Source organism: Aulonocara stuartgranti (genome assembly GCF_965226115.1).
Source record: "Aulonocara stuartgranti genome assembly, chromosome: 4".
Classification (NCBI taxonomy): domain Eukaryota; kingdom Metazoa; phylum Chordata; class Actinopteri; order Cichliformes; family Cichlidae; genus Aulonocara; species Aulonocara stuartgranti.
Genome location: NC_138942.1, coordinates 21,714,694 through 21,786,782, shown reverse-complemented (window position 1 = coordinate 21,786,782; position 72,089 = coordinate 21,714,694). Strand labels below are relative to the sequence as shown.

Below are 72,089 nucleotides of genomic sequence, written 5' to 3'. Positions count from 1 at the left end.
TTTTAGGGTATGTGGTTGCAAATATATATATATATATATATGAACCTTCAGGAAGCAAAGGTGCACCTTTGTTCCAGTTTCAGTGTCTTAACTCCTGATCATCTACTCGGAGGTAGCAAAAAATAAAGCGTTTGTGTATTGTGGTGTTTATATACAGTCACAAATCAACTTGGCTTTTTAACATGGCACGCAAATTTTCAATAAAATTGAGGTCAGGGTTTTGTGAAGGTCAGCCCAGAAGCTTTATGGGCCATTCCTAAGCAACTGCAGACTCCAATATCATCACTTGAAACTACTGTTTGAAGTTACTGGTTATTCAGATGTGTCAATACTTTGCCATGTCCTGGAAGAAGACCCAAACTGTCACCCTCAGATGTGAGGGAGTTGGTTAAAAATTCACCAAGGCTCAAGCCTGCCATGAACTGGAAAATGCTGATACACCAGTGTCTCTGTCCACTGTGAAGTTGTGAAGTTTTAAATCTCCATGAAATGAGAAGGTTCCAACCAAGGAAGAAGCTCCTGTTCCAAAATTCACACATTCAAGCTTGACTGAGATTTGCAGCAGTCCACATGGACGAACCTAATGCCTCCTGGAGAAAAGTGTTATGATCAGTTTAAATTAAATCTACCAGTTATGCCAAGAACAGCGGTCAAATATACTGCCAGAATTACTCTAGTAGTTGGCTGATGAATGCCAAAAGTATCTTGCGAAAGGAATTTTAACTTATTTTTAGGGTTGGCATATGTAAACTTTTGACCCTGTATGTATATTTTTGGAGGTAATCCAAAATAAATTGAAACTTGTGCATCCAATTGCTGAATTTCAAAGTTGTTAAAGATTCATGCTGTAGAATAATTCCACTCTGGAAAAAGAAAAGTTTAAAGAAATCATTAAGAGCCCAAAATTGCCATGACATTCATGTCTATGATGAGTTTATGTAAACCTTGGACCACAACTGTATTTTGTCTTTTACTAGCACGTGCTTACCATTTTAAAATTGGTCTGCTGCTATATAGCAAAGTCCATTGTCTACCACAATAAAGCATACCTCATTTTAACTGGAGGCCTTAGAGATATGAGAACTAGAAAGTGCAAACAGAGAAAGTATTGAAGCAAACAGACTCATGTTGATTTTTCAGCTTCACACCCTCCAGTACAGCCAAACCAGAACACACACTATAATTAAAACAGGATACGCTTCAAATTTGATCTGCAGTGTTGCCCACAGATGGTGTTAAAACTCTTTCATGGTTCGCTAGAAAGTTCACCAAAGGTTACACACTGTTGAGGCAGTTTGAGTCAGAAGAGGCAGAATTATTATTGATTGTTTAGCACTAGAAATCTATCATTTGTAAAGATTTTATATGTATTTTTCTAACACCATATGTTGGGTCTGTGTTTCCACAAACCCCGCTAATTCTAGAGACTTATTCATCATGAAGAAAACAAGACAGTCGATCGATCCATTACTTGCACAAGGGAGGCCTCGTCTGTGTCCAGCACGACAAAGAACCCCAAAATGGTGGCCTCCTCTCGCTGCCTTTTATTGACAAACTTCAAACAATAGTTTACAAAGCACCTCCCCTTGCAACCCCCCTTTGGTTACAAAGACAAGGCACTGTATGTAAATGTATACACTGAGTGTGTGTGTGTGTGTGTGTGTGTGTGTGTGTGTGTTATGTGAGAATGTGTGTGTGAGACCTCCTGCTGACCAAAGGGTCATAAACCCAGGAAGCTTACATCAAAAGAAACAGATCTTTCAGATAGGATGTATCTACAATAAAACCTCCCCCAGCACAGAGTGGCTGGAGAGGTGGTCAGAATCAAAGGAATGGCTTTGATCCTACTGCTTAAACTAAGACTGTACAAATTTAAGAAACACAATGGCAACATTCAACAATTAGACTTAACACCATACATCTGCAAACATAAGGTACTTTTAAAGGGTGGATGTATGCTCAAAATAATGGATGACACAACAGTCATTGGTTTGATTAACCAACAATGATGGGACTGCATACAGTGAGGAGGTGCTAAACCTGGCAGCATAATGTTCTACCAGCAATCTCATCCTAAATATAAGACAAAGGCGATTGTGGTAGATTTCAAGAAGAAAAGAGGTGCACAGAGAGTCCCTAGCTTCTAACATCTGGGGTTGAATATCACTAAGGTCATCTTCTGGTCTGCACACACCTCCACTGCCATCTATGTTTAAAAAGGCTGGGCAGACTTTCACAAGATCTCCTTTTTCCTGAAACTGTTTATCACTGCATGGTACTGCTGTACTGCGCTGCACTAAACAGGACCAGAGGTCTTTGCAGCGTGTTGTCTGGATCGTTGGCGCAGAGCTGTACGCAAATGCTCAGGACATCCTGGCCAATCTGAGAGATTGTGGTAGAAGAGCCTTATTCAAGAAGGTGACCAAGAACTTGATAGCCACTCCTGACAGAGCCCCAGTGTTGATCTGTGGAGAGAGGAGAGCCTTCCAGAAAGAAAACCATTTCTGTAGGATTCCATCAATCAGGCCTGAATAGTAGAGTAACCAGATTGAAGCCACTCCTCAGTAAAAAGCAAACGACAACCCACGTGGAGTTTGCTCATGTGGGTTGAAGGATTCTCAGACCGTGCGAGTTCCCTGCTCTGATGAAACAAAGATAAAACTTTTTGGCCTGAATCATGTCTGGAGGAAATCAAGTACCACTCATCACCAGGGCAGTACCATCCCTACAGTGAAGCATGGTGGTGGCAGTATCATGCTATGTGGATGTTTTTCAGGGGCAAAAACTGATAAATTAGTTATGTTCAAGGAAAAGATGAAAGCAGCAATGTACAGACACATCCTTGATGATAACCTGCTCCAGAGTGCTCTGGACCATGAACTGGGACAAAGGTTCATCTTTCCACAGGACAACAACCTTAAGCACATAGCCGAGATAGCAAACGAGGGGCTTTGGGACCAGTCTGTGAATGTCCTTGACCGGCTCTGCCAGGCTTGAACCTCACTGAACATCTCTGGAGAGATCTGAAAATCGCTGACCACATCCAACTCGATGGAGCTGTAGAGGTTCTGCAAAGATAAGAACAGGCCAGAAATAGGTGTGCTTAGTCTTTTCTCAAAAAGACTTGAGGGTGTAATTGCTGCCAAAAGTGCATCAGCAAGGTCTGTGAATATTTATGTATATTTTATATTTTTGTTTATTATTTGTATTTGTATTATTTTGTCATTATGGGTTTGTGCATGTAGAATTTTGAGGTGAAAAATTCATTTAATCCTTTTTGGAATAAGGCTTTATGGATCCACCTTATGTCTGTTTTCATTTTTTGTCCATAGAAGCAAGGGATGCATAGCCAGTATAATTGTATTTGCCCTGCAGCACAACAACAATATAGTCTTCTTTAGTCTTGAAACGGAGAAATTAGATATGACATGTTATTTTGAGGGCTCGTAGGTGTTAGATACTTTTGTTACAGCCAAGTTTGCCAAGCTTTTTTTCCCCCTAAATGTTTGACTTTCCCATCGTACGTATTAAGCTGTGCCATCATTTGTTTTAAAGTCAGTTTGTCGACTTTACAGAAATGTAAAGTCAAGCTGAATATGCAGATGTGTCTTTTTTCCTAGACAAGGGGAGACGTGTGTGGTAAATCCTTTTTCACATTTGCGTGTTGATATTTTCTACATTTCCAGCCTCCTGCTGACAGAGTTATGGCCTGCAGGCTGTGCCTCGTTCTGCAGGAAATTCCACCCTCTTAGAGTAAATCACATTTCACATTTGACATATCTCTATGTATTTTTTCAGTAATGCATGTCCTGAGTAGCAGCGTAGTGCACAATGACAAGTCAAGAGGATACTCCACAGTCATTCTCAGTTACCGAGTCATCCTGGCTTGAACTGCCAGCTGGCAATTGCAGGCACAGACTTCCAGGCCGCATCCTCCGTACAATACCGAAAGCCACTCTGTCGCTGGATTTATTAGATCTGCGTCTAAAGCTAGAGATAAAGGAACCAATTCTTCATCGATCCTCAGCTAGGGTGTGGAAAAGTGGCAACTTTTGCCTGAAGAGCAGAGCTGGCTGTCTGTGGAAAATCTTTTGGCTTGATTTGAGAGCCTCTGTGACTGCATACATTCAGTCCTGACAAAAAAAAAAGGTAGGTGGAAAGAGCATACTATACTATATTCCTTATAGACAGCCCATCCGCCCTCATGACCCTGCTGTCTGATTGGACTGTCAAACTGTAATAGAAGTGATTGAGAAGATGTGAGAGGAATTAGGCATAGGGGGGAAAAAGTGGAAAAAGACTGACCACCACCTGCAGAGAAAATGAATCAAATGGAAAGAAGATATAGACGAGAGACAGATGATTGAAAAGTAGGCTGCAAGATTAAAAGCCAGGGTGGCAATAGATAAGAGTAATGACAGAAAGGCAAAGCGAATATATTCAAGTTTTTATTGTGGACAACCTCGAAGTACTCTACAAAGACCATACAGAGATACACAGGAAAAGGCGAGAGCTCTCAAACGGGAAATCATCAAAAAACATGTTTTCTTGGATCAGTGTTGGTAGGACCTTGATGTAAAAGTTTTCAGGAGGATCAAAGGTGTCTCGCAGTTTTACAGCCGGCACGCTTCGTGTCCTCATGAATTATTAAATAAACTTCGGATTGATGCGGGAAGTGAGAGGGCTGGGGAAGAGATGAAGATAGAGAGCGCCGCAGCAATCAGTAGCACAAATAGTTAAAGTGCCATGCCGGTGTTTAAACGCTGTTTGTCCCTGAAGCAGGAAAATTAAGTTAGAAGTCAATGAATACTTGCACTGAAACAGGTCATACTGGCCAAAAATGCCCGAGTGCACCAAAACAGAAATGGAAAGTAATAAGCTGGGTCTGATGCCCAAACCAGCCTAAGCATTCATTTTCATCATCTCATTTCTCACTCATGACCTGATCTTTGCCATCTTTCAAACTTCACGCCTAGCACTCATCAGTCACTGGTACAACCCACTTTGATCTTACGTGAGCCGAACGAGTGAAACTGCACATTCTGTCAATGTAAAGAAGCTTAACTGCACATTTAATCCCTGGGATATCTTAATATAAGATTTTTTTTAAAAACTGTGATTAAACAAGCACATCTCCCTTTTCTACATGACAAATGTGTAAAATTGCAGGAAAAACCTCTGGTAGCTCACTGTCCACATGGTCCTGTAGTTTTAAAAGTATCAATTTTGTTAATTATCCACTTTGGTGTTGTATGAATGGCTGCGGAGGACGTTACCAGAATCAAAAGCTGTAAAACTTACAAAAAATAGAGTTAAAAGCCACAAAATGTATGCCGTCCTTCATATTTTCCAAAGCCATCCAGCGGGCCTGATTGGAGTCTTTGGCAGGACGATTTTGGCCCCCAGGCTTTATGTTTGACACCACTAATCTAGAATGTGCATGATTCTGGGCTCGGACTTCTGCAGTTTTAAGCTACTGAAGAGGAATTATGACTTTTATGTTCAGTGACACACTGAAAAAGTCAGTGACTACAACAGTACTTTTTCATTTTTGGTACACTGCTATATTTTACTACTTCTGACCACAGTGACACTCATAACACATTATTATATATATAATATATAAATGTCACCCAGTCAGCTACAATTTATACAGCTCTTATTGTTTAGTGTTGGTTTATTAGGGAAAAAACACTCTCTTAGAGATCCACATAATCATTAAGCATGAAGAGACCCCTCATAGGTCTTTGTACCAAGACACAGATGTCAGGCTGTGATTGGACAATCTCTGTGCTCTCACAAAGCTTATTAAAAAGGTTGTAAATAGCAGTTTTAAGTCTAAATAACAGTAAAGACTTTTAGTTTGCTTTCTACAGCAGATTTTCCTGCACAGTGTTTCTGTCAGCCTTCCACAAGCCTTGTCATGGATGATGTCTCTAAGCGGCAAGTGGCGTTGTGCCAACATGCACATCCTGTGTGGTAAATCATTAAGATGTTTACTCATGATTAAAGACGTTCTTTCTGCCTGAAAAGCTTCAGATGTGTACCACGGTACACTAAGAGCAGGCGTAAGATGGTGTTTGATAAATGATTCAACACTCGGCTAATCAATTCCCACAAGATCCCGGTTGGTGCTTTGGATTAATCCATTACTCAGTTATGGGTTGTATCACAGAAAGTGCTGCGTTTGTTTGTGCAGGTCCTCGTGGGACACGAGCTGACCTCTGTGTGTGATCTGTTTTTCTGATCTTTACAAATGAGATGAAAGCAGCAAGAGTGAATCCCATGAAACGTCTCTGGGTCTTCTTTCGCAGATTCTTTGGACAGACGCTTCATTTTCTGTCACTACCAATTCGTTTTTAAGAGAGAAACTAAGAAACCCATGATAATTATAAAAAAAATGGTACTATAAAAAGATGCTTATTCAATTGATTTAAGCTACATAAAAGTCTTCTTTTATTCCTAAAACTAGGTAGACCCAGAAAGAGGAAGGGAGTGTGTATGAGTGTGTTTCTTTGTGCGATATCAAGCTTGCTACCAAGTCTTGGTGCATGGATCAGACTGGCATGGACAGGTTTTCAGTCTGGAACATAACTGTCACGCTACCTGCTATAATGTCTTGCTTTGATTGGCCTTAATTGATCTAATTTAAGTTGTTAGAGCTTTCTGAATTGACGCAGCCATTATAGCCACTTTGAGAAATTACTAAGTACATGTCACAACGATCATGTGACACCAAGTTAATTCTGGCAACACAGAATGGTCTCATAGCTTAATAAAGCTGAGACAATCAGAACACATGACTGAATATTGTCTCCTACACACTGTGCTCTATAGAAGAACGAATGTTGACAAAGGTTACATTATGTGCTTTAAGCAATATTGAGCACTGGAACATCTTTATGAAAGTGAGTTTAATGCACTGCAATCCAAGGAACCACATGCCACAAGCTTATTATGCCACAACGCAGATACTTTAGTAATTTACGAAATCCCGCAAACACCAAACAGCGACTGTCCCTTGTATGCGTGTCTCAGCCATGACTTGACCTTTCCCAAGTGGGCCTTTTTCACAGCAGACACTCTGACTTGTCACAGTGGGAAAAGCCTGGGGGCGTTAGTAATGACTACAATCTACTTAAGGGAGGGCCTGCTTTTGTGAAACATCAATACACCTGTGCTTTCCCTGGAGCCCCGAGTCAAAATGTCTGCTGTGAAAAATCACCTTCCAGCAGCCTGCCTGTGCTTAAAACACTGCCCCATGTGAACGCAAGATTAAAAGAAAAAATCACAGCAGGAAGTTAATTTAAACCAGTTCAGTCCCAGTCGATTTTCAAATGAACAAACTCAGATTTTGAGCTTTGCAGATGCTTAATCTACAGTCTGTTTCTCTTTAGAGTTTGACAAGCAGCTATTTAAAGTATTAGTTTGGCATTTGGGAACTGTACTTGTTATTTATTGATTTTAATGTGTGGTGATTTGCTATCTTTGGACAGAGGCAGACTAGCTGTTGCCTTTCCTGCTTTTAGTCATTACTGTTAAGCATCTGATAGCCATGGCTTCAATCATCACCACCAACAAAAAGTAAAAAATAAGAAAAAAAAAATCCCCAACAATTTGTAGTTTTTATCTCTGCCTTTAATTGTGCCTTATAACAGCATAAGGGATATAATATTTTCCATGAGCTAGTCAATACACAAACACCTCATGAACGCAAGATCGTAAGATGGTGTTCCTTAATGGGTGAAAAATGTCCGATAAACTATTGACATTCCAGAACTGGAATGCAGTAGGAAGAGCAAACACGGCTAATCTGAGGTGATGATCATTGCTCCTTTAAACCTCCTGAATGGGTTCACATTCCCGCAGCTGCCCAGATACTATACGCTCCAGCGTCCTCCTCATTTGAATATGAAAGGGCAGTGGAAGCTTACATCAAGATGACTGATTCTGACACGAATGTCTGGAGACTCATTTGTCATTTTGTGTCTCAAAGTTCAGAACCCTGAATCTGTCTTTATATCAGAAGACCAGCACATTAAAGATTTACTAATTAGACCTCTGTGTACTATCATAAGACTTGAGTCAGAACTGGCTGCCAAGTCTGTAGAAAATGCACGTTTTCTGGCAATTGCAGCTTTCTAGATACTTCCATGTGCACCTATACTAGCATGTGGCAAACAGGCTGTCAAAAAACAGTTGCATACTTTAAAGTTGCTCACTGTTTGTGCACCAAATGCCCCACTAATTGTAGTCATGTATTTTTTCCAGGGCTAATATACCTGTTTTCCCTCAAAGAATATGAGATCTGATGTATTTTTCAGGATAGTTTTGCATGTGTGGGCTCGCTGATTGGTCTCTCATCTTGTTTCACTGTCTGCTGGGTCTGTTTCCTATTCTCCACAGCCTCTTTAATCTGATGTTGAAATGTATTCCTCTCACATGAAATTATTTTTGCCTGCTGCCAAGACATAGTAACATGATTTTCTGTCTTAGAGGCATTTTAGTCTGCAAATTTTAAGTTCCCCTACTCTGCTTGATGTTTCTCTGAACGAGTATGGACTACAAGAATCTTTCTTCTTAGATGAGAGGCATGGGATTTAATAAATCATACCTCATTTCTTTTCTGTTTCATTTTTTTTCACCTTAGGGGGTGTAATAGAAGCTGCCACATTCTGATGTAGAGTTTTTACAGGGGATGGATGGCATGTATTTCATTACTGTGTGATTGTATAGAGCTATGGCTCTATACTATGGCATAAAAAAGCTATGGCATAAAAAAGACATTTTCTCTCTTTTTTTGGCCATTCTCTTGTTGTGTGGAAAAATGCCAGCAGAGCAGGCGGTTCAGCAGGTCATGATGACCATGTCTCAATGCCTAAACGCATTGAGTAGCTGCCATGTAATTGGCTGACTAGACATATGTATTAACAAGTGGTTGAACAGATGCAACTAATAAAGTGGCCATTCAGTAAACATATGAATATCTCTCATACTGTTTATATCCGTGAATCAGTTTCTGAATACATCTTTAAAATTGGTACATTTATTTGGACAAACATTAATCGAAATAATTCTGATCTGTTTTCCCCGAGAAAGTCAAAAAAATGCCTCATGCTTGTTGTTCTTTTTTTCCTCGCTAACCTGGTTTAAGATTAGCTTCACGAATGTCTTCGGCAAAAGCATGCTGCTAATACACAGGCTAGTGTGTGTGGGTGGAGGAGGCCAGTGGAGCAAATTGTTGTGCTGTTCAAAAAAAAAAAAAAAGAAAGAGGAAAAAACATGCAGAATATCTCAGACATTGCATTTGTATTACACCAGTTAAATTAAATAGTTACACATTTTCCTCCCACTTCAATAAAATACCCAATAATAAAAAAAACAAATCCCCCAGGCACAGGGCGCATGTAAAAATGTGGTTCTTCTGAAACTAACAGAGCAGATTGTGAACATTTGTACTGTGCAGGTCAATGAGTTTCCTTTCATTGCTACGTTCACCCTTTACAATGTGCTATTGCTACACTGAAGCACCACTAACTAAAGTGGTAGGAATATTAAAATAAAATACTGTTACACTTTTTCTGTCTTCTTGCAAATCTTAAAATTTACTTCATCTTAATCTCACAGCTAATAGAACCCAGAGTTGGAAACACAGGCGCTCTGCACCACAGATATGTTAAGGAGAAGCTTCAAAAACTGATATTAGTCTAAAATTGGACATTGTGGTGAAGCATCATGCTTAGACAGTTTAACCTTGGGTTACAGCTTATACAGAACTTACCTCCACCTGTTAGGAGAGGGGTGATCTCTGTGTTCCAGGAGCAGTGGGATTAATACAACAGTAAAAAAACAAAAAAAAACAATTAACCTCACATAAAATGTCCCTTTGTTTTGTTATTTTTTTCTAGTTTTTGCCAATGGACTGAGGACCTCAAGTGGATGGCAAATGAACAACAACCATCTATGTGAGTGCCAAATGCCAGGAATGAAAAGGTCATAACACGCTGTGCTAATGGGGTTTATCAAGCCTGACATAATTGGCCTTGCGTTCCATCTAACGCACAATTTCCCCCATTCAAAGAAAAGCAGCTCTGGGGAGCTGCCATAGATTGAATGGCTAATAAATGCAGTCCTTTTATTTTAACCTTTATGTTGTCTGACTAAGTGTGTGAGGTCTCATCTGACTATCTGCCAAATCCTCAGGCCAGCATTCATTTGGGGGATGCATGTTGTTAAAGACTGCGTTTCTGTAAAGCTTTTTATGATAATGATAGCAAAACGCTCCTTAATTGGATCTCACTGAAAGCTAACAGTGAAACAGCCACTACAAACAGAATCTGTGTGGTTCCCAGTGTGGTTACTCAAAGACTGTTTTAACACTACATGTGGAATCCTTTCACTGTAAATAGAAATGAAACCTGAAGAAATAATACGTCGAACGCCGAAACAGTGCTGACCTTTCACCTTTTTAATGAAAGCTTAAAAAACTGCAGTAGTTTGTTCATATTTTGTAATAAGTCGACACACATTTTAACCAAGTATTTTTGTAAGTTAAGTAAGTTTTCTTAACTGCTTACCCAGCTACAGTTGAGTTCAAACAGAGACTGCAACAACCATTTACCCACATCCACACCTTCTTCCACAGCTACATCCTCAGTTAACCTTACACGGGTGCGCTGGACTGTGAGAAAAAACCGACCCACCTGTTGAAAACAAATAATGACTCATGGAGAACATGCACATGAAAGCTCCAGCTAGGCAGCAACCCTCCTGCTGTGAGGCAACATTGCTAACAAGTGTAGCTCCACCCTCCCAGGTCCTTCTGTTAATAAATAATTATAATAAGAATACAATATTGCCACAGTTTATCTATTATTTCTACTTTCAACCATGCAATTATTACTCATGTTGTCTGACTTTTCCATCACTGTGTTTGGTTAAATACTCCAGTTACTTAATAACTGCTCAGCTAATTTATCACTCTTTCTTGTCCATTTCTAGTTAACAGGTGGGTTACAGCTGTGAGCTGAAAGTCAACTTGCTAATTTTTTAAACGTTTTGTGATCAGTGTGTCAGTGTTTAAAAGAATTCAGGAAAATGGAAAATGGATGCAGGTTTATGGAAACGTATACAAACAAACATACATACAGCCACATATTGGTGACATTTTGAAGCAGAATGATCAGATTTGGATTCATCGATACATAAGATCTGTTGCTGCTATTTTTCATTTCAGCTGTTGTGGAATTTTTCATATTTCAACCGTTTCTCCCTGTTTTCCTTCCTTAAAAATGGCTACTGTTCATCTGGATAGTTTTTTAGGTTTGCCATTTCTCCATTTGCCCTCAACTTATCCAGTTTCCTCAGATTCTTCAAGGACACACTGCACACCAAGCTGAGATATGCGTTTAGTTATCAGCTGTTTGGTGATCATCATATAATTTTATGCCTGTCACACTGTGTTATCGTTGGCATTTTCAATAGATTCAACTTAAAAAAAATGGGAACAAATTATATTTTTGTAACAGATAAAATTTATAGCTGGTTCTTTACTAAACGTTCTGTTATGTGTGTGTGTGTTTGAGTTGGTTTTGATGCTTGAATGATTCATAGGTCCGTGTTTGGTGACTTAACAAACAAACAAACAAACAAGAAAGGATTCCTCTGGTCAGGTACAAGGACTCGACTGAAAACAAAGAAACAAGCAGTCAATATCCAAAGAAACACTTCGAAAGTCCTTCATGGAGAACTGGAACTCCTTGGAAGCAAAATATAAAGAGATGAGTGGTGGTTCAAGATTTTTGCACAGTATTGTAATTAGGTGGTCCACACACTCGCTGGCAGTTGCAGGGCGTCGACCCCTTGCTGGGCGTCCTGAAAACATCCAATACTCGTCTTAAAATAAATTAACAGGTATGCATATAGACATCCAATTCACAGTAGAGTCTTTTTCATCCGCTGCACGTTGGGTATGAACAGGTAGGGGGTATTTAAATTGAATTTCAAATGATCTATTTCATGCTGCTAAACATGGAGCCTTCCAGAATAATTCTCTGTTTGTCTGAAAAGTATTTGAAATTCCTCACAGCTCGGCCTATTATTTTTCTCTTAAATAGCCTCCATTTTAATGAACACTGACTTGTTGCTTCAGGCGCTTTCCCAGGAGAAACAGAAGAGAAAAACTGTGAGGAACCTGTAATCACTTAAACTAATTAACTGCAAAGAGCCTCATCTGCATTACTGCACATGCATTTTGCTTATTCAATTAATGTTGAACAAAAATAGATAAATAAAAAATGTAATATATATTCCAAGCAGAAACAACTAAAATCCAGCTTCTCCTGATTTTTGTTTGATATTTATGGCTTTATGTGCTTTAAATACAGACTCACCAAGGCCGTAAGGTGCTTTAATTTTGGAAACTGCGTGACAATTTCATTTGTGAGAATCATATTTGGGCATCCTTATTCATATCAAGCTGAAAGGCAGATCAAAAGAGATGTATTTATGCTCTGAATTACCAATGCATGAATGCAATGCTCTACTGTATGGTTGAAATGCGTGGAGTCATTGTGAAGTCTGGGCAGCATTGAAGACAGAAATAAATCTAAAGTGCTTTAGTCATTATTACAGTTAATTAGACATGGGAGCTGAGAAGGGACTGAAAAGAAAGATGAGCTCAGAGAGGTGATGAGCCGAGCTCAAAGGAAACAATCAGTAAACTTCCGTGTGCATTTTCCCCCGTCAGACTATTACCACAAACATCTGAGGGTGTAGGTGATCATTTTAGTCAAAGGGAGTAGATGAGTCATTGTGTTTGTGATATTCTTCGCCTAGGCTGTGAAATATGGCAGGATATGAATTTCAAAGTAATCATCTTTGTCATAATAGAGTCAAGGATGCTTTTTATGGCCCTTGATCATAATTAGAGTATCAAATGGTAGAGACACACCAACTTTTACACCCACGGTGAAAACAACAAAAACACCCACGCAGGAAAACAGAAAAACTTGTCTTGGAGTAATGGCTGACTTTGGTTTCATCGGAAGTACACAGTCAGTTTTATGTAAAGCACATTTTATTAAGTCTTTCAGTCTCTAAGTACACTCGCCGTGATTTCATTTTCAGTTTTTTAGCACCATCAACAGCTGAAATCATAGTTTTGTTAATGCCAAACCTTTAAAACGGTTGACAACCTGACAGAGGAAAAGGGAAAAAACCTAAACCTAAACTAAACAAATGTCACATCTTTTGTGGTACTTTGCAAGAAATAAAAAACAGAGTGACAGTGCAGTTGCACAACCGAGGTGCAGTTTGATCCATATTTTTTGCAGAGACAGTTGGTAAGAACAGCTTGCTCTGTGGTAACGTTATTCTTTGTGCCTGAGGCTGATTAGGAGAAACAGCTTATCTGAACTCCACTTCCCCCTCTCAGGATGTCCCCCGCTGGACCGCACTACCTTTTGTAGGCTGCCAGATCCAGAACCTTTGAATTCCCCCACAGATGCTGCTTCTGGAGTCTCAATGTGGGACCAGCTGTATCTCCATGGGACGGCAAATGTTAGGCAGCGAGGACACAGTAAACACCTTTGCAAAATAATGCCATGAAAAATATGTCCCAGTAACCAAAGCCATGCCTGTCATCACTCTAACAAGGCAGAACAGCAGTGATGGATTTAATAAGCCTATTGTATATTCAGTGCAGTCCAAAGGTCTGTGGCCAGTAGCAAATAATCTTTGTCGTTTTAGTTCTTAACTTAATTGACAAATTGGCAAATGACAAAATGAGCTTAATAATTTGAGCAATGGCTTAAGTGTCTAATGAAATATACATGTGTTTGAGAAAGTTTTGGTCTGCAGAGTACACTCGTTGCCCCAGCACAATGTGACAGTGTTCCAGAGAGCTTCTTGTAATGTCTGGAGTGTTTGGCTTTATGCCCCACAAATCTTTAATAATGGTAGAGGTTAGTGGCTGATGATGGCATGGTCACTTATCACCTTCCTGAGTCTGATTTAGATACAACTTATCTGTTATCTACAAAGCCTTTTAGAGAAAGCTTCAGTCTAGTCATGATCTGACACTTGAGGAGTCCCTCTTCACTTAGAATGACAATTTGACTTATGATAGTTTCACTTTGCTTTCATGCCATGTTTTATGTTATAACAGCACTACTTAGTGAGAAATGTTCTGCTGGAAACCAGAGGCACAGTTTAGAGATGATGAGCAATCTATTCAATCTGATTCATTTGAACAAGGCTTTGAAGAGCTACTCAGAGCTACGCTGTGCTCCAATGGAAGGGCTCAGCTCTAGGAAATCCAACCCTTTCTTCAAAGGGGTAAAGATTTTGGGTTTTTTTTCACAGATTTTTAAAGCTGCTAGATGTGGACATCCTACCACACAGTCAGAATTCCCCTCTGCTCAGCTTTTTATTATTGGCCATGAGTTTATAATCATAATTCTCTTTTTGTTTCTATTACCTTAACTCTCATTAACACACACACACACACACACACACACACACACACACACACACACACACACACACACATTTATATATATATATATAGTTTCACCTGTAGATTAGAGAACTAATCATGACCCCTCTTGTCTTTCTGACCCAATGAAAGGATCGTGACCTAAATCAACAATACTGGGAAATGAGCCACTTTTTTTTTGCAAATAAACATACCAATATGTGCAACCTGTTTGATCAAAATAACACATTTAATTCTATAAATATAATTACTGCTATTACTGTGCTGTATGTTACTATATGTTAATAATTATTGCTATCCATGAATTTTTCAATTTAGTTTTAAAAAAGAAGAAAAACAAGTAAAGCCCATTGTTTTTATTATTGTCTTTATTATTTTTCTATTAAGATGACAAATGCCAGCAACTTACATGCATTTCTGAACAGAATTCGTTTTAGTCGTTTAAATATTTTGTTTCATTAATTTCTGACTTCAAATTTAGATTAAAAATGTGAAGTTTGTCATTTTTCTAATAAACAACAATATAAACAAACTAATAAACAACAATACACATTATTTTTGTTTAACAAACTTTTGACATATTTTTTAAAACATTTTCCGTGTTTATCATGTCGTCTGGTAAGGTACAACAACAACAGCTTTAAAAAGCTTTGTATATATGCCCTCCTACGTTTGTGTCCGAGTCCAGAAAGGCGGTAGAAAATATTCAATAATGTTAGACAGATAAAAAAAAAAATCACGAATTTATAGTCTTTTGTTCATTTCTTGTTTGTCAGTGTCGGATGAAATTTTGCTTGAAAATGTGCGACCAAAACGACTTTTTTTTTTCAAACATCACGTTGATTTCCTGTTTGGCCGAAAGGGGGCGGAGTCAAAAGTCTGCCGTAAGGTCAAAGTGACGGGTAGGAAATGTTTTTCTTTTGCGGTTTTCATTGTAGGAAAGTAGGCGAGAGGCTCGCTTTCTTCTCTCAGCTGACGACATGGACCCTCATATAGTTGGACAGCTACAGTAAGCCAACCTGCCGGCACGGAAAGAAAACATTTCTGTAAGTCAAAGTGTCTTTCTTTTCGCTATAGAAACCGCTTGACACTGTGTTTGCTTATGTGTCATTACATTGTAACAAACTTTGAACTTTGACATTTTCTCTATGGATCAAAACATCCCAACTGGTTCCAAAAAAACTTTCTGAAATTCTCCTTCTGCAGCACACAGCTTATATTTCAACCCTAATTATGGTCATGTGAATGTCACTGTCCTCTCTTTCTCCCCTCATTGACCTTTACTCAGCTCATGTTATGTAGACTTTTTTTAAGAAGAAGAAGACGTGCCCTTTCCACTAATCTATACTGACAGCTGCCGTGTCATATCTCTGTGGCAGTTTAACAGAGTTTGCTGCTGACTGAGCTTCAGCCATGGTGCAGGAGTACCAGTCCCCTGTTCGGGTCTACAAGCACCCGTTTGAGTTGATAATGGCGGTAAGTGACGTGCTTATATTGAGGAATCTTTTAAATTCACAGATTGTGTGCGTATGTATATATGCAGCCTTCCAGCTCACAGCATTGAATATGAGCTTCATATTTGCAAAATATCCTTTATACACAAACTAGGGATCAAAGTTTGGCAATCTGCTTTTCACTCTAGGGCACTGACCTTTTGCAATCCAAATGCTGTTCAGCTTTTCCTCTCATGAAAATAAATAAATTTTAGATTTCAAAAGTTTTCCAGCTCATTCCATGGTTAGGTGGCAATGTAAAAGAGACCAGACACTTTCAGAAAATAGTCCGTAGCCTTGTCTGCCTCAGATAGTCATTTGTCTCATTTTTGATATTTGCTTACTTGCAGTCTGTACTGCATGTTTATTGACTTTACTGGAATGCTGCATATTTTTTCTTTCCTGCTCGTGCTGCTTTAAATACAATAACTTGAAGGGTGCTTTTCTTTCTTTTTGCATGAAAACACACAGCACAATAAAGACTCCTTTTTTCAAAACCAGACTTGCCATTTAGTGTTTGGCAACTGGCCTTGATGTTGAATGGTTATGCAAAAACCAGGGGTAGGCAACCTTTTTGATGACAAGTGCCATCTAAAAAAGTGCCATATCAACCGTTGCATTAACAATACGATAACTTGCTTCAGTTCCAGTACCAGATGTTTTGCAGCTGTAAAAACTTTTAGAGTACTTGCTTGCTTCTCATATCTTGACACAGCACGTGTAATTGATTCAACTTTCTCTGCCTCATCCTTGAAGGTTTTTTGATGTTTCGTCTCAAATTGTCGTTTAACACTGGAAGTCCGGCAAACAACACTCTCGAGGCAAAGGGCACATACAGCACGATCTTTCTGTTGCACAAAGTCTTCCGTCCAAATTGTCATAAAAGACCATTAGCTGTATTGTCATTAGCTCTGTGTGAGCTAATTTGTGATGTGCATTGGTGGCCCAGCCTTAGATATTTATTTTTAAATACACCTTCTCAGATTATTTCACTGCATGCCGTGCCACCACTTAACCCTTCACCACGTGCCAAGGGTTGCCGACCCCTGATATAGACACTCAATCAATCAAAATTTATTTATATAGCACATATTAAAACAACAGTATTGACCAAAGTGCTTCACTGTCAGCCACTTCACTTGGTACGTCAGTTTAACTGCTCATTTGGCGCAAATATCAAAAACGGACAAATTTCGGTCAATCTCGTTATTTCTTATCTATACAGAGTCTGGCAAATGCAAAGGTTGTGGGGTTTAATCAAGAATATATCAGAATGAGAAAGTCATTTAAGTAACCTTGAACGTGGCATCGTTCTTGTTCGGGGTATTTTGTAAACTGCTGATCTATTGTGATTTTTGTTTTTGCATTAGAATTACATTTCTTAGACTTTTTGTCTTATTTATGTCAGAAATCAGAGGAGAATAACCAGACTGCTTTGAGCTGAAAGGATCCACTCCTTACAGCCAAAGTCAACCCAGTATCACAGCAAAACGTGTAATAAACACGCCGGTACACCCTGTCCACTTCTAACTTTGGAGAGGGAAAAAAGATAATGGTTGCATTACCGACAGGGGGAGATAGTATATTTAAAGCCAAGAAGTCAGTAGTAAGCAAAAACACATGAAGTACATTCAAGGGTCCTTAATAACCAGAAACGATTAAGCTAGGTGGCTAGTATATATTTACATGTAAATGTCTTAATGATGTCAGTTTAAATGCTTCCTCCCATGATTATTTTCATGTTGGCTTGAAATAAAGTATCTCCCTCTGCGGTTACTGCAAGTGCTACGTGTGTATATTTCATTTGTAAAGGCAAAGTGTGAAATGGTCTTTTACATAACGCTGTGATACTGGGCTGCCAACGTAAGCAGAGTGCACAGCACAGATGGAGAAGAAGCGCACCGAGCGCTGCTCCAAATAGCCAAAAACAGGAAACTGAAGCTCACCAATATTTGACAACAGAAGATTGGAAAACATTGCCTGGTCTGATAAGTCTTGAGTTCTTCTGCAACATTCAGATGGTGAGGTCAGAATTTGCTGTAAACAGCTTGAAATCATGGATCCATTCTGCCTTGTATCAGCGGTTCAGGCTGCTGGTGGTGTAATGATTGTGGGATATTTCCATGACACGCTTTGACCCCTTTAGTACCAGCTGAATATTGTCTAAACACCACAGCCGACCTGAGTATTGTTGCTGACCATGTCCAAAGCTGTATGACCACAGTTCACTGTACTCAACTGGCCGCCTCAGGTACCAGATCTCAGTCCAATAGATTGCACCTTTGGGAAATTCACCACAAAGATGTGAAATCAGCAAATCTTCAGCAACTGTGTAATGGTGTCATGTCCATATGGACCAAAATCTCAGAGGAATGTTTCCAGCGTCTCAGAAATAATGTTAGTTCTGAATGCAAAAGAGCGTGCAACCCAGTGCTAGTGAGGTGTAACTAATGAAGTGGCTGGTGAGTGTGTATTTGAGGTGTCTGTAAGTCATTCAGCGTGGTTGTTGTTTTCTTATCATGTGCTGCCTGGGCAGAGGTCGGGAGTTCTCGAGTTGTTTTGTAGGATGGTTTTTTAGAACAGCTGTAAGTTATGTAAGTGCCTCGCTGACCAGTTCTCTTATCCTTTAGAAAGCAAACAAAATGCAACGCTAAGAAAAAGAGAGTTTGTCAGCAGAAAACTTTGCAGCTATATTTATATAACTCACTTTCCATTATTCCAACAGTATTCAATAGTTACACAGGGGAAAAATCCATTAAAATTCCATGCTATAAGCTGGCTTTTCTTTAAATGGAATATTTTTTGTTATGATACCGATGCATTGCTTTCCCATCACTGCAAATTGCAGTTTTGGGCTAAAACCATAAGCACAAGAACACCAGGCAAAGCAAAAGTAGGACAAAAGAAAAATAAATACGGATTCCCGTGAGGGGCACCGTCACCTGTGCGGTCTGCTCTTGGTGTTTTCTCTTAAGTTACACATTAAGCCAAAGTGTTGCACAACATCCTTGATGAAGGGTTGTAGAGACTGCGATGCTGCAGCGGTTACAGTTTGCCGTGCAGCTGCTATACAGAGTTAACACAATAGACAGTGTGGATAACACCTACACCAAAGCCATTTGATGCTTCCCCATGGAACATTTGCAGGTCTGAAATTCTTCCTGCGTCACTGCAGGTTATTGAAAAGACTCTCAAAATAAGCCCTTTGTGAAAGCTAAATAACAGCTCCTTTAAGAAGAGAAAGAAGCCTGCGACAGCTTAAAGAGGAGAATCCAAATGAACAGCTAACATCCTCTTCTGCTCCCATTTACCTCAGAGCTTCTCATTAGCTCCCTCAATGCTACTGACAGCTGTTGTTCAGGCTAACAGTGCTAATCAGTGTCCTGGATATTACTGAATGTTTAACCTTGACACCATTGTTGTTCCTGTCATGACATTTCTTAATGACTCTCCGGGGCCTTTATGTAACAGAGCTAGGTGCCTGTAAACGCACGACACTTGTAGAAATGCATTTGATCAATATCGGCAGAAGAGTAAAACATGATTTGAATGAGCTGAAAAGTGCTGTCTGTCTGACGTTTGGCTTACACAAAGTCCTCAAGGCTTGCTTTGCCTAAAACACTAGAAACCCATGTTCTCCCCCCCCCCCCCCCCTTTTATATATATTATTAAATATTTTGTGCCTCCATTATGTGGTTATGCTCATAATGCTGAAGGGGGAATAGGCAGAACAGAGCTTTCAATTTGTCTGCAATCAGTGAAACATACTGTTTTTGTTAGTTTGCCTGTTGCACAGCGCCAGTCATTGCTGCTTAATTAGCACAGAAACATTTCCCAATAATTTTCTTAGTGAATAATTTCATCCTGTTGATTGGATTGTTCATACGCTGTGCTGTATTGATGCGTGCAGGATGTGCGAGGTTGTCTGTGTGTGTGTGATTTTGAGAGTTTAGCTTTTTAAACTTTTAAAATCTTAAGTCTTGGCTGACTTAGTGATTTTACTGCTTAACGCAGTTCCTCAAGACATTGACGGCACTTTTCTATCCCATGGTAAAATGCTTATCCCTCTATCCGCGCCATTACACAGGCAGCTGTCCGTATCATAAAGGTCTAGTTCATCCCCTGCTTTTGCTTAGTTGTCAATAGTTTGCTATCAGAAGCTGCACTGCCCCTTGTTAAGTAACATCTTTTACTGCAGATCTTGAAACGCCTGCCTGGCAGCTCAGTAAATGCATACAGGTAGCCCTGGTGATAGTGGCGAGGGCAGATGGTCACATGCTTTGGTCTTTAAAACACGTGGCAATTACTGCTTGTAAATGCTGCAGGCTGTTGGTGTCTGCAAAACACAACATTTTAATAGGCATTTACATAAACTAAAGTTGCTAACTACAGAAAAAAGCACCCTAACCTGACACAGTAGTTCAGTGCTATAAATCTATTCAGTCAGCCTTTGTGATTATAGTTTTCTATAAGCAGCTTTCCCTTCCTAACAGTGAGCTACCTCACTGAGGCAGAGCTCCCAGTGGAACAAACTGAATGGACCCAGGCAAGCCATTAATACAGACAACATAATAATAAACCCAATCAATCAATTTTTCTATATAAATGTCTTTCAGGCCTACGTGAGACGGTTCCCAAAGTGTCCATTGATTCCAATGTTTGTGGACAGCGAGATCATAAGTGAGAGCCAAAGTGATGATGGATGCGTGCTGGTGACTGAGAGGCGCTGTACGATCGACATCGAAGCCCCACGACTTCTCAAACGGGTACTTCCACTCTGACCTTATAGGGGATGAGGGCGGTAAAGCAAAGGAATTGGTTACTATGATGTGATCTTTCTTTTGTGAAGTACAAAAACCAGATGCTCTTTATTTAGTGAAATACTTGTAAATGATGCATTTCAGCCTTGCACATGTTATTGGAGGATAAAAGATGTGACTTTTTGCAGTAACTGTAAATGTAGCATGTTTTGTTTCTTCTGCATGTAGATCGCCGGCGTGGATTATCTGTACTTCATCCAAAAAAACTCTCTGAACCGCAGAGACAGGACGCTCCGTATTGAGGTTCACAATGAGACTTTTTCTAACAGAGTCATTGTCCGTGAGAGGTGCAGCTACACGGTGAGTCTGAGAGTCAAACGTGGTAATCAGGTGCTTAGAATGTGGCAGCGTGTAGGAGGTTTATTTCTTTGTTTTTATATAAACTTTTACAACGCCTAGTGCTTGCCGGATGGTACAGAGTCCCTGCTAAAGGCAATGCAATATGTGGTGCATGAATTATTCATCTTAGGTGATCCTCCCATAGTGTGCTCAAGGCACTAAAGAGCTAGTGTCACCAGGTGTCTTTAAAGCTGCTGTTGTCTCAGTCAGAGTTACTATAATACTGCTCTCCCTGTTAAAAGATGCTTCGCACAATTTTTTGATGTCTGCTCTGTATCATGTGGCAGTCTGCACAGAAGAAAGTAAGAATTTTGTATGACAGTAATTTTGCAATTACTGAACCAGCCACTTCATTAGGTATACCTTGCTACAGCTGCCTTTTCATCTTCTTTAACTCTTCGTGGCACAAATTCAATCAATTTTGGTTCATGTTAACATAATAGCATCACATAGTTGCATAGGTGCTCAATTGGATTGAGATCTGCCGATTGTGGAAACCGTTTGAGTTCGGTGAACTCATTGTGATGTTCAAGAAACCAGTTTGGCATGATCTGAGCTTTCTGAAATGATGTGTTACGCTGTAGTCATAAAGAGATGGACAACAGCAATAATCCAACCCATCTGGCACCAATTTTCTTCCTCATTCAGACGCTCAGTTTTCAGCTTTAGTAGATTGTGTTGACCATGTCTGCATGCCTGTATGCACTGAGTTGCTACTAAGTGATTAGCTGATTAGATATTTACAATAACAAGCAGTTGAAAAGGCGTACCTAATGAAGTGGCTTGTGAGTGTATGTGCAGTACCTGGCACCAGAACCTACCATTTACTTAAAAGGCAGTTAAAATTGTGATGACGAGATATGTAACCATGTATGCACTGATGTAATATTTTGTATTAAACCTCAGCTTGTGCTTTGTTTACATAACAAAGAGTTTGGTCGAACAGTTTGGTTCAAGTTCAAATTCATATGCGTGTCCTCTTCCACAGGTTCATCCAGAGAATGAGAGCTGGACTTGCTTCGAACAGTCGGCTAGTCTGGATATTAAGTCCTTTTTTGGTTTTGAAAGCACCGCAGAGAAGATAGCGATGAAGCAATATGCTAGTAGCATTAAAAAGGTTTGCATATTTTACTTCATTTGCCTTCACGTCTTGGTCCAGATGCTTCCCTAACTGTCAAAATTAATTCAGTCTTTCATTTCTTTCAACTGATGAAGGGTAAAGAAATTATTGAGTACTACCTCAGAGAGCTGGAGAAAGAAGGAGTCACTTATATACCTCGTTGGACCTCCACTGTTGACTCTGGGACAGTCACTTGGAGGCACCAGCTGCTGCCCCCCTCTGCTGCCAGAGCCATCCCAGTGAACAGTGCCAAGGACGGGCTGCACTGTAAAGACTCATCATGTTCTGCAGAGCTAGTGACCGGTTCGCCTGATGGTCAGTGTGTGCTCGCTAATCCCAGCAAAGGTTTAATATAAATGTCAAAAGATAACAATACATAGAGTGAATTTACCAACTGAGATATTAAAAGTGTGGGAAATAGATCAGTGGGTGATTTATACAGCAGTGCAGGAATCCTCCTATAACTGCACTGCCAAAAAACCTCAAACAAACAGAAGCAACATTTTAAGTGTTTGATAAAAACCTGCAAAACTCACCGTGTCTAATTATTTTCAAAAACGCTGAAATTGCACCATAGTCTTCAGTCTGTTGGATGCAATATTGTGTAACATTATGCTGTTATTGTGTTTTGGCCTGTAGACAAGTTGGATGCTGACTACATCAGACATTACCTAGGTGATTTAACGCCTCTGCAGGAGAGCTGTCTTATTCGGCTGCGTCAATGGCTGCAGGAAACCCACAAGGGCAAGGTCACAAATAAACAAACACAGTTTCTTTCATTAGTGAACAGTTGATGCTGCGATATACAGTATGCCTTTATTTCTAAGACACTCACGCAACCTGTTATTTCCCTCTTGCTTCCACTCTTACTCTAGCTCAGTTTTGATGCTCAGAGACATACAGTGCTGTGAAAAAGTATTTGCACCCTTCTTGTTTTCTTAGTTTTTTGCATATTTATCATGTTTATCAGATCATCCAGCAAATTTTAATATAGGTTTAATACAGGTAACCCCAGTAAATACAAAAGGCATTTTTTAAATTATTGTTTTATTTATTTAAGGAAAAAAGGTCATTCAAACCTCCCTGGCCCCGTGCAAAAAAGTCATTGCCATCGTCTGCAAAGGGTTACAAAGCCAATTCTAAGGATTTAGGACTCCAGTCAACCACAATGAAAGCCATTATCCACAAATGGAGAAAATTTGGAACAGTAGTGAACCTTCCCAGGAGCAGATGGCCTGCCAAAATTTCACCAAGAGTGCATCAACAACTCTTCCATGAGATCGCAAAAGAACCCAGAACAACATCTTAAGACCTCCGGGCCTCACTTATCTCAAATAAGCTCAAAGTTCATGGTTCAACAATAAGAAAGAGACAAACGATGAACATTATGGAAGGTTTGAGTCCCTTTGCATCGGCATAAAACTAACACAGCATTTAATAATTAGAACATGAAACCAAGAGTCAGACATGGTGGTGGTAGTGTAATGGTCTGGGGCTCCTTTGCTGTTTCAGGACCTTTTTGCAAACGAAGCAAACCAGTTATTCAGTTTAGGGCGCAATTTCTTTTTCACTGCACTACATGCAATTTGCAAAGATTTTCACCAGCAGAGTATTAAAAAATGCTTTGGATTCATCAGCATCTTTAACGATGCACCTCTCATGTACAGATTCCAAAGGATCAGCATGTGCTACGCTTCCTCAGGGCCAGAGATTTCAACCTCGACAAGGCCAGGGAGTTCCTCTGCCAGTCACTGACCTGGAGGAGACAGCATCAGGTGGATTTCCTGTTAGACACATGGAAGCGCCCTCAACTGCTCCAGGATTATTACTCTGGAGGCTGGCACCACCACGACAAAGGTACTGAGTGAGCGATGCTGGTTGATATTGCCATTATTGTGAGGCTTTTTTACTCCAGGCAGAGGGAAATTTTATCAGCTAATCTTAAAAGCCACAGGGATTTAAGCTTTTGTTTATATAGTTCTCAAACAGCCTGTTAATTATTGACTGCAAAGTCTGAACACCATATGTCTTCACTCCCATGTTTGGAAAAGGTTTCATTGCTTTTAACAGCTCAGCTGATCCAACTGATCACAGTTAAGACTTGAACACAGGATGTTCCCCTTGAGTGTTTACATGCTAAACCGATACCCTTTCTAGAGCGGTAAACACCAGCTTTGTTTACAGGTGGAAGTGTGCAGTGCAGTTTGTGATTGTTCACTGTGTTTCCTTCTCATTCAGATGGCCGTCCTCTGTACATTTTGCGTCTGGGTCAAATGGACACTAAAGGTTTAGTACGAGCCTTGGGTGAGGAGGCGCTGCTGAGACAGGTGACATAATTTATGACTTAATTTACATGGAAACAAAGCAAAAAGTGAAGATATTCTAAATGAAGTTGGCTCTTAACTGTGACAATGTTGCAGGTGCTTTCCATTAATGAGGAGGGACTGAGGCGCTGTGAGGAAAACACCAGAGTTTTTGGACAACCTATTAGGTGCCTAAATCGTATTTAGTTTAATCCTGCTCGTGTCCCATTGGTTAATGAGAAATCAGCAGTGCACTTTAACCAAAACAATGCGATGTCTGTTTTTATGTGTCGCTAGTTCTTGGACTTGCCTGGTGGATCTGGACGGTCTAAACATGCGTCATCTGTGGCGACCTGGCATTAAGGCGCTGTTGAGAATCATCGAAATTGTTGAGGCCAATTACCCTGAAACTTTGGGTCGCCTGCTCATACTGCGGGCACCGAGAGTTTTCCCTGTGCTGTGGACCCTGGTGAGAATAAACTGACTGCATCACCTGAATATGGAAGAATTCATAAAGCTGTAGAATACAGATGCAGAGATTATAAATAGCTAAGTGCAGTCCAGCCATGCTGGAAAAATGAGCAACTAATAAACAAAGAAAAATCTATTTATGGACCAGGAAAGATGACTGTAAAACTAAAACCCATAGGGGCACATTTAATCTTTGCTGTATGCAGTAGCATGGGTGGCAGGATTGCAAGAAATTACAGAAAGAGAATGAGCTACTGGGATGATGATGTCAATATAAAATACTATGGATGCTTAGTAACACCATCAACCAAATATTAAAGTATGTGTCACAGTGAGTTTTATATATTTACTAGGTATGTGTGTTTTTAAAGGGATGTCAAATGCTGTCATTTTTCTGTAAAGCAAATTTACCTTGCCTTTAGGTATAAATAAAGTTACCTTACCTTACCTTACCTAACACCATCAACCAGCTAACATGTGCATTTTTCATGCTTGAATTATTCATTGATTATGGATTGGCTTTCACAGTCCATAATAAGTGACTTTGCCCTTTCCTGCATGCTCTCTCGGTCTCACCGCCAGGTCAGCCCCCTTATTGATGAAAACACTCGTAAGAAGTTCCTTGTTTATGCTGGAAACGACTACCAGGGTCCAGGAGGTTTGGTAGACTACATTGACAGAGAAATTATCCCTGACTTCCTGCAAGGAGACTGCATGGTGAGGTTAAGTCTTCAGCTTATTGACCATACCTGTGAAAGTCAGTCTCAGCCCAGCCAGAAATATGCATATCATACCTGCAGTATGTGGTTTCACCAGCATGTACCAGTTTAGCATAGCTACATCTGGGTAGACATTTCTCTACAAATCCAGTGAACATCACCTTGCACTTCAGGCCCTTGACCCTGTGTTGTTTTGTTATGAAGAAATGATATATTGGAGGCCTGTATAGATTTTTGAGCTGCAGGTTGTCAGATAGGACCAGAACATACTGTGCTCACTGGCTAGTGGGTACAGTATCTGCCTCAGCTCAGCTGGCTCAGTTTTCTTTCCTTTTTTTGTTGACATAAAGGAAAAAAATTGCATCTGGGGCACATCACGATGTCCTTACAGGAGGACTCGCGTGTTTGAATTCTGTGACAGTTCAGTCAGTTCTGTGAGCACTCAACAAGTTGTTGCTCAGCTGCAAACGTGAAAGTGAAAGAGCTGTATCTAGTTGGAACTATAAAATGGCATTTCATACTGAGAAAGGTTATCCTTTAACTGAACCTGCATATCTAAGTTCATGGCATATGAATTGCAGTAAAACTTATTACATAAGATATTACTTTATTACACTATGCTTTTTGTAAAACAAGCTAGTATGTCTACATATATTTTGATATATATTAGTAAGCGTTCTGCTTTAATCACATTTATTTCTTCTTCTTCAGTGTGACATTCCTGAAGGAGGAATGGTTCCCAAATTTCTGTACAGAACAGCAGAAGAATTAGAGAGTGAAGAAAACCGCCTGTTGACTGATTCCATCTATAAAAGTGCCAGTATCTACAAGGGGGCTCCATACGAGGTGCAGTCTCAACTTTTATGCTTTGCCTCCAGTTTTATGACAATAAGAGTTAACAACAGGGCAAGAAAGGCGACATTTCTTTGCGTTTAATAGAGTTTATGCATTGTGTAATAGTGCCACTTACTGGAACAACTATGCATTGCATGCTTAAAATATATAGCGTGATTAATGAATTGCAGTCTTCAGACCTGTGTTTCTAATCTTCTTACATCTTTCTACAGCTGCTGATAGAGATCACAGAGGCCTCCTCTGTCATCACATGGGACTTTGATGTGTCTAAAGGAGATGTGGTATTTAACATCTACCACTCCAGGAGAGCCCCTCAGCCTCCCAGAAAGGAAACTCATGGTATCGCTTCCCTAGGGGCTGTTAATCCACAGCTTATAGACAAGAGCTGGGTACTAGGCCAGGACTACAGCACGGTGGAGAAAGCCCTCATGTGTAGGGAGGGAGAGAGTGTGCAGGTGAGAGAGGACATAAAAAGCTCTTTTGATCTGTCTTTGTTTAACAGTCTCAGACAACCTTCCTTTGTCCCCGTTCGCCGTCTTAAGTGCTTAATCCTCCGTCACAGCGAACACAAATTGATCCTGCAGATTTCTCTGGTTTGAAACAGGGCTCCCACATAACACGCTGGCCCGGCTTCTACATCCTCCAGTGGCGTTTCCTAAGCTCCGCAGCCTGCGCAGCCTCCAGCATGCCTCGAGTGGATGATGTGCTGGCCTCTCTGCAGGTTTCCTCCCACAAGTGTAAAATCATGTACTACACCGAGGTCCTTGCCTCCTGTGACTTCAGGTCAGTTTGGTATTTTTATTTTTTTGATGCTATACTGAGGCTCTTTTTCACTGCATGGGTCTTATGTAAGACTTTAAATATATATACAGGGACATTTATGCAAACTGTTTGTTCCTTATGCTTGTGCGCAAGCTGCCTTTTATTTGCCGCAGTGATTAGAATAATTGATTAGTATTTGATTGGGTGTAACTACGTTTTCAAGTTAAGATAATGTTGTTTGTCGATTTGTTTTTGTTTGTTTGTTTTTTTAGGGGTTCCATGACCAGTCTCGAGTCTTGTCACAGTGGCTTCTCACAGCTCAGTGGAACCACAACATCCTCTACCATTTCAAGGTAGCGTCTGTTAAGCGGACGTCCAGATGCAGCGATGACCAAAGCTCACTTGTATCCACTGGTGCCTTCAAAGAGAATTTTGTTTTTCAAATATGAGCTGTGTCACTGAAGACTGATTTTTGTTTCTACCGGAGTACATTAATAATGCAAATACCTGATGAAAATGCACTTTCGTCTTATATCCTTGCAATACGACAATGCATAAAATGAAAAAAAGGAGATGACTCACACACAGTAGCGTTTATATATTCTTAGATTAAATTTTAAAAAAGCACACATGAGCTTCTGTCCTTGCTTCTGTTGTCCACAAGGTGTCAGTGCAGTCTGCTGGAGCTGCTCTCAAATCTGCAGCGGCCTTTCCGCTTGGAGTTTAACTCACAGTCTTCATTTGGTTGTCTATGAAATTGAAGGGAGAATTGTTCAGAATTGTAAAACAATAATAATCGATGTCTCTGGAGTGTCTTGCACCAAGTGTTTCGAACAGCACCTGCGCTGGCAAAGCTGTGCTGAAGCAATATCTTTGATTTATCATCGAGATTGTTATTGCTCTTCGAGCAAACGGTGAGGTTTTAGGAATGAGAAGCTGGTATGAAACCTCTTTTTTGAAAATCTGCAGCACACTCCCTAGATTTCATGTAATGTTTTTTGGGCTTGTTAGGCGGAGCTGCTTAGTTTTCTCAGGCAGCTAATTTAAATGCAATAAAGTGCAGCCTCTTGTGATCTGGCACTGGGCCAGGCAGACTACTGATTTACATAAAACTTTAATTTCCATAAACTTATCAGATGCTTCCAGCTAAAGCTTAATTGAATTTTCCTGCGTTATTATTATTATTTCTTTTTTTTGTCTTCTTGGTTGCAAACTCGTGTCATGTTGGTGTTTATCCCGGCACAGTCAGGTACGTGGAGTTTTTTCTTTTTGAGGCTGATTTACCAGCATCCTGACTTCCTGCTGCCATGCCGGTGCTGTTAGACAGAGAAAGTTCACCGACTTAGCCTGAAGCTTGTTTAGTGAATTATTCAGCCTTCTCTAACAACCTCCCAAAACCCACATTTTCCACACACAGAATAACACTTCTGTATCTTGATGTGCCTAATTTTCTCGTAAAAAATGTTTTTGTTAATATAACTGTTATATATTTTAAGGCCAAATTATTTTACTGGCTCACATTGGCTTGAAAATGTCTACATATGTAAAATTTCATAAGCAAATGAAATACTCGATAATGCATAACCTCATAATGTGGCCACCTGTTTGGTTGACCTGACGCCACCTTCTGAGGGTGTCCTGGCTGACCTGAAGCCACAAATCACTCGGCTGATTAATCATTACAGCTCGTCCTGTGTGCTCACATGCTGATGTTTACTAGGTACAGTGTAATGTTAAAAGTGGGCAGGGGGAGGAGATGGGAACATTTCTTCTGCATATATTTGTTGTAAACTGAATGAATTTTGACTTTATAACATCTGATAAAATGAAGAAAGATTAGAGATGTCCTGAATATCTATTCTAAGTTGTAATTGTAAGAAACCTGAAATGTTTTGAAAGATTTCAAGCTACTCACAAAAAATGGGAATCTCTCTCTGTGCTAGAAGAGATGTCTTAGGATCAAATGTATTGTCCAATATATTATATATTATCTCTCTTCCTCACCAGTTTTGACGAAAGAACTGATAAATGCACCTGCACTTTGACTTCTTATTACTTATTCGCTTGTTGCGCTGCTGAACATCCCAGATAAGTCTCCAGCAAAGTTATCTGGAATTTGCCTCCCCATAGGCACAAATGAAGACTCAATCCCCCTTTTATTTCCCTAAGACATTTCACATTCTCTCTCTAACCTGCCTCATAAGCGGCTGATTGAATGTGCTTTCCCACCACGGCGGAGATTGGACTTGTCTGAAGTAAGAGTCAAATTAAAATCAGTCTGGAATAAGACCGCAACCTAGAAGACTAGAACACTTTATTCTTTGGCGAGCACAGCAGGCAGGCAGGAGGAGGGCTGCATTCATAATATGCTGCTGAAATAGTCCTCAGACTTGTTACCGATATTAGCATCCCAGCCTTCACTGGGAATATGTACATGATAATGAACGATCTTTTCTCAGCTTTTCCAGACTCAGACATGGAAATAGGCAACACGGGGATGACTTTGAGGCTGTCTTTTTTTTCTGTATTTACATCTCATGAATAGAAAAAAATAAATAAATTACAAAAGGTAGGGAGGTTGTGCTTTGCAAAATAGTGATTCATGCACCGCTTACCCATGTCAACACACTCCTCTGAGTCTATTTGCAAGAGCTAACAAAGTTGATGCATTAAGAGAAGCCAAGGTCAGCTGATAATAGTGCCTAAAATACAAAGCGAAAAATAAAATAATAAAAAATAAGGTGAAAACCACTTATCGCTCAACCAGTTCTCTTTATCCACCACAGGCTTCAGCTAAAATGGATTTCTTTCTTGTTGAACTCGATAATAAAAGAGAAAACCTTATCAGGCATAAGGTTGTAGGCTCTCACTGTAGTGTGGAGCCTCATTAAAACCTAAGCCGTGTTTCATTTGCTTCCTTCTGACAATCTTGACCTTCCCACTAATTGAAAAGGAGAGCTCCAGATTAGTGCGCCACATTATTTTCCGGAGGCTTGATACACTGGCAGGAAAACTTTGCCCGGGATTGTTGGTCTCAAAACAACTGTGCGTCTAAATCGCGGCCCTGGTTTGAGTGTGATGTACGGAAGCTGAAAAACAAACAGTAAAACTCCTTCGTTTGAGTTGTGGACCTGTCTGATTAGCTAATCTTATATTGGCCTGTTTGAAATTCATTTTCTGACTTGATATACTGCTGGGCTTGATTAATATGTCCACAAACAAATAGATACAGTCACATCTATTTATCTCTGATGTTTCATACCATCTCTCATATCGTGTTACATTGATTTTTCCCTGCTACAAGAGAGACCATCAATCTAGCTACAATTTAGGGCAATTTCTGAGCTCTGCCCTCATTTGCAACAGACTGTCAAGGTTCTGCTTTAAGTTGTGTTGTTTTCATCTGCATTCGAATCACACCTGCATTTATTTCTCTGGGCTTCCTCGGCTCACTGACTGCTGTAGTTGACATTTTCATTCTTTGCCCTCTAATTGGTCACTGAACTGTGGAGGTCAATATGAGTTTTTGCCCCCCCCACACACACACACTCTTTTAAATGCTTTAGTGGAAACACTATAGCAGTTACTTATCTTTTTGCTTGTTTGGATCGATTACTAAGCTGTGCCGAGTAACTAATCTGTCTAATGTAAGAATGAACGACAGGAGACATCGAGCACCACATCGCCGTCCCGTTTATGACACAACCACAAACATGTTTTGTGCTGCATCCCTTTCCTGTAATAAAGAAGAGTGCCAACTCACGCTTTATCGTCATGCCATTGATTGAATCCTGACAATAGCTGCCCCAGGGTTCACATAAAATATTGAATTACTTTCCTCTATAAAAAGACAACAGACCTCGAAGGCTGTGTGCAAATCAAATTAAGCCTTCCTCTTTTTTTAAAAAAAAAAAAAGAAATTTAGAAAATTTAGAACAAGAAATGCTAAATTAGCTAAAATTCATGCTGGGAAAACAGCAGTGGGAGCAATATGCTTGGAGACTTGTTAAATTTGAAATGGTGGCTTCGACTTGGAGCAGGCCTGCAACTACAAAGCATCTACAAACCAAAGTGATAAAATAACATGGCAATAAGACCGAATGAGTCTGTGTGATGATAAAATGATTAACGATGATAAATTGGACACATTTTCTGAAATTCCTCCTTGCAAACTACATCTATCTATCTATCTATCTATCTATCTATCTGATATGCAAGCCACTTGGCTTTAATATTTTCATTGGTTGAAGTCTGAAGTCAGACATACCACACTGATGCAGTTTAATAAAAATACCAGTGCTTTTCCTTCTATAACAAGTCAAAAACTCTGCTGTGGAAAGGACACACTACTGTATATTTTAACCTTCTGCATGAGGTGTGTCCTATTAAATGCTACCATGTGACAGGAGGGAGCTAGTTCTTCCTGCCTGATGGTGCATGTCCCTTCTATAGACAGTAAAGGTTCCTCTATACTACTTCATGTTAGATCATGGGTAATCAATAGTGTTTCTGCTGGCAAAGAGTAAATGTTGACATTCAGAGCACCTGTCTTTGCTCTCCTCTCGAAGCAAGCCTCACCACCAGCTCTAAATGAACACAGGGCTGCCTTGCTGAAAGCCAGACTGTTGGGGGTTGATGTGGGCACCTGCTGAGAGGCAGAGAGAATAAAGCGAGACAGACAGGTAGAGAGACTGACATAAAGGTGTGAAGGTAAGATTAAGGACGAGGGGAGCAGGATGATCAAGGCAAATGTAGATATTGAAGAGTTCTGTATATCTCATGGGAGCGTCTGCCAGCTCACCTGCCAGTCCTTTTTATCCTGTCAGACTTTATAGAGGGATGGCTCAGTACGTGGTGCCATCACCCCTGTATCCACTGCACATGCATACCTAAATTTTACTGTATTACCTCTTCCCTCTCTTTCCTATAGATGTCTCTGGCTTCTGTTTTTCTGTTCCTATGCTTTTCTGTTTCATTGTGTTAACGTCTCAGGACAGCCTGTTTTATCACCATTATCTTCATAAGCTATTGTACAGTAATCTTAAGTTATGATCAGTAAGCAGTGTTTTTGCCAACTAATTAATGGTGAGGTGCTTAGTTAATTAATCAGTTTTGCCTAGTCTTTAACCAGAAAATTAAATAAGATGCAATCATCTTCTGCAAACACTTTTATTCAAGGACATAAAAGGACATTATTGCTGACAAAACTACAGGTAATTTCATAAAATCATTTTATATTTCTCTTAACAGCTTAGGCTAAAATGTAAATAATTTAAAAAAATGAATATAAACAGCAATTCAGGTCAGTTCAAGACTCAAGGTGATACTATCAAATTATCTGAGCAGCACTTTAAGATGAAGACAGCAAATCTATGAGAACAAAAAGTGTCACCCAGTTTAAAAAACGGCAGATCGGCTTCTGCAGACCGTCCAGAACAAGTCTGGTCCCCGTGTTGTTTTAAACAATGCTTCACAGATGCATTGAATCAGAGAACAAGAGGAGATAAAAACACAGCCAAACTGTTGTCTGAAAATGTTTCCTGGCACTAGTGTTCACTGCTCTGTCTCCGTGTCTCTCTCCAACATTATGAGGTAGTTACTGTAAGCCAGGGCCGTAAGTGATCCCCAGATGCATGCTGGCGCTACACCACTCAGTGTGTTTGTAGCATCTAAGCCCTCCGTCCTTGTCTAAACTGCGTGTGTCAATGTGCTGTGTAATTAAAAGAAACTTTCCTCACAGTAAAGGGACACCTCTATTCTCAGGTGACAGTAAACACATTTTCATTTGGAAAGAGATTAGTGGAAAACACAGAATGACTGTTTGATGCAAACTGGCACACACTGCGGCTCAAATTCCCTATAGCCCATGTTATGAAGAAATGAAGAGGCTTCTGCAACTTGGGTCCTGTGTGGTTCTAGATGTAGGTAAGCATCATCTTTTGTTTTCTAAAATGCTGCGCTTGTTTCAAACCCGATGACCTTCAAATCTGAATTTTACAGAATGTTTAATCCATCACTGGTCAATGCAATTCATAATTCACTCCATGCTGCTTGAATTAGAATCACAAATTTAAATACCTTTAGAGAAAAATTCCCTCCCTGGCAGAAAATTGCACAACATGATTAATACCGCTGTCACATCTATCCATAAAATGTAAGGCTGTAGCCAGCAGCCAGTTAGCTTAGCATAAACAAAATCTGCCTACTAGCCCCTTAATGTTCAATAATTAACCCTCGTTTGTGTTTAATCCATAAAACATAAAGCCTGTAAGACTGAAAGGGAAGGCTGTACTAAGACTTGCTATGATGTATGGTTTAGAGACGGTGGCAATGACAAGAAGGCAGGAGGCCGAGCTGGAAGATGCTAAGATTTTCACTGGGACAGGGGGACAGCTCAGGTTGACCAGTTTGGAGACAAAGAAATAGGACAAAGGATGCTGGATATAGAGCTTAGAGGCAGAAGGAAAAGAGTAGGATCACAAAGAAGCTGCTTGGATGTAGTGATGGATGCAGAAGGTTTGTGTGACAAAGGAAGAAACCCCCAGCAGCCTAAGTCTATTGCAGTACAGCAAAAGCAAGATCAGGGTCACCTAATTCAGTCTCAATGATAAGTTTTATCAAAAGTTAAAGCCTAATCTTGAAGGCAAAGAGAATGTCTGTCTCCCAAATCCAAACTGGGAGCTGAGAGGAGCCTGAGAGCTGAAAGCTCTGCGTCCTATTTTACTTTTGAAACTTTAGAGATAGGAGTGCTCTGAAATGTGGCTACTTTATTGAATTGATATACCTTTATTAGTCCCACAAGGGGAAATTTCACAAGGCTGCCGACCTATTGCACGCAATGGCGGCGCCATCTTACCCTCCGACCATACATACATTACACAAAACATCACATGGGGAAGACAGTTCAGAGAGGTATAACAATGGAAAATGCACCACATGAGGAAAGATAAGGAGAAAAAAATAACTCCCCCCAGACTGAGCTCCAACAGGGAGATCAGTTTGAGAACTTTTAGAGTGAGTATTTTCCACCATGCAAATTTCCTTGAATGAAGACCAAAACATTATCATAAATGTATGCCAGCACTATCCCTAGCATCAACTAGGGATCCATCTACCTCTTGTCTCTCCCCTGTAGCCTGCATCATCTAAGACTGGAGTGATTTCCAGCCACCCCCTTGGTGCCTTTGTCTTTACACTTAACACTGAACATGTAAATAAAGAATGTAAAAGTAAAATCATTCTCTGTGGTCCTCGTTTGGGTTCTGCACTTGAGCCCATTTTCCCACCGGTTTATCCAGTTTATGACATCAGGTAGGGAAAGACAAGCAGTTTAGCCATCACTGAATTTCATTTAAACAACTCATGTTTAAACAGTGCTGCCAGAAATTGGTTTTCATTTTTTTTATTATGCAGATATAAAAAAAAATCTTTTTTAGTTAGTTTGACTTCTCTATGAATTTTAAAATGCCTTCTTATAAAATTGGGTTACTGTTCATGAGGAGGCTGTTTCAAGACTCTGATTCAGCTGGTTTTTGTCAGTCCAGTTGGGCAAACTGCATTTCAAATTATTTATTACTACAGGAGAATATAGTTGTGTTTGTCTGTGTAGTCTCCAAGCGCTTCGAGCTCCTCGGTTATGATGCATACAGTAATTGGGGAGTGATGAGTAAATATCCCCATGGAGCTCAGAGGTGCAGGGACAGGCAGATGCTGAAGGTGGAGGGTTTTGAAACAGCAGGCAGAAATGCACTAACAGAGTATGTCAGACAGAGAGATGGAGAGATGGGAAATTTTGCTGCTTAAATAGACCACCTAATTGACAGGGTATGCTTGGTATATCGTGTCAGGAGAGTGAGGCATGTCTAAAGCAATGCAGCTTGAGCTGAATGCCTTGACTAGGTTGGAGGATTTGCTCCATTTGGAAAGAAAAACGTGAATACAGTAATTTACTTCCTTTTAATGCTCTAACCTGTATTTGCCCTATCCTAGTATACTGCTCAAGGTTTCACCATGTCAGTGTTACATTTATAAACCTTTAAGGCAGGTGTTTTCAAAATGCAGATGTGGAAAATGTTTTTGACTGTCCCACCTGTAGTTGGGGAAAATTGCTTTGACAAGCAACAGAGATGAGATATAGAGCTTGACAGGTCTGCCTATTGTATGTGCCTGAGGGAAACTCATCACCTGTCAGGGCTAAAATAACTTTGGGCTGGTGTGTTACCCGTGTTTCTTGCCTTTCAGATCCTGATTTGGATATTGAAATGATCAATCTCCCCTCTCTGCTTCCACACGAGACCGATGCAGAGAGTCTCAACAATGACAGCTTTAACTACCACCACCCCCGCCTCCCCTGGCTAATCCTCTTTCTGTCCGTCTTGCTTACATGTTGTGTGAAGGCATTGTGCTTGTAATTGCCTTCAAGACTGGCTTAGGCTCTTGACCAAGGATCTTTCAGCTGTGATCTGTTAAGCCTATTACATACTTGTTGCATGCAGACACACACTACCGTGTGGATGAAAGCCTGAATGTGAGAGCCAATTTGTGGCACTTGCTTTGGCAACACTGCTACATCCTGTGTGCTGAAATTTAGTGCAAGTCTTTTGTTCTGTGGATCATTAGCACTTCAAAACAAAAGAGACAATGCAATGTATCGAGGGCCTTTGACTGTTAAAATCTGTTGGTTGTTGAATGAGCTTAAGGAAAGGATAAGACAAAAAAACGTCAATTCATTAGATAGAAAAGAAATGAAATTTAATTCCGTTTTATTTATATAGGGCTAATTCACAACAACAAGTGCCTCGTGGCACTTTATATTTTAAAGTCACTACAGTATTAGAAGGAAACCCCAATAATCAGACAAATGGCCTGTATTTATATAGCGCTTTACTAGTCCCTAAGGATCCCAAAGCACTTTACATATCCAGTCATCCACCCATTCACACACTGGTGATGGCAAGCTACATTGTAGCCACAGCCACCCCGGGGCGCACTGACAGAGGCGAGGCTGCCGGACACTGGCGCCACCGGGCCCTCTGACCACCACCAGTAGGCAATGGGTGAAGTGTCGTGCCCAAGGACACAATGACCGAGACTGTCCAAGCCGGGGCTCGAACCAGCAACCTTCCGATTACAAGGCGAACGCCCAACTCTTGAGCCACGATCGCCAACATCGACAACATCAATAAGCAAGCACTTAGCAACAGTGGGAAGGAAAAACGCAATTTTAACAGGATGGAACCACCTGCAGAGCCAGGCTGAGGGAGGGGAAAAGAGAACAATGAGACGAACTACAGGAGAGAGCGCGCCAGAGTTTAATAATTGGTAATAATTAAAAACAGTAATGTTGTATGAACACACAGAGAAAAGATGCAAAGAGGTGAAAACAGCTGAGTGAAGAGGAAATGCTCAGTGCATCATGGGATGCATTGAACATTTCCCTCTCAGCAGTCTAAGCTTATTACAGCATGACAAGTGGTGGATTCAAGGTCACCTGATCCAGCCCTAACTAGAAGCTTTATCAAAAAGGCTAATCTTAAAAGCAGAGAGTGTGCCTGTCCCCAAATCCAAACTGGGAGCTGATTCAACAGAAGAGGAATCAGGAGTCCCTCCCATTTCACTTTTGAAAACTCTACAAACCACAACAAAGCCAGCAAGCTGAGAGCAAAGTGCTCTGAAATGTGGCTACTTTAGGAGAAGCAATTTCATTTTTCACCATTCGTTTTGATCTTTTATCAATACAAAAATGAGAATCTCCTTAATTGAAGATCATAATATCATTATACATGTACACCAGCAACCAGCTGAAGGATAGTGTAGCAACAGAAGAAGACCCGGAGAAAGAACCACTCTTGGTTTCTACTTAGTCTGAAAACCTGTCAGAAAACTGGCACGCTTGTATGTGTAGACTCACTGATGAATGTATTTCTCAAGGTAAAGAGAACTTGAGACTACATTAAAGAAACTCATTATTACCTTGGACAACTGCAAGATTAATGTCCTCCTGGTGTAATTCAATTTACAACTGAATGTAAAGGCAAAATCCAGAACCCAGTAAAAAGACTGAGGGCTTTTTCCCCTTCTCCTTCTTAATTTAGCTCTTTTTACTGCAAAGTAATGTGAAAGTGCTAACGGGGTTACAACTACATTAAACACAGCAAACTGGCTTGTGAAAATGTTACATTTCAAGAGTTATGAGCACTGATCTTGTTAAGAAGAAGCAAGTAAGGTTTGACATGTTGCAGTATAGTACAGTACAGTGGCAGATCATACATTTTCTGCCAGCTTGTAAAGTGCTCCGAGATCCTGTGTGCACTATAAATCCTGATCAACTGACTCCAAAGTTAGCATCAACCACTCTTCCCTGTATCTGTTTAGCTGCTCCTTTAATTGTTGCTATGTGAAAACGACACAATGTATGAACATATTAATACATTTACTGTATGTATTTTAGGTCCTATTGTAAATACAGCTAGCTAGACAGTGCAGCAAGAGGGTAGCACAACAAATATTTGCTTGCCAGCAGTCTTTATATGATCTACCTTGACTCTAATCCGAATTCCCATCAGACACTGTTTTGCGTGTGGGTGTGCGTGGCAGTCACCGTATGTGGAGACCCCGTTGTTTGTGTAGTTGGAGCCATATTGTATGATTAAACAAGGAATCCTGCAGAGTTTTGCATCTGTTGTTGTTTATGGCTCTTTCAGCATGTCAAGTCTGAACTGCGGATGGAAGTTGATATGAAATGGGAATGGCTCTTGGCTAAATTCACGGGCCGCATCTCATTCATAATTTATAAGGAAAAGAAGTATTTTATGACTTTGGGGTAGCAAATGTGTTTGTGTAAATATTACTGATGATCAGGAAGCTGTGAAGAGAGGTCAAGCATCACAAATTCTGCCTCCAGACATGTTCTAAATGCCTTTCAAACAGTTTCTGAAATATAATATATAATTTACTAGATAAAGGAAAACAGTGTTTTTGGATTTCTTAGTGTGCCGCTAAACTGTATGTTTCTACATGGTGCCCCTGAAAGGGTTTTGCATTACAGGAAAATAGTGCATATTGGCAATTATTTTAAAGCAATTCAAACTCATAGAGGGTGTAATGATGTAGGTAGTTGTTTAACAGATCACTAAACATATAAAGTATTGTGCTTAAGTCTTGAGGGACCAATCAATACTTTGTATTTTGCTTCCAAGGAGTCAGGATGCTTTTTCACTGAGTTTCAGTACACTCATTTTACTGATGTGGTCAAAGGCTTAGGTGTGCCAAATTACACAAGAACTGAACTGAAAGTCAGTGTGAACATGTCTTATGAAGTGATATTTCCAATTTTGTCATTTTTGGTTCAAATCATCAACAATATGTGCAGAAGAGAGGAGAGAGGTACAACAGTCAGTGCAGTCATCTGTAAAACCGGGTGGAGGTTATGTCATAGTTTGATTGAATTCTGAACACATAAAAGTATCACACTTTGAACAAACACACAGTACTGTGAGCATCATTTGTCAGCATGACTATGATCCCAAGCACACTGTCAGTGGAGTAAAAGCATACCTGGATAGAAAAACACAATATGGAAGCCTATCAGTCATGGATTGGCCTCCCCAGAGCCACAACCTCAACATTGTTGAAGCAGTGTGGGATCAACTTGACAGAGAACAGAACAAAAAGGCAGCCAACATGCAAAGAAGAGCTTTGAATGTCCTTCAAGAAGCCTGGAGAACTAGTCCTAAAGACTACTTAAAGAAATGACAAGTCTTGCCTGAGGCTGTGTCGAAGTCTGTGTCAGTTCTTATTCATCCAGGTCATGGGAGTCTTAAATGCTCGAAAGGAAGGCAACTGGACTTCAGTGTTCAATTGCCTTCATTTCAAGTGCTCATGACAGGCTGTACTGAAGAATACCGGTGGACATGTCAAATATTGACTTGACTAGGTTTTTGCCTTATAACCTGTATTTCTAATTATTTTTAGAAAAGTGTGTAAAATATACAAAATATAAAGAAATAATTAGTGGCTCAAAGCTTTTGCACATTACTGCATTTATTGAGTGTGAGCCAGCAGATGACCATAACATGAATTTTATGTGATCCTGAGCTAGTAGTTATAGTCAAGAGTTAGAGGGTAAAGCGGGATGTAATAGAACAATACGAGAATGACCTTACGACAGGTTGTTCACTTTGTAAAGCTCATTGACGAGTTCACAACCCCTCTAAACTTTGATGTCCCGTCATAAAAATAGTTATTTTCGAGGAAGATCTTTCAAGGCCAAAACTTGTATGATATCTTGTGAAGTGACTGTGGGTGTATAGTTCTTATTTCAACCCTTTGATTGTATGTGATCAGATAGATCATTGTGTCAGATGCAATCAAGAAGTCCTGATCAAAACTCTTCGTACATCTGAATTCAGATTACCTGTCTGCCTGTGGATCAAAGGTTTTGAGCAGAGACAGGATTATCCGCCAGTGGAAGGTAAAAGAATCCAAAGCTTTTGCCCTGAGCTAATATGGGGATTTCCATTTCAGAATGATTAGAGTCAGAGAGGAAGACTCCGCAGTGTTAAAACGCAATTTCGTGTCATGCCATTTAATGGCCGTCTGCTGATTATTTAATTGCTTGCAAGGTTCACTTGACATTGCTGCTCAGTGGCACCTATGATTGGATGAGTGCGATCCTATCTTGACCCTTACATCCTGTGATTATTTAAGCTGGACTGCCCCTATTCCACCTTTCCCTCTTCACTGACACGTTTGGAAATTATTCATCAGGTTTTTAACTGCTCGTATCTTCGCTCAATTCAGTACCCATTGCCTGTCCAGCAATAAAAATTCATTACAGTGATTTGCCTTAGGTGAGTGCTTGATATGTGCAGAATTTCATTCTTACGCTCTCCGGGACTTCACCACTAAAACATAATTTCAGTTTGAATGGTTTTACAGGGACCCGTGAGGCTTTGGCTTATGCGGAGAGATTTGACTCTATGGTAACATGTGCGTCAGACCGTGTTTCTCAATTATTTCTTGGTTTTGTTCTCTTGGGTTGTGCTGCCGTGCTTTGTTTATCTGCCATGTTTGACAACCATGGGCCACATATTGCTGTGACACTGAACCTGCAGTCGGACATAAAAATATCACTTTAATGACTCTTGTTTATTGTTATCTGGAACAGAGGATTTCTACAGCACACGTGTTTGGGCATTACATAATTTCAGTGTTTTGTTGTGCAGAAGGGTAATTTAGTTCAAATGAATCCTTGGGACATTGCAAAAACACCAATACGCCCATTTTGTACAAAAGAAATTGCCTCTTCAGGCAATTATGCCAGCTGTTAACTACAACCCAGTCCACAAGATGTTGCCTTTGATTTGACTTTCAGAAATAATTTAGCTTCCAGCTCTCCTCATTTCTAAATTAAAGTAATAGCTAGTTTTATATTCTCTATTATGCGTTGTCCAAATTTATTTTTGTAACATTTATTTAAGAAGAAAGTGAAGCTAATATGACTAATAAATCTCTTTTTCCAGAGTATTCATAGCACAATAGTCAACATTACCCCTGCATATTCTCCAATAGTGGGACAAGCCGGCACACCTGTGGAAAATCACAGAAGGACAAACATATTGCTGTGGGTGTTAAACACTCAAACACCATGCTGCTAAAATCCTAAAATGCATGAGATAAGAAACTAAAGTTTCTTATCTCATGCAATAGGGATGTCCAGCAATGAACTGTGTGGTGTGGGTTTTGGGTGCCACTTGCTCTCGAAATCGTAATAATATCCCCTGTTACTGATATTAGCCACAACAAATTCTTATTGATGATAGTTGTCTCTCTCTGCTCTCTTCTCTTCCAGTTGCACATATGGCTGCCCCTCCCTGAACTTGCCAGAGGTTTTTTCCTGTTAAAAGGGAGTTTTTCCTTCCCTCTGTCACCAAATGCTTGCTCATAGGGGGTTGTATGATTGTTGGGGGTTCTTTCTATTGTAGGGTTTTTACCTTACAATATAAAGCACTGTGGGGTGAACGCTGTCATGAATTGAGGATATGTAAGAAAAACTGAATTGAATGAATTCATTAATGCAAGTCCTTAAATGTATTTAGTGTGTTTCAAAAAGACATGGTCTATTTCAGTACTGTCAAATGAAAAATGAAGTTTGAGTAAGCCACACTATGTATGTTACAGGTACAATAAACTGCCAAATGGATCAAAGATAGAAACATAGTTCAAGGATGTTTAAGAAAAATCTTTTAAACCTTATTTGAACTTTTGTTTCTGAATACTCCACCCTGTTGCTATGGTAAGTGGAAAAAAAAATCCTCTAAAATGCCCTCATGTTACTCGCTTTTTCAATAGCCTTGCTTTCGTCCACTGTAGCTGCATTTAGGTGCCACTAGGAAGCATGAGTACTTTATTGGTACCTAATTCATTGAACAAAATTACATTGTAACTTGCTCCTTCCTCTGTGGTCTGAAGTAGAGACCAATCAATACTGGCTGGGCTCTATAGGCTGATGATTGAGCTGTGCCTCTGAGCCAGTGGGCTGAACTTTTCAAGACAAAGAACAGAGCAAAGGTGATTCATGGTGATTCACTCCTGTGGCACAAATTAGAAGGCCTGGGGTTCCATTACGTGCAGTGGTGGTGGTGGTGGGCGCTGATATAATGAGGGTTAGTCGGCCAATGCTAGGACAGAAGGCATGGGGGAAGCGCAATTTTCTGAGTGGCTCCCACTGCAGTGCTGCCGAACATGAGAAATGCTATAGAGGAAAGAAAGGTTACTACGATTGACATTGATTGGCCATCCAGACTTGAATCTCCACCAGCTAACTGTAATCTAAAATTGGATTTGGTATAATAAAACTGTCAGTCAGACCTGTCACATATCCTTCTCGCTGGTATTGCTTTATATTCCCATGTCACCATCTTATTCCTGCGTGTTTTCGTTTTTGTTTCCGTTAGCTAATTGCTCTGATTGTAGCTCCCCATTTTCATTTAGTCGTGTTTACCTATCAAGCTGTTCATCTGAGCTCCTGCTAGTCTACAAGTACTTACGGTAAAAGTCTACCAGTGCTTAAAACAGGCACTGGTGTGCAAGTGACAAATGAGCGAGAACCAGATTTTTCTTGTTAAATCAACCCCTGTATGTTTTCTTGCACCGCTTCTGTACAAGTGTACTATTCCACTAATCAATAGCATCGCTAAGTGGCTACCTCTCATCCACCTAATGACTCTGGTAATTGCTCCAGATACAATAGCCCACTATATTTCTATAGATTGCAGGTTTCATCAGAGGTGAGTTGTGTGCAGCAGGGAGACAGAAGGGGGAAATGTGAGACAGAGATAAAGAGGACGGTTATTAAAAGAAGCTGAGGTGGGGGAATGCAGTAGAGGATGACAGATTTTGAGCAATGGATAAAGATTTAAAGCCAGGGAAAGGAAGAGGAGAGAGTTTCCACTGAATCCCAGATTCCAACAGAGCCACTGATCCTACTCTCTTGTGACGTCTGATTTGTCTGCTTGATCTTAGATGGAGCCTGTTAATGGCTCCAGGCAGGGTTTCTATCTTGCCAATGTAATTAGGAATCTTTATATGTCTGTAGACATACAGACGATGGGGACAGCCGGGAATTTTAATATGAAAAAGTGTTGCGTTTGTCAAATTTGTGTTTCTGAATTGCAGTTGTTATTTTTTTCAATAATACCTAATAGAAGACAATGATGTGTCATATGTAGCTGTTTGGGATGTATTCAGTGGATGGTCTATGTGTTTGTGAGTGTGTTTAATCCCCCCCCACACACACACACACACACACATGTTCTGCAAGAGAATGAAGTGAAGCCAATGTCTGCTCCTGATCAAAGTGTAAATGATACACGATGCTGTCAGTTATGGGTTTTTTTTCTTTTTCCCATTTGTGCATATTTGATGTTTCCCAGCACATAACAGACAGTGAAGCACTGATGTCGTCTGCTCTTGTATGAAAAAAGAACTGAGACTCCAAATGATTTACAGATGAAAACTGTCAACACCACCCTTGCCATTCAGGGAACTTTGAGAAGAATATTGCCTCAGAGCCTTTTGTGACAAGAGAACTATGGTTCTGAGTCTCAGTGGACTTTAGATGAAGTGAAATTGGAAATGAAGAAAGGGGATGAATTCCACCTTTCAGTTCTACCTACACCACAGTAAAAAAAAATATGAAGAAGTTTATGTAAAAAAAATGACTCACTGTGTTTCAATGAGATGATCAGCATAGCTGTGTTGCTGAATCAAGGTCATAAACTATATCCTATTTATTTAGGTGAGGTAACAGTTGAATGTATGGCATCTTTGCTTCTGTAATTTTTACTTTAATGACTGCAAAGCTGTTTACCTGTAAACATTTATTCAACATCTCTATTCTAAATATTAATACTGTAAATTCTTTTGTGTCATGCCACAAAACACCTAAAATAAATTTGTTACATGTTCTCAGATGTAAGGATTTGATACTTCTCTCTCTGTGTTGTACTGATTAGGTGCTGCTAGGCTCCATCTGGCTTCCTTAAACAGACTTAATGTATCTAGCCAAATATAAGTGCATTATTGGAATCCTGGTAATGCATTATTGAACTTTGTTGGACTGAAGTAACATTGGTGGTGAATAATGGTCCCAGTGTATTTGTGGGAGAATCAGCTGGTTAGAGTGGTAGCAAACAGGTTAAAATCAATATGCATTAGGTTTGTTTTGTATAAAATATAACGTCTCAGCAGAGTGTACAGCGCTGTGAAACAATATTTTCATCCTTCATAACTCATAATTTCTTATTTTTTGTGTAATTGTAGCCCTTATGTTTTTCAGATCATTAAATAAATTTTAGAATAATATTATTTTAATATTAGACCAAGATAACCCAAGTAAATACAAAATGCAGATTTTAAAGGATGGTTTCATTTATTAAGTAAAAAGGTACCCAAAACGACCTGGCCCTGTGTGAAAAAGTCATTTCCCCCCTTGGCAGCAAGAACTTCAAGTATTTGTGATAACTGGCAAGTCTTTCACGTCGCTGTGCAGGGATTTGGACCCACTCTTCTTTGCAGAATTATTTTAATTCAGCCACAGTGGAGGGTTTTCAAGCATGAACGGTCTGTTTAAGATCATACCAAAACATCCCAATCTGTGATGTACAAATCACTCCAAAACCTTAAGAGCAGAATTCCATCAATCATAGCAAGTTGTCCTTAAGCAGCAAAACATGCCTTAGACCATCCTAGTACCACCACCATGTCTGGTGATTTGAATTTCTTTTTATGAAATGCTGTGTTAGTTTTAGTCAGATGTAACAGGACTCAAACCCAAATCTTTTGTCCTGCCTGTTTACAGATTATTTCCCCCAAATTCTTGGAGATCATCAAGATATACTTTGCTAGATGTAAGACAAACCTGTGTGGTCTTCTTTATCAGCGGTGTCGTTTTGTTTGTTTGTGTTTTACCATGACACTTTCCATTTTTGGAGAGTGACCTTTCTTGTTGTTGAACCATGAACCCTGACTGAGGCAAGTGAGGCCTGCAGTTCTTTAGATGTTGCGTTGGGTTCTTCTGTGACCTCGTGGATGAGTTTGATAACATGTAAACATTTCGGAGTAATTTTGGGAGCTCGGTCACACCTGGGAAGGTTCACCACTGTTCCAAGTTTCCTCCACTTGTAGATATTGGCTGTCACTGTTGTTCATTGCATTTTGCATTTATCTGGGGTAGTTTTGTCTAATATTAAAATTCATTTGATTGCCTTAAACCTTTAAGTGACCATGTGTAAAATAATAAGATATAAAGTGAACAAATCCTTTTTCATAGCCCAATATGTAAAGGGTGCACACAGCCTCTATGACATCATCCATTGATTTGAAGACTACTATTTTGCATCATTAAGTTTAACAGGGTTTGTTTTTTTTTTGTCTTTCGAAGCCAGAAGTGAGATAGAATACTAGATAATCTGCTAATGTCAGAACCTCACTCATTTAAAAGAAACACAGAGAACAGGTCTTTTGGATTGTCTGTTTTTATTATAAACTTAACAGGAACCCATAAGCATGAATAAAAACAACAGGTTCAGTTCAGTGACTTAGTGTCAGAAATGAAGCCTATCACATAGTATAGTATCTAGTGTCTAATCATGCATGTGTCTCCTGAACCAGCCATGCCTCTGAGTTTTAAAGCATTAATACAATTTCAACATGGGAATTAAACATGAAAATATAACACAAAAATGTTTCTAACCATATATATTCATTAAAGTTGTTCTAAAGTTGTGTTTTAACATTGGTATCCATGGTGACTCTCTCTATGGCCATTGCTAAATGGCAGTTTTGGGAATTTCATTATTGTAGCCTTCAATTTCCAGCCCTGGAGGTTGCTATATTTGAATAACTTGGAACTAAATAAAAACGAATGTGCTGTGGTTGATTAATGCATCCCTTTTGAAATGGCACCATCTATAAACACTATTTGGTTATTTAATTAGTATTTTTCTTAATTAATCTAAATCCTTTCAATCCTCAGCTTTGCGAAACTGCTGTTTAAAGTTCTGATAATTAATAACATTTAAAAATTTAAAAAACTCAAAACACAGAAACTTTTTTTAGTATTGACCATAATAGATTGTACAATCTGTAGCTAGAACCTGAAGACAAGAAAGCAACCTGTATATCAATAATAAATTCAATTATTGTAGCAAACTTTGGAGGGCAACATGGTGGCACAGTTAGCACTGTTGTTTCACTGAGTTGGACTCAGGTACCTTTCTGTAGAGTCTGCATGTTCTTCTGTCCCCATGTTTGCTCTGTGTTAGCCCTCCGATAGACTGCTGACCTGTCCAGGGTGTACCCTGCCTCTCATCCTATGATAGCTGGAATAGGCTCCAGCCCTACACCTGAAGTGGGTAAGTGGAAGAGAGAGGATGCATGGACTCTGGAGGGCAGTACACAAATGCTTAAGGTATGAATCTGAAAATACATTATTCATATATTTAGAAGCATTGTAGGCACAAAACAGTATTAGAGTCATGCTTCTTCCCCCTCATAAATAATTTCAGGCTCGAAGTTATTGTGACAAAGCCTGATTCCCCACCAGCTTGCAAATCAAACAATGCCTAAGTTTAATTTTGGCCTTTCATCAAGTTAAATCATAGAATTAATACAAGTTAGCAATAGCCAGTACGGCATGCTGTTTGTCATTTTAACCAGCAACAGCAGCTCAAGAGACAGACTGTGTTCATCTAATAAAATTTTATTCATTTGCATCTGCAATAGAAGCCATGAGAGACCACAGTAACAATGCTCCCTGCATCAGCTACGCCCCAGGCATTTGTACTGTGATGAACCCAGCTATTCACAGGTAATAACACAGCTAATTTAGTTGTTGGGAAACAAAAAATAAAAATACACGTGTCTGTGTTTTCACATGGGCTGAGTCATCTATTGAACACGCGCCACAACAGCCATGTTGGCCCTCTCCCCAAGGGCACCCCGTTGCTCTTTTCATCTTCCGTGCGCGTGTGTTAGTTTGTGTGTGTGTGCTTTTTCAAAATGTTCAGTGCACATGTTTGTGTGAGTCTGCTTTGTGGGTGGCAGTGTGATTCATTATGTACAAACTCCCTCTCATCTACAGACCAGATTAATTTGTTAAAGCTCAGCTCCCATTTGTTATTTGGTGAGAGAGTGCAGCATAAAGTAACACAACTTTGGATGGGCGGAATTGATATAGGGCCCAATAAAGTGTTTATTAACACAGATGCTTTATACTATGCTATCTAGAACTGTGCTACCATTTATCACGGTGTGAAGTGTTTGGCTCTCTTGCGTGTCGAACTGTGGGACTGTAGAGGAAGATGGGTTTTATTTTGAATGGTTTTGACTGGAGTTGGGGTGTTACCTGAGCCCCTTCTTCATGAAGTCTACATTTCTAAAGATGCTTTGTGTGACAGGGATTCAGATGTGCTGAAACCCTTTGGTGAAGAATCATTGTATTTAAAGACTGTACTGACTGTACGTTAGTTATCAATACACAAACAGTTTCTTTCATGAGTTGTCCTTCATGGCTGGAAGCCACAACTCACACAACAAAAGAAAAGTGCTGGAAGCGGTGCGCATCGGCATAAATAGGAGTGCCAACGTGCTGATCAGGGCTGTCTGAGGCTACACAGGAATATAAGAGCATTACAGAGTGAGTCACAGCAACAGAAATCCATGTAGGCAGTATCGGCTGTACAGTCCGTAGGCCCTTCTTACTTTAGCTTGCACACATTCTTATTGATTTCTTTGGACTCCCACAAAAGGATTTTCAAAAAAAAAAAAAAAGTTTTTAAAAATTTAGATGACTTTTCTGAACTAAATTTCACAGCATATCCATTAGAGTCCAAAGATTACGTTAAACTTTACAGGAAATACACATGCATATATTTTTTACAGAGGAGCAAAAGGTTCAGCCTGAGAAATTTCAGAGCTTGTAGCACAACTCACACAGTTCTACTTGCTGTACAGTATTTTTGACTACTGGGTAAACATTTGCAATATGAGCTGTACAGTACTAATGATTAGAAGGTAAAAACAATTTTATCCCATTAGTAGCGGAGAACGAATCCAATATGATATGCTGCTTTGCCTACTGTCTTAAGGGGTAGATCTAATTGCACTTCTAGGCGCTGTCTATTTGCATTGTATGGTTGTTGCTGCTGTTCTAAAAAAAACGGAACAAAAAACTGAATCAGCCTGAGAGTAATTTAACATCAAATAAGCTGAGAGGAAGCACAGGTCAATGTGTATCATGTTCTTCAAAGCTGAGCTAAAAGCAATTATATGTTCTCATTAACAACCAGCTATTGGTTTAAATGAGTGGTGAGGATATAGAAAAGATGCCTTCATGCCTTCTTAGAATATCTTGCTGTTTGGACACTTGGGAGAAAGTATAATTTAGTATTATTTGGAACACAGCCATCTTTACAATTGCTTCATCCCGTCTTCTAACATAAAAGGCTTTGTGAGTGGATGAAACAAATTGTTATGAATACAAAACATTTTTCTGTTGTATGATGGCTGCTTAAGACTTCAATTTTGTGAATTGTGGAAAATGCATAGACTAGTTTGGCACCATGATTCTTTCAGTATATTGTTGTCATGCTGTAAATCACCAATTTACAGGGTTCTGGTTGAGGGAAGGCTGTCATCCAAGAGTTTACTGTATAAGGCCATGTCCATTGGCCCATTAATGCAGGGAAGTTGTTCGCTACCCTTAGTAGAAAACCCCCCCAAAGGATAATGTTTCCCCCGCCATGCTTGACTGTGGGGCTGTTACCAATGGTGTTCTTGGTGACTGTGGTCCCAACTGCCTTCAGATCATTAACAAGCTCCTCCCCTGTAGTTTTGGGATGATGAGACAAAGTCTTGTGTCGAGCTCCAGACCAACACTGGCTGTAGTTTAGGTGGTAGGGCAGGTGTTCTGCTGATCAGAAGGTTGGTGGTCCGTATGTCTGCATACCAAATATCTCTGGCCAAGATACTAACCCCAAGTTGCTCTCCAATGGATCCATCGGACCATGAATGTTGGTTAGAAAGCAATTTAAAAAAGCATAGAAGAAAGTGTTTGTCTGAATGGGTGAATGTGGCATGTTGTATAAAGCGCTTTGATGAGAATCAGTCCATTTAGTATTTATGGTCATTTTATATTTCTTCCATTTCCGAATAACCACACCAGCAGTTGTCACCTTCTCACCCAGCTTTTTGCTGATCTTGTAGTCCCTCCAGCCTTGTGCAGGTCTACAGTCTTGTCCCTGAGATCCTTTGCCAGCTCTATGGTCTTCCTCATGGTGGTAGAGAGGCTGGAATGAAAAAAGAGTGATTCTGTGGACAGCTGTTTTATACATATGAGCAGTGCTGGTCAAGTTACTTGAAAAAAGTAATTAGTTACTGATTACCTCTCCGAGAAAGTAATCCTGTTACTTTACTGATTATTTATTTTCAAAAGTAATTAGCTACTTTATTATTTAGTTACTGTTTAAAAACATGACACACAACTTGAAAATCAAAGATACAGCAGCACTAAGTCCTGTCGCTCTTTAATTGTGTTTTCACCTGTTTAGCAGGAGTGGGTCATGTCAGTGGGGAGGTCTGGGGGTTTTTTCTGTGAATTTCACATTCCCGTGGCGGCGTGCTGGGTGCTTGCTGAGATTTGAAGTTTTTGCTGGTTTTTTTGCCATAGAAAGAAGTTTTCTTCCCACGCAGAGTGTACAGCGGACGTTAATGTTTTTGTCACTGCATGGTCGTACTCTCTCCTGCACTCCATATTATCCAATATTGATCTACACACGTCTGTTGCTAGCACAGAGGTTGCACGCTCGTACGTCATTCTAATGAGACACTCACAGACACATACAAAATCCCAGTTTAGTAATGCAGTAAAGCAGCGTGCTTACGGGAAAGTAACAGTAATCTAATTACTTTTTTGCAATAGTAATCCCTTAATTTACTCTTACTTGAAAAAAGTAATCGGATTACAGTAACGCATTACTTGTAATGCTTTACTGCCCATCTCTGCATATGAGTGGAGATCAGAAGTATTTGTGGTTGATTAATTGATACACAAGGACACACAACTGATCTATAGGAGGCAGAAGGCTTTTTGGACGCTATTCTGTCTCTTTCCATTAAAATGAAATTGCCAGTTACAAAGCATGTGCACTCATTTGTCCAAAATGCTATCTGTGTACTTATAAAAATCCAAATTGTCCCACTACTCTTTTCTGTAAGGATGTGGCAATGAGACTTTCATATTTGCTTCTTCAGGCCATCCCACAGTTTCCCACATCAATGGCATAGAACTTGGTAGAAGTTCAATTTTAAATGTGGAAAAGGCAATGAACTATGTTTACTGACAAGTGTATTGAGAAGAGTTCCTGAGCCCAAGCAACATAATAAAGTGTGTTTTTAATACTTTGCTGTCGGAAAGCTTGAAGATCACGGCCATTCAGTATTGATTTTCAACAATGTCTCCTATTCACAATGATTTCTTCAGATTCACTAAATCCTGAATTATTTTCTTTGTGAAGAGATTCAGTGGGTCACACTGAGTCATTACCTGATGATTTCTTACTGCTGGAAGGTATGTGTAAGGCTGTAATAGCTCAGTGTCTGCCCGGAAAAACCAAGGACGTACATTGCTCTGGTTGCGTAAGTAACACAAAGTAAGGGAAATAATTCACAAGTGGAAAACATTCAACGTTCACCCCAAGTCTGCGAAATGGTCAGAAAGCATTTTAAATATTCAAGTTAACTTAGAAAGAGACTGAACAAGTAGGTTTCTTTGAAAGGATTGCCAGGAGAAAATAAGAACATTAATAATAAACATTATGTAATAATATAGGAAGTTAACATATATCATTTAATTAACATTTATCAAAGCCTTTGTATGTTTATCTTGCAGGCAGGATCATTTTGCTTCTTACTTTTAATGACTTTGTCCACTGTGGCCTTTCCTCACTGTGGAAACACTGCATTTGTATCCACATGCAGTTTACTTTTTATCCTTGCATTACCTATTTGTTTGTTTATCTGTTTTTTTTACAACACAGTCTTTTGATCTTTATCAGGCTCCCCTCAGACAGAAAATCTCCAGGAAGATTACACTCTGGTTTCTTTTTTCCCTCCTTTTTCATTATTTATTTTTTATTCATCAGCTTTGCAATAAATGGATTTTAGCTCCCTTGCAGACCATTTCATTTGGGGATATATTGCTTAACAACACTTCCAAATAAAGATACATGCAACTCTTAAAAGCTCTGCGGTGCCACTGTCTAAAAAAGTGAACATTATGTAACGTAATGATGAGCTTGGACAGACATGGTTGAAAAAGTGACCTTGGATTAGAGCCGTACCCCTCCACGGTGACCTGGTGTAGAGCCAATGTCTTGGGATTATGGTAAACCACTGCTGTGCCAATGTGACACACAGGATTATTTGATACTGCATTTTTCTGGACAGAGAAGACTGTGTAGTGTTTAACACATGTTTGGGTTTCAGCAGATTAGAAAGTCAAGGACAAGTTTATATGAGAATTTTTGTCCTAAAACAGCTCATGTGTTATCAGTTTGGCTGAATTTGGTGGGCTGTATCTTAAAACACATCTCTGCCGAATCCTCACAAGATTTACCTGCTCCAAGCTTCTGTGCTATTTAATTAACTCCATCGTTTTTCTGATTGTAGCACTGCAACTGCAAAAAAGCAGCAATCTGTTGGCCTGGTCTCCACGGCATTCTTTTTCAAGTGCGCAACAATTCTGCTACAAATGCAAATAAAAGTGGAAGGCTTTCATTTTCACATCACTTAAACCCGACACAGAACTAAATCTGGTATAAACACAACATATAAAATGCTGAAGCACAGACCTTTTTTTTTAAATATATGCTCATGTCGAATCTCCCCAAACTGACTCATGTCAACATGGTGCAGCACCACTCTGTGACTCTGTGTGTACAGCATGAGTCACAGCAAGCTGAAGACTTATTTCTGCCACAGTTTTCTGATCGAAGGATCTTGTCACACATTAAGGTTTTAAAGTCAGTGGATAGGAAATGATTCTGAGCTGACAAAATGTATTTATTTATTTGCTCTTTCAACTTCCATCCTGTTTGTATGTAGCTTGACATCCAGATTTGGAATTATTATATAGCTAACCTGTGATCTGTTCCGAGTGCTGTCAAGAATGTGAGTTGTGAAAAGCTAGGAACCCTCAATAAAGCTCACAAGGGCTTGTTAGGTTGACTTAATCACAGTTGTCTCTGACCTGCTCTTTATCATAGTATGCCAGATTGAATAGAGGCATTTTGGGTCAAAATATTAGAGATTTTGGCTTTTTGGATTATATCTCTGCTCTGAAAGTCCAGAACTGGGTGCCAGGAAACAGATTTGGATAATTCCTGTTAACGTTCTCTTTGAACTCTGAACTGAGATGATGGTTACACTGAGGACCAAACAGTACACTGGCTGAAAACAAGACGCTAACAACAAACTTACTCATATCACTCTTAGCACTTCTACATTTTTACGTTTCTTAAGCTTCAAAGTTCTGAGCACACACTGACTCAGTTTTGGGAAAACTGTTGCAACAGTAAACAAATGGATAGGCAACAGTCATTAATAGGATAAAGTTTGGAAATGAAACCAGTGTAAGTGCCTAAAAAAAGAAAACTACAAGGTACATGCTGAATTGTTGTACTGAAATTCAGGTACTAATTGCAAAAGTATCATACAGCAGTCTCACAAAGTTTTCATAGTTTGTGTAAAGGGCTCCAGCTTTCTATCTAGATTGATTTTCCATTTATTTTCTTTATAAATGAATAAAAGGTAGTTTCAGGTTCCAAAAAGAACACCTTTTATTATTTTAATATTAATGTCTTTATGCTCAGCATTACAAATGTGTAAGATGACTGCCTGTTTCGTGACAGTGAATATATTTTTGCGTGACAGAAGCTGGTGAACTGCAGTTTGTGTGTTAGTGGTAAAGATCATGACCTGACTGAAGGTACCTGGCTTTTAAGCTATAATGATATTTGATTCTTACAAGAAGTCTCCTTGTACAGAGAGGCATCATATCACGCTAGATGAAATATGCATGCATTGTAAAGCATAAACTGTGTAGTATTACAATGTGCCAGCTAAAGGCTTTTTTTTATTACTCCACTGTGTATTCCTGTGTTTCTCTGCTTGTCACTGGGGAAACATAATTGCACTGAAATATGTATTTTGTAAAAGCCACATCCTGTATCCAGCAGGGGAAAATTCAAGGGAAACTCAGCCAAGACTCACACAAAAGCCAACTTTATTAACATTTCTTGACAAAGCCGCTACTAGCTCTGGCTAGGCAGACCTGGAAAAAGGTTACGGCAGGAAAGGGCAAACCTGAGAATGTGAGTTTTATGAAAGGATACTGTCATTTTTTTAAGGTGCTTAAAGGTTTATCAATTAATGGTGGCAGGTTACTGTATTATTGTGGGCCAAAAGCACCTGTCTCCTTTCATCTAGAGGGAGTTTGTGGCATCTCTCCCAGTTAGGGCTGTAATTGGATGTTTTTTCACCTTTTCTTTCCAGTACACAAACCTTTTCCCTTGGTTTGGCATATTTTCACACAGAGAAAATTCCATATTAATCAAAATTTACCACTATAAGCCACATTCACCTCCATACTGGGCAGATGTGTCTATTTTGGGAACAACTGAAGTTCATACAAAAAGAAGGTGTTGTGTTCTGGAGACGTGGATCACTTGGAAAATTTCCTCCTGATGTTTGTATTTATTGTTAAAGTTTGCATACTCTAAACATGTACGGCACTCTGATGCATTCCAGAATTCAAAATGTACTTGACTACAGGAAAGCCTCGGTGTAGTCCTTGTAGTTGGGTCAGAAGGTTGGATCACATTCTCACTATAAATGAAATGCCCCGGAGTCTTTTGGAACCAGATCTAAACCTCCTCCTCAAAAGGGTCTTGGCATGCTCGTTTTGGTTCACGTCCAAGTGCGATTGTTGTGTTCACTTGTGTATAAATGAATTACACTAAGTAAATAACATTTAGTTATAAAGCCTTTCACAGACATGTGGTCACAAAGCAGGTCACAAGAAATTAGAGTAAAGAAAAAACATTAAATGCAATAAAAATGCAAAGAAAGGTTGAGCTACAGAAGAAATTCAATAAACGTAGCAACATGTAACAGCTTTTTATTTTAGAGTCAGCTAAGTGTAATTGGTAGACTGCTCCAAAGCCTTGGTGCCACCGACTGAAAAGCTTTGTCCACCTGGTCTTCTGTCTCACAGGCGGAACAAGCTGCAGATTCTGAGCTTATAATCAAAGACTGAGCAGCAGTGTGCTCGATAAGAAGCTGGGATAAATAGTCTAGAGCCGGGCTGTTAAGTGCTCCTATGCAAGAACAATGATTTTAAAATGAATTGTAAATACCTAGCCACTGTAAAGAGGACAAAACAGAAATGATGTGAGCTGATTTGCTGGATCGTGTTAATAGTTTGGCTGCAGCATTCTGAATCACTTGGAGGCATGAAGGAGGTAATTTATCTAAGCGGGTAAACAAGGCATTAAAATAGTCTAAATGCAATGACACAAATGCATGAATAATTTCTGCTATAGAGGATATAATTCATAATTTACAAATGTTCTTTAAATGAGAAAAACAGAAATGGATTTTATATGCAAGTCAAAACCCAGAGAGAAATCAAATATTGCTCCAAGATTTTGAACATTGGATTTTGTGGTTGAAAAATAATTAGGTAAGAGACTGATGGGTTTTGGAATACAAAGCAGAAGGAGCTATGATCATTGTCTCAAATTTGGTGGCTTTTAAGACAAAATAATTGTTAGGAAGCTGATCCCGAATCTACTGGACAAGGGTGGACAGCTTATCCAGCTGCTGAGGCTTAAAAGATATATACAGCTTAATGTCATCAGCATAGAAATGATAAGAAATGTTAAAGTGCCAAGGGGAACAGCAAACATATGGTTAAATGAACTACACAGCACAGTTGAGACAATATCGAGGCATTATAGATGTTTCTTTCTTTGCTATTATCACTGGTTAATAATAAATTATACATCTGTTATTGTGATAGCTGTTGCCCATTTGTGTAATTATGAGCCTCCATGTCAACTCCAGTTTCATAATGATCTTTTTCATCTTAATACTAGTATAATACTAGTATTTAAAATTATGTGTTTTTACAACAACTGTTATAAGTCACAGTCATTAGAAATTTCTAATTATATTACGTTTTGGTTATTACAGTTTTTTACAGACGCTAGGACACATTTCTCAATACTTAGGTCACTTTTGCAAAACTCTTCACACAATCCTCCTAACTGACCGTCAGCTTGGCAAAGCAGTTCATTTCACATTCAAAATGCACTACAACTACCAAAACACTTCATTCAGGTCTCAAATAACCTCATTCCTCCAGAACACTAGCAAAGGTTGACAGCCGACAAACACACTTTGTCACCCACAAAACAATGACCTAAAAAACACTAACAACATGTAGCATTACACAGTGTTTTCTTGTGTAAAACAAGGACACTTCTCTGTTTATAATTTCAATATATGTTACTGGAATGAATCAGACATCATGCAGAATTCGTTAATATTTGTTTATGTATTTTTTTATTTTTTTGCACTAAGTAATCCCAAAATACAAGAATTTGTATACACACCATCCACTGATACACATACAATAGTAATGCTAATCTACTCGGTCTTCTCCATTTGGCCACAGGTTCTCATCCACATCACATCTCATGTCATCTAGGGCAACACACCTAGGAAATAATCTTCTGGCTGCCAGAATTGAAGGAGTTGAAAAATTGAAGGAGTAACACCTGTGTAGATGTTCATCTACAATGAGAATCAGCTGTGGCTGGTTAAACTGCATTTTTAGATTTAAAATATGTTTCAATAAAATATTGCTGTTGAATTTTGCTGTCTTTTCAAGTTTTGCATTGTGTTATTGTTTTGGCCATAAGTTTAACAGTTTTGCAAACAGTATGTAAGCACATGCAAAATGTCCTGTCCGTACAAAGATTTTTGGCAGTTGTTGTGTCTGAGTGGGAAGATAATTCATGAAATTTGAGAGATGTAGTCATTGAATGCATTTTGTGCCAAAACAATGATAACTGATCCTCAGTTTAGCCCACATAGACTTCTGTTGTGCTCACTGTGTGAGGAGTTTTGCAAACGTGACCTAAGTATTGAGAAATGTGTCCTAGCGTCTGTAAAAAACTGTAAGAATTTAATGTTTGCTGAGGTCGTCATGAATTGGGGAGGCCAGAGAGGGTGAACCCTGTGGAGCCTTTTGGAGCACGACCATCTTCTCTTTGGCATTTTCTGTATAGAGGCCTCAAGACCAGATTGTTATCTAGTTTGGGAGATACAAAAGCTCATGGTTACTTTGGGATTGAAGAATGGACAGGGCAGTGGGTATGAAACGAAGCTCTCTGTGAAAGAATAAACCTCAGAATCGGGGTGATCATAGCTCCTGAAACATGTTTGCTCTCTTCCCCGTGATATCAAGTATTTCCATGATAAAAATATTCATCCTCTTATACCTCACTTTTGAAACCTTGGTCTCACCAATTTGTACTATAATTATACTGCTAAGAGGATGCTCTGACCTTGTTAGGGCAGATAATGTGCTAGAGGTTTGGGTGACTTTTAAGGTCGCAGCCTAACACAACAGTTCGCACATTTGGATGCTGAGCTTAATAAACTTCATTCACTTATTTGAATTTGTGTGTGTGTGTGTGTGTGTGTGTGTGTGTGTGTGTGTGTGTGTGTGTGTGTGTGTGTGTGTGTGTGTGTGTGTGTGTGTGTGTGTGTGTGTGTGTGTGTGTGGTTTGGAGTCATAGAACGGCTTATTTCTGTGTAGTTTCAAGAAAATCACCTCTCATTTATCCTGACTGACTGCAAGTATTTTCCAAGGCTTTGTAAATGTAATGCTGCGATAACCTAGATACCGTGTTTATTTCTTGCTGAGCCCTTTTTGTGACTTATTCACAGTTTGACCGAGGCTATTGTCAGTGGGTTTCCTTTTTCCTTTTTTGTAATGCTTTATGGAATGGAGGCAGTCTGGGTCATCAGAGCAGAGCTATCAGCTTTTTGATGTGACTGGTTGGATTATATCTCTGCTACTAAAGTCCTCAACTGTGTGCCAGAGAAGAGATTTAGATAATTCTAGTTAACATTCCCTTTGAACTCTAAGGTGAAGGTTACACAGAGGACTGCAGCAGTTAAAAGGAAGAGGCTAATAACGGGCTCAGCTAATACAGCTAGCTGCATTTCTTCTTCTTTCATTTATTTATTTAGAGATTTTAGGCTCCTCTTTTCTTAAGCAGAGTTTTTCGGTCCCCTGCACTTTAGCTTAAAAGTTGTAAGTTTCCCATGACTAAAAGAAGCACACAGATTTGTTACTATATCTATCCTCTTTTGATTACACTTATCAGGGTTGTGTTGGCCTGGAGCCTATCCCAGCTACCACAGGAAGAGAGGCGGGGTCCTGGAGATCGCCAGTCTGTCACAGTGCTATATGGCTGTAGCAGTAAAGAACACATATCTGTTTTCAAAAAGATGGAGCTGTATATTCTGTGCAGAGCCTCTGTGTACTTATGCAGACTGTTGGTAGCAGTCCTGAATACATCTCAGTCAGTGCAGTCCAAGCACGACTGAGCATCAGGTGCCTCACTGGCCCACAGCTTTGATGTCCTTGCAGCAGGTTTAGAAAACCTTATTTTTCTGTTGTATGTAGGCATTAGGTGGTCAGTGAGCTAGTGCATCTTTTAAAATAGTCAACAGTGATCCAGTATGTTCACCTCTCTGATCAGGTATTTCCTTAATTGTCATTATTTTTCAGTTCATGGGTGATAACTACTACATAATATAATATCTTTGACATCAGACTATTGTCACTGCTGTTGGAAAAAAACAATTGAATGAACATGGTTAAATTCCAGTCAATTTCTGATACCCATTTTAAGTCCTATTACTGTTTTTATTACTATTAATTTGAAAATTTTTAGTAAGTCTAGAGTAAATTCATAAACAAACTACAATAAAAAGTCATTAAGTTTTAATCCGACTCTCCCTGTCACGTTTTCAAGAGAACAGTTTTTGAGCCGACACGATGACAATGTGGGTTGTGGGAAAGCAGCCAGTAAATATGCAGAAGGGCTGGAAGAGGAGGCGTAAAAAGTTGAAGTTGTCACACACAAAAACATACACACACATACACCTACAATGTGCAGGTTGCTCATTAAGTGTGCCATAGGGACTTGGTATGTGAACCTGCCTAGTGCTGCAGTGCCGTGCTGCAGAATAGAGAAAAGATGGGACAGTCATTGCCAGAGGAATGTTTTCTTCCAGGTGAAAGAGATGACTGTACTATTCTAGTCTACTGTCAAAAAAGACTCACATAACTTTCCAGTCTTATTCTCCTCAGTGTGGCAACTATTGTACAAGCAGCAGCGTAGTTAACAAGCTGGAGGTGGCTCTAGTAATTAAATCATCACAGATTTATGTGAAAACATATGCGCTCCAACAAGTGTTCAAACTCTTAAATGAGGCCTTTTATAACATGTAACATTCTGCAACTAAGTTTCACACAAAGTACTGTCTGTACAAAATACCCACAAGCTGTCAAAGAAATCTGTTTTCTTAAACACATGGTGAACATCATTTGAATTATGCTAATGTATCAAAAATGTGTTATTCCAAATGAATATCCAATCCCCCACAGCCTAATGTGCACCTCCTGACAAAATGTAACTGCAGACCACATGAGCTGTGATTGTGGCCATGCAAACATGTGTGAAAATGTAATCTGTAAAGGGCTGCTGTTGTTTTCGGCTTCTTCATAATGTTAATGCAGTAGCCAACATTCTGCCAATGTAGCCATCTTCCATTTCCTCATTTTCACTGCTCTGCCAATCCATGTTTAAACTCATTGCAATCCAAAATTCTCTTGTTTTAGTACAGCAGTAATTTCAATATTGTTTTTGGGGGGTTTTTTTTACATTCATTACCTTGATCCCTAACATAATATTGTCATGACATTGCTTAATTAAAAGAAGCAGCTAAGAAATGATGATGAAAATATCGGATAAAGTGGGCTATACTGCAGTTCATTTACACCTGGATTTGCTTTGTTCAATGAGCCAGTAACCTGTTGTTTGTGTGAGAGTATAAGCCTAAGGTCCTCTCGTTGTCAGCAGTCAGTGTTTTATTATGAACATTAATTGACACGTCAATTTTTAAAAAGCTGCTTAGAACTGGTTGAAAAAATTGCAGTTCCTACATTTTTTGAAATATAATGTACACATATTCTTACAAGATATAACTCTTGAGTAGAAAACAGTAGTTCGCAAAAATAAATGCACTAATATGCATGTAGAATATAAAGAGAACGGACACCCTCTTTCTGTCTGAGAAGGTTCTCAGTCATCCAGGTCATCGTAGAAACCTTGGCTGATTGTGACCCACACCCGTTTTCACACCTTGACTCATGTGATTAGGTAGAGGATCAATAAGAGACCCATGACCCTCTTGGGGACACTCCCATAGAGCTTAAAATCTGCGACTCTCCACCAATTGCTCTTAGAACTGAAGAAGCTTCTTGGATGAGAGGTGAAACGTCTTTAAGGAAACTTAAAGAAGTCCAGACGCTTTTCTTTTTTACACATTTACACAGGTTTTTAACAGGTTAAATTAGGGAAAACACAATCTAACAGGATCAAAACATCACATATGTAATTTATTTAACAAAAAGTAAGCCAACATTCATAAGCAGTGAGTGAAATCTTAGTACACACTTACTGTTTCCATAGGATATAATGGGGTAAGTAGCAGCCGGGTGCTGCCAATCAAATGCGCTTGATTCTTTGATCATCGGCAAGTGTAAGCACCTCTATAAAAGCAGAAATTGTGTTTATTTGCAGGTCAGATGTGGGCTAACACAACGCCAATGAGGCAAGATATCAGCAGTGACCATAGAGAAGCCATTGTTGCTGCCTGTCGGTCTATTAAATGTTAAAAAGCCATTTCCAAGCAATTTGAACTCCATCTTTTTACACTGAGAAAGTTTATTCATAAATGGAAAGCATTAAAATTCAAGCCTTTGATTTATGCAAAGTACTTAGTTTTTCACACGCTGGTCCTACATTTTGGCTTTTTTAATGATCTGAGATGCTGTATTTACCTAAATGTAAAAGGAAGTGAGGACTTTTTTCATTTGTAAGGCAGACTCAGTATTTTTTATTATGTCCTGATTTGTAAAACCTTAGAACTGAACAAGAATGTACTTTATTTTTTTCCACAACTGTAAATTCTATATCAGAAGTGACCCCAAAGTACTAATTGGGTGCCATTATTTGGAGTGATATATCAATATTTTATTTTATTTTATTTTATTTTTTTACTTCAACCATGCATCAGTCTTTGTACCATTTTGTGCATTAACTTGATTGTGCCTAATCTTTCCTTGTTAAATGACGTTTCAGTGGGTCAGCGCTATAGGTAAATATTAGCTTCACCTTGTCATATAAAGGCACTTAATTATAATGTATATTATTTCCATTAATTAATATAGTGAAATATATTATTATATAATATTTCTTTTTCTTGTTGGCAGCTTGTGAAGAAGCAGATTGTCTCACTTATAAACAACCCTGCAAATACCGTAAACAGTAATTGTACACAAAGAGAACCAAAACCGCTGATGACCCTTATCATCAGGTCTGATTACTGAAATTGTTGTGCACACGTGTGTCGCAAAGAGGACAACTTAAAAGTCTGTTTTTTAATTTTAATATTTGTTTGTTTATTTTCTTTTTTTTTCTTTTTTTTTTTACTGATGTTCTTAATTAATCTGCGAGTATTTCAGCCACACCCTCAGTAGTGGCTTGTTCATTGCCGTCTGCACCATGCTGAGGCCAGGGGCATATGATGCAGCAGTGAAAAGGATCTCTGTGTTTGCTGTCTGTTTTTGTAAAGTAAAATCTGTAGGAGTGCTGCTTGAAGTTGCACAAAAGCAAGTAGGCAAGAATTTCAAAAAGTGGCATCACTGGAGATGTCTGCTTTTCAATTAAATATGCCAAGGCAAGTACAATTCAGATATGTCTAAAGCGTCACCCTGCTGCTATGAATCAGTCAGTTGCTGGCTTTCATCACAGTGAAAGAGGACTTCTATCATTTAATCTTTGTGTGTTAGATGGATTCTTAGATTTTCTTCTTTATTGGGGTGTTTTTTCACTCACTTCCTCTGGTAGTATTATATCCACCCTGCATCTAATTAGGAGAAGGATTTTTGTTTCTACTGGCCACACCTTTAAGCATATTATTACAATATGTGCTACTGATGTCTTGTGAAACCAAGACCAATCTCCCTACATCAACTTTAAAACTCTTTTTTAAAAATCTGTCAATTCTGCTGTGTGTAATATCCTTGAGACAGTGCGCTCTTACATTTCCACAGGACTGAAGGTTTGTAGTAGAAACACATCTTCCAACCACTCATCGTCATTCATCCTGTAGCCTTTCTGGTCTTTCTCTGTCCTCCAATCTTCTGGCTCTTCTTCAGTCCATTTCTTTACTGATGTTGCTTAGCACTACATTTTTATATTTGCTGATATGTTTGTGTCTCTTTCTGAGTGAGCAGTAGTGCAGGTACATTCAGTATTGTGAAATCGGAATTATTAATGTGCAATGGGGGCACCACTTTTAGCTTAGGCGAAATTAAATGACCAGTTCATTTTCACAGGTTTCAAATACCTAACAATTAATATTTTAACTTTGAGCATAAGGGAGTCAGAGTGCACCAACTTCATTGTGTATAAAACATCTCTTATATGATAAAGTATGTTATAGGTAAGTCAAACCTTTGGACTGTGATGCTGTTAAGTCTCATAGTTGTCTCATAACAGCTTTGAACCCAACAGCACTCAAAAAACAATGGAGGACAGCAGGATGAGACATAACTTATTTTCTACTGCAACAACACAAAAGCCTGGTTGAAAATGGCTACCCTAACAATAGATGGTATGAAAAATGGATGTAGTTGCCATGAAAAGATGAGGGATGTGATACAACCACTAGTTGCTAGGGAAACCTGTTTTCTCCAACAGGTTGGCAGTGGTTCCTGCAGGTTTCTGGCTCTCACTGAGTAAAAATGGGTTGCAAAGGAATTGCTGCACCAAAAACATCTTAGCGATTGCCACTGTTGCCGATATTGTTCGTGTTTATTTGCAAATATGTGCTAAGTGTTAACTGAATTGTAGTACTTGAAAACTCGAAAAACTATAATACAGGTTCGTCTTCAAAGTAAAAGCCTCAGCACTGCAGCCAGCATCTTTCACATGGTGCAAACTTGTGTCGCACTTTTCAGTTTCATTACAGCTCAGAGAGTATTTGCCAGTGTTTGGGAAAACTTTTCTCTAAAACCTTCCCTAGCAACAGGTCACTGGCTGGCCTGAAGGCTTGTGTAACTGACGCTTTAGCAATCATTTTCCCAGCAAATGCCATCAACCTCCAGCAGCCAATCAGGGAATAGTGGTACTATCACTTGGCTAGCTGTTAGAGAGTTCTAGCTTATTGCGACTGGGGTCTTGTTCATTTTTATCTCACACAGTCACTATTATTGTCATACAGCCAAAATAGCGGACAAGTTAGTTGCAATGTTGGGTGAAATGCATTCCAAAGTAACCTGTTACTGCAATCACATACATTTTTTAGTAACAGTAATGAGATATATATATACTCAGTCACAATTATGTCATTACTTGCAGTACAACGGTTCATAAGTTATCTGCACATCTGTCTTTTTCTTAAATGCGCTTATGCTATAATCACCTGATCTGATTTAGCGTGCAGGGAGTAGGAAAAGGGTGTAGCCTTTGTGTGTTTGTCTGTTAGGGTTTTTTTGCATGAAAGAAAGCATTTGATGGTAAAGTGCAAACTGTGTCCAGGATAGAATCAGCCATATTGTACAATTGAATCAAGGTGATGATCATTTTGAAGACTAGATTTCTATTTTGCATGTTGTTTTTGGTTTTGTGCTCATACATAAACACTAAAAGAAAGATTACATGTGTGTCCTCATTAACATAAAAATGTGTCAGTGTGGGTGACTGTAGCCTCAGTTTTTTATAGTTAATAATCTTGGATTATGGCTAGTTGTTAGATAATAATGTGACTCTCCATTTACTGAAGACTTTCTCTGACAAGTAATTAAGTAATGCCCTGCATTACTTTAATGAAAATTAATGAGTAATGCGTAATAACACTTAAAAAAAACAGCAACACTGTTTCATGGTCACTTGTCCAGGCATGTTTTTGCAGCCATCTTCTGGTGGCCTTTAAAGAGATTGCAGGCTTAAAGGTTTAAAGATTTGCAGGCTCCACATGGGCTTCGCTTTTCAGTCTGAGAATTTACATCTATTTGTTACACTGTCTATGGTGTAATCATCACCTACAAGTATAAACAAGTTTAACTAGTATGAGCGGTTGACATTACAAGCAAGAGCAGCCCCAAAGTTATCACTTAGTCCCAACAGGGAGAATGAAATTATGGATTTTTACACCTGAAAATACTGCATTCAGTGATCTAACTGTGGAAACACCATCTAATGAAGAAAATCATTAGCTGTAATATGCCTAATTTTTGTTTCTTCTTTTTTTGTGGTATTTTTTTATTTTATTTTTTGCATTCAAACTAACCTTCGGTAACCTGGCAACATTATCCCACACAGGTTATGTTGACTTGGCTTAATTAACAACGACATTATTGAGGAAATTCAAAGCTACCCTCTGACCCTTTTTATCCCAATCCCTGCATCACGCTCGTAGCCTCAATCCTGGTTAATCTTTACCTTTTGCTTCACCTTTGTGTCTTTCCACCCTTTACCCCCACTCTTATCCTAAAGCAGCATTTCTTTAACCTTATGCTTGTCCATTAAAGTTCAATAACTTTATTTTTTTCTTCTAGCATCTAGTAGAGAGTACTCTCCAGCTTGCTGAATTATTCATTGTTATTGTATCAGTGGCAATGGTCAAACATCTGTCTAAAATAGTGGGAGCTGTTTCTGATGTGCTAGCAGTTGAGGCTAGTGTAACACAATCAGTGTGCTTTTAAGCTTTCCAGTCGTCCTTGCGTTTTTGTGCTGAGTGTTAAGTCCTTTGAAATATGTTTTTGCAGCGTCACCTTTCAAAGCTTCACTTGTGCATCCTTGAGCAACTCTGTCCAGTCCATCTCTTTGCAAATTGTCATCATGGTGCTTTAGAAAACGATAATAAAGACAAAAAGGCTTATTCATTTCTTTGTACATTATATGGGAGAAAAACATGACCTTCAGATGTTTTAAAGGATAAGCTGATTGAATACTGCAACAGTCAAGTGTAGACTAAAACCAGATTACCTTGACTAGAAAATCCATCTATTCACTACACTCATATGAAAAACTAATGACACCTTTACTGCTTGCACAGGAATTAATAGGGCAAGTAGCAGCCAGGTGCTGCTAATCAAATGCAGCTGATTAATTGATCATCTGCACACTGCTGGTTGCTCATCTGGAGCATTCAGGTGTGCCACAATCTTACCAGGAGTGGACATCCCAGCAAATTCACCCCAATTCACCCTTTACAGAAAACTGGAGGGGGAAAAAAGGACTAAAATCAGTAACTACATTGAACTTCTTTTGCACAGGACCTGAGCAGCTGGCAGTCATTGAGTCAGCCATGAACTCCTCCGTATAGGAATCAAATGTGAGGCCATCTGTCTGACAGCTAAAACATGGCCCAAACTGGATCATGCAACAGGATAATCACCCCAAGCATAGCAGCAAATCTCCAACAGAATGGCTGAAAAAGAAAACAACCAATGTGCTGCAATGACCCAATCAAAGTCCAGACCTCAGTCTGACTGAAATGCTTTGATGAGACCTTAAAAGAGCTGTGTGTAACCAAACGTCCACAACAGTCAATGAACTAAAGCAATGCTGTGCAGATAAAGATAAATGGTCCAAAATTCCTCCACAATGATGTAAAAGATTTAGTTTTCACAGGACAGCACCGAGTCCTGTGCAAAACTTTGTGTGTCACAATGAAACAAAACCACAAAGAAATCATTGTATACACCTTTATAAGGTAAATCAGTATAAGACTGTTACAAGGGTAGCAATATCCTTCATCACTCTGTTAAATGGCAAATGAACTGGTGCTTATGTTTTTGCTTTTCTACTCAATGTGTCATGGTCGCTGTGTGGCAGGCAGGATGAGGACCCAAAATGCAAACTCACGGACTCAGGGGATAAACTCAAAATGCAGCTTTATTGCTGACAGGTGACAAACGAAAGCAGTGATACCAAAGCAATAAAAAACTAAACTACACTGGGAAAAGCTAATTGTAACATATACCAGAAGACACGGGGAGAACCACACACAGCATGAGGGAGAACGCGACGCCGAACAGAGGGAGACGCAGACAGAAATACACAGAGGGTTAACGAGGAAAGTGGGAACACACGGGGAACACAGCTGACACAGATAACCATAACGAGACAGGGCGGGGTGAACATAACACTGACGGGAGACGGGCAGAGTCAAACAGGAAGTACAGAGGTTCAGACAGGAGGAGAGAGAGCACGGGGAAAACACAGACATAACGGGCTGGGGAAACATGGAATAAAACATAAGGAGAGACGAGGGCTCACAGATACACAGAGGGGCACACAGGGGGTAAAAGCCACGAAGGGAAAACACTTAGGGAACAACACAACAGGGCAACTCAGGAAACATGGCCTAAATAGGGAACAAAATACAAACATACAAGAAAACTAAGAATACTGGGCCAACATGGCCCAGGACCATGACACAATGTGAACACTGAAAGTGTTTTCTTACTATAGGCCTAATTCAGTCATTTACACACACATTCATACAGGTGGGGAGTTTTCTGTGTACTTTACAATAACTTGCTCTAGGATACTTTGTCATGCAGGCCGTAGTATTGAACCACTGACCTTGTGATTGGTAGACAAGCCATTTTACCTCCAGAAAAACAGCTGCCCCGACTTATGTTACAGTTAACTTGACTCTCTGCTAACATCATATTTCAGAACTGCATACTGGGTTCTCCCACACCTCGTCACTTGTGAGTTGAACACATAAGAAGAAATACCCCACCTTTCCTTTTCTATAAGATTTTATTTTTCATATAATTTCTGCTTTGCATGCATAACATTTCTCACTTGACAATTATTGTTAATTTTCTTGTGTTTTGGGTAAAAAAAAAAAACAATACAAAATCGACTTTGCTGCTTCATGGTGCATCTTAGGAGAGGACACCTGTGTTGCATCTTTCTCTGCTTGCCTTGGTGCTGAGTACTCACAAACAGAGCAGACCTCCTCAGTCCACTCCACAAGCAGTGTGTGGGGGGTGGATGTAAGGCATGGAGGGCTTTGCAGTGGCTGTTTTTTGATTGACCTGATTATGGAAAACAGCCCCTGGCATAACTCCCAGAGGGTGTAGGGACCGTGGCATCTTCGTGAAATATATTCCTGTTGTGCCAGCTTCTGTCATAAGATGCCTGTAGATAAAGCCAAGGCAGACTGCCAAGAGGGAGAGTGTGAGAGACAAAGATAGCTAGAGAGAGAGAGAGAGAGAGAGAGAGAGAGAGAGAGAGAGAGAGAGGGAAGAATTGGGAGGGGCATTTTAAATATGGAAAATGAGAGCAGGAGGCCGATTGATGATGAAGAGGAGATGGAATAATGACATATCAGATTTACAGGCAAGATCACTGATGTTACTAACAATATTTATGACAGTGTGTATTTTTTTTCTTTGTACCATAGAGGTTTGATTCAATTTTCAATTCAGTTTTATTTACATAGCACTAGTTCACAACAAGACCCTATAATATTAGAGAGAAAACCTCAACAGTCAGACAATGACCTATGAGCAGCATTTGGTGACAGTGGGAAGGAAGAACTCTGTTATGATGAAGAGACCTTCATCATAACCAGATTCAGTGAGAAACAGCTCTCCACCTTGACTTTCTGTGGGCTGAGAGGAAAAAGAAAAAGAGAAAAAAGGCATGTCAATAATGACATGTAGTAGTAGCATTAGAAACACACGAAAAGTGAAAAGATGTGAGTGAACAAGAAACTCTGCATCAAGGGAAGTCTCAGCAGCCTGAGCCTATAGCCCTCCTGATCCCAAACTACGAGCATGTTCCACTGGAGTGGAGCCTAAAAGCTGAAGGCTCTGTCTTAAACATGTCAACAAAAAAGGGAAAATTGTCAAAGTTTGGCTGTTTTGTGACGTAGATGGACGGTGGACCCAATTGCAGGACTCAGAGACAAAAACGTAAACTCAAAAAGACAGTTTTATTGCTCAACTCTTATGAAGACACAAAATGGACTCAGAAGCACTGGGAAACATTAATACTGTACTCAAGGGATACGATATAAATTTTATCTCACTCTCACTCTCAAAATAATATATCTTGAATCCCACAAAAATCAAAACGGACATAAATAGTTTAGAAAATAAACCGAATCCAGCTGTTTACAGTAGCTAAATCCTTGACTTGAATGCCTTCCACATGACATTTTACGTGATTCTTCACATTCTACTGTTAGGAAGAATCACCTGTGGATGATAATATCACTCGGGTTTAGTGACAGCATCTGGACAGCAAAACTGAATCTGTAGTTGGAGTCTAAATGCAGAGATTAGTCAACAAATTCCTTGAAATTGATCCCATGAAAAAACAGTCCTACTTTTATTATCATTGTCAGGGCCGCCTCTGAACACTGGTGAATATCAGTGCTAATTTCAATATGACTGGAGAGGAAAGTGTAACCTCTACTCTTAAGGCAAAGGCAGCAAGCCAAGAGCTGCAGAGGTTGGATCTAAGCCAAAATAAGGGAGGCAGCCAGGAAGTGTTGAAAGGCACAATTAATCTGCTCTGTCATCGCTTAGGCAAGAGGAGCTGTTCTCCAAGGAGGTGTACACACCGCCCAAGTTAAGATCCCCAAAGTTACTAAACGCTGATGTGTTGGCAGGCTCTTCGTTGGGGGTCCTGAGGTTATCTAGTCTACACATGTTTCGTGGGTTTGGAAAGGTCAAAAGTTGTGATTACCCTAGAGTAGAGTCCTGGAGCTGTTATGCTAAACAGCTTCTTGGTTTTTTAATAATCTATATGAAAGTTAGATTTTCTGCAGGCTTTAGACTCAGTTGAACACCAGTGTTGTGTCTCTGACTTATTCATTTTTTGAGTTTAATTACTGTAGAGAGTGATTGTCTCTGTTTTATTGTTGAACTAGAAGCAGTAAAACACTCTTTTTGCTAAATCCTTCTGCACCTTAGACTTAGTGAGATTGCCAAAGGTTTGACTGATTCATTGAGATCCTTTTCTTTCTTATTATAGTTATCGGCTTCACTTTGCTTATTTAATTGCTTATTTAATAGACTGTATATTCTTTTGTTTGCATGCAGGCCTTTGAAATGTAAATGTGTCTTTTCTGAAATAGACAGTTCTGTGCAAAAGTCTCATTATTTCTTGGAAAAATAAGAAAAAGGTGCCGTTTTTTGTTAAAATGTACAAACACTTTTAAAAAATGCAGTTTATGAGGCTAAAGCTGATGGCTGTAGATGCTCACTCTCTCCACACCTCCTCTGTACATATTGACAACAGTTTGAAATTTGACTTCATCACTCCATCAGACCTGTTGCCACTGATTTTCAGTTCTGTTCTTGCGTAATCTGGTATACCTCAGTCTTTTCTCCCTGTTTCACTTCTTTCAGAATGACTTCTCAACAGCCACCTTTCCACTGAGATCATTTTCTTCTGTTATTTTTTTCTTCCATTATATGTATCCAAAAAGAATTCTGTCCAATAAATCAGTATGAGAATTGTTTCCGTCAAGCTTTAGTTTGTAGCATAGTTATCTTAGCATAAGTCAGCTTGACTCAACTGTAGCCCGTGGAATCACCTGAGGAAACGATCATAATACATTTTCCATCAGTGTTTTGTTTTTAGTATGTGCAGCGGGTTGAATCAAAGCTGGGCAGCTAAAGCTTTGATACTTAAGACAATCAAAAATAATTCTCCCTCTCAGATATCTGGCAAACACTTCAAGAAAGCATTAAAGAAACAGTAGTTTGCGTTTGTGTTTGCCCAGAGGAAGGACATTTTTGTATACATTTGGACAGAGACACATTGGTTGATGATGTGAAACGGAATAGCCCATGTTGGGAGAAATCAATTATGCATTGAGGGGCACTACCCTGACTGCTGAAGTAGCTGTGAGATTAAAGACAAGTATAGATGGATGTGTGCCTCATGTATATTCTCTCCAAGTAAGCCAAAATCCTCTTTGACTGTATGCTAAACAACTAATGCTCTGCTAACAGCAGCCTTTAAAACACTTGCACAACAACCTGTTATGGATGAAGAGTTTGTCCACTTCACAGACAGTCAGAGCTTTCAGATGTAACTGTGTAACAACGGGATGTTCTTCGTAGCAACTCTGAGATTAAATTTAAAAATCTGAAATTTGGGAGATGACCACCCTGCTTTAAAATAAAAATAGTATCAGCACTTTTGCAGCAAGTGCTACAAAAACTAATTTCTTTACAGGGATGGAAAAAAATAAAAACTCTCAGTATCACAGTTTTCCTATTTGTGTGATGAATCTTTTTTCCATTAAAAATGCATTCCTCTCAGCAGCATTCATCAACAGATTGCCTGTGTCATCAATATTACTTTTTTTTCCCAGCAAAAACAGCTCTTACTCAGCATCAGTGGGCCAGCTAAATTTCTCTCAGGCCCACATTGGGCTTTTGTTTGTTTTTCAGATCTGTCGTCATGAATTTTTCATTAGCCACTTGATGAGACATTTCTTGTGTTTTCCTTAAAGTATAAAGCACAGTGAGCGGTGTTATGGTGTGGGATTTTTTTCCACTGTGCAACTGCTACAGTGGCTTTGTTTTCATTCTGGCAGTAGTCAGAGTAGTTTGAATAAATTCATCAAAACTTAACCCAAATGGACATTTTTCACATAACAGCAAATACACTAATTTAGCAGTTTAAGGATATAAAATGTTTTTGTACCTGATAGAGATGTTTTATTTTATTCTTTAAGCTTATTATTTATGTTTAATAGCCTGAAATATGTTCATAACTATGTACTAGATTACAGTGACATTTAGTATCGAGACACTCATGGTCCCCAGAGGACAAACTGGAATGACTCTAATCTACTGACTGTCTTCTATGAACCTTTATGTTCAGTACTTTGATTCAAAACTGCTCAAAGAAAAGTGAAATTCTTACTTGGTTTGAATTGTAACCACTTCTCCCTTCAAGATAACCTCCTTCTGCACCTCCAGATCACTTTCAGCACTTCCAGCTTCCACCTCTGCTATTTTTGCTCTACAATTCCACTGAAAGCTCCTTTCTGGTTTCTAAGTCAGCTCATTTCAGTGAGTGATAATCCTTGAAGTGAAAAGGGTTCTTTGTCCAGGATGGATGGTGCAGAGGATAAAAAATATGGAAGCACTGTGGGTGTCATTACTTTTGCTAAAGGTTATACAGTATGTTCTTTAATTACTCCCCAGATAAAGTAATTCATTACACTGCTTGTTACATTACTTTCACGTCCCTCTTTAACGAGGTCTGAAATGCACTGTTACATAATTACTAGTTAACAATATAAAACTGAGCTACATTGCAACATGCCGACACAAACACGTATTCTAACACAAAGCCAGCAACACAAAGCAAAGTTAATAATCACCCAAATTAGACTTTAAAGCAATTGCCACAGTGATTCTACTGTGGAAATACGTACAGGTGGAAATGGAAGCTACATACAAGCCTGACTGCTCATCAAGGTCTCTGTTACTTGTGGGAGGTCAGGCTCTGGCTGCTGAGCTGGGGTCAGCGTACACTCAGCTTTAACGTCAGTCTGGCTTCTTTGCTAGCTTCGCGTTAACAACTTGTCTCCAGATGCTTGCAAAGAACATGCTGTGACTGAGTATAATGCAAGTTTTTTTTTTATCTGTCCTTGATGCAATTTGCACTTTAATATCTTACTCTTGTTCTTTCCTTATATAAAAACAAAAGTAATGCTTGTTTCTTCACTCCTTAAAAGTTTGCCATCCTTATTGCACACAAACCAAACTCAGGTGTGCAAGAAGAAGACCCATTTGATTTTTTTTTTCTTTCTATCCACCTGTTGTCCTGATAACTGAAGAACCTTTGCAACACAAGTAACAGCACAATGGTAACCGGAATATAATTACTGAATTTAGTAAAGAAATGTATTACACTACTGCATTACTGAAAAATGTCCTGTGATTACTGTACTTTTGAATTGCATTATGCCTAACATAGCATTTTGGGTAATTTTGAATAAAAAAATTAAGTCTGTTTTTGTAAATCTTTAGCATACTGTAACATTTAAGTAGATTATCTGTGGTATGAAACCTCATGCTAATCAGCTAAAGACTGGAAAAAACACAAGCTGTTAGCCAATGAACGAGTCAGACACACCCACAACCATTAATATTTCTCTACACACCTTAAGTGTATCGTTGCATTTCTGTGCCACTTTTCACTAGATGAAGATCTAAAACTTAGCTTCTATGCTAGGATTTAAATTGTGAACAGAAATGTTCGTTTATAGTGTGTGAGTGAAATGTATGAAATGAATTTAATAATTTCACAGAACTGAATGAAGTGCACCCAATACCAGAATGTCCTTGTTGTCTACAATGCCATCACCAAATACTGATTTTCTGTTTGTAAAAATATCGCAGCTCTGTCTGCATCTTCACTGTGCAATTATACAACAAGGACACTAACACATAATTCTTCATGAAAAATTTTAAATCATCAGTCACATGTGATGGATTTACGAAGGCCAAAACATTGAAGTAAGAGGAGCCAGATATGGTGGAAAGTGAATCGCCTTATATCTGACATTTCCTCTGAGCTAATTTGCAGTGGAGTGCATGCAGACGCAAACCAATTAAGGCTCAGGAAAGCTGGGGAGAGGTCAACAGGCTGGCTATTATCTTGCTGTACCTGACGATATCTGGGGCAAGATTTGGGTCAAGAAAAAATGACCTGAA

General features: G+C 39.4%; 1 protein-coding gene across 1 annotated transcript; it reads left to right on the top strand.

The window, feature by feature from the left end:
* The first annotated feature begins 15,000 nt into the window (after nt 1-15,000).
* On the top strand, nt 15,001-31,111 carry sec14l1 (SEC14-like lipid binding 1). Its single transcript, XM_082529606.1, has 16 exons — nt 15,001-15,543; nt 15,877-15,973; nt 20,607-20,756; nt 20,979-21,110; nt 22,138-22,266; nt 22,365-22,584; nt 22,909-23,018; nt 23,937-24,126; nt 24,508-24,596; nt 24,690-24,760; nt 24,870-25,041; nt 25,626-25,760; nt 26,474-26,608; nt 26,830-27,072; nt 27,222-27,400; nt 27,652-31,111. The coding sequence occupies exons 2-16, from the start codon at nt 15,911-15,913 to the stop codon at nt 27,734-27,736; spliced, it is 2,103 nt and encodes a 700-aa protein (XP_082385732.1). The 5' UTR covers nt 15,001-15,543; nt 15,877-15,910; the 3' UTR covers nt 27,737-31,111.
* The last annotated feature ends 40,978 nt before the right edge of the window (nt 31,112-72,089 follow it).

What these genes read in the sequence shown, in the direction of transcription:
- sec14l1 (XM_082529606.1), top strand. Translation starts at nt 15,911, where the DNA reads ATGGTGCAGGAGTACCAGTCCCCTGTTCGGGTCTACAAGCACCCGTTT. An exon ending in ACAAGGGGGCTCCATACGAG is followed by an intron (nt 26,609 to 26,829) that starts GTGCAGTCTCAA and finishes ATCTTTCTACAG; the next exon opens with CTGCTGATAGAGATCACAGA. An exon ending in CTTGCCTCCTGTGACTTCAG is followed by an intron (nt 27,401 to 27,651) that starts GTCAGTTTGGTA and finishes TTGTTTTTTTAG; the next exon opens with GGGTTCCATGACCAGTCTCG.